The 72,089-nt window shown below is 41.3% G+C and overlaps 2 pseudogenes; one reads left to right on the top strand and one right to left on the bottom strand.

Annotated features, from left to right (window-relative positions):
• Positions 1 to 45,836: 45,836 nt before the first annotated feature.
• On the bottom strand, positions 45,837 to 54,359 carry LOC119509600 (annotated as a pseudogene).
• A 176-nt stretch (positions 54,360 to 54,535) lies between these two features.
• Positions 54,536 to 56,569, top strand: LOC119509599 (annotated as a pseudogene).
• Positions 56,570 to 72,089: the final 15,520 nt, after the last annotated feature.

Raw genomic sequence — 72,089 nt, 5'->3', positions numbered from 1 at the left:
GGGGACATTACTACTGACCTCAGAGAAATAAAAAGGATTGTAAAAGGACACTATGAACGGTCGTATGTCAGCAAGTTAGCTATCCTAGATGAAATGGACAAGTTCTTACAAACACACAAACTACCTACAGTTACTCAAGAAGATCTCAACAAACCAATAAAAAGTAAAGACATTAAATCAGTAATCAAAACCCTCCCCCCAAAAATTCCCAGGATCAGATGGCTACATTTATGAATTTTGCTAAACAATCTGGGAAGAATTAACAGTACTCTTACTCAAACTCTTCAAAAACATTGAAAAGGAGAAAACATTTCCTAATTCATTACATGAGGACAACATTACCCTCGTACCAAAGCCAGATAAAGATACCACATTAAAAAAATTCCAGAATAATATCCCTTATGAATATAGTTGCAAAAAAAAAGAAGCAAAATCCTCAACAAAATAATAGCAAATTGAATCCAAGAGCACATTCAAAGAATTATACACCGTGATCAAGTGGGATTTACCCCAGGTATGTAAGTGTGCTTCAACATAAGAAACTCAATTAATGCCGTACACACCATATTATCAGAACAGAAAAAACAAAACACATGATCATCTCAATTGATGCAGAAAGGCATTTGAAAAGTCAGAAAACTAGGAATAGAAGGAAATTTCCTCAAGTGAAAAAGACCATATACAAAAAACCTATAACTAAAATCATACTCAATTGTGAAAGACTGGAAGCATTGCCTCTAAGAACAGGAGCAAGACAAGCATACCCACTATCACCACTGTTATTCAACATTGTGCTGCAAATTCTAGCCAGACCAGTTAGGTAGGAAAAGAAATAAAAAGTCACTCGAATTGGAAAGGAAGAAGTAAACTTTCCCTATTTGCAGATGACCTGATCCCATATAAAGAAAATCCTGAAAAATGCACAGCAAAACTACTAGAGCTAATAAATGAATTCAAAAAAGATGCAGGGTACAAGATTAACATGCAAGAATAGGTAGTGTTATGCACAGTTATATGATGATCCTGTGAACCGTTGAGTGTATACCTCAGATGGATTTTATGGTGTGTGAATATATCTCAATAAAATTGCATTTAAAAAGAAACCATAATTGAGGGATCATTTCATACCTATTTAATGGCCAATATCAAAACAACAGAAAACTACAGGTGTTGGAGAGGATGTGGAGAAATAGGAACACTTATTCACTGCTGGTGGGAAGGTAGAATACTACAGCTGTTATGGAAGACAGCTTGGGAGTTCCTCAGGAAGCTAAGTATAGAATTTCCATGTAATCTTACAACCCCACTAGTAGGTATATACTCACAAGAACTGAAAGCAGGGATGTGAACAGATGTTTGCACACTGATGTTGATAGCAGCCCAATTCACAATTGCCAAAAGATGGAAACAATCCAAGGGTCCATCAAGTGATGAATGAATAAATAAAATGTGGTATATACATACAATGGGATATTATTCAACTATGAGAAAAAGTCCTCATGCATGCAACAATGTGGATGAACTTTGAGAACATTGTGTTAAGTGAAATAAGCCAGACACAAAGGGAAAAATATTGTATGGTCTCCCTCATATGAACTAATTACAATGAGCCAACTCTTGGAGCTAAATCTAGAGTATAGGTTACCAGGAGATAGAAGGAGGATAGAGAATGGGGGGGCTAATGCTTAATTTGTACAGAATCTTTGATAACGTTGACTGTAAATGTTTGTAAATGAATAGAGATGATGGTACCATATTACTGTAAGGATTACTAATAACACTGAAATATGGGTGTGATTATGGTTGAAAGGGGACATTTATAGTTGTGTATGCCACTAGAAGGAAAGCTAGAGGTTAAAACATGGGGCTGTATAACATAGTGAATCCCATTGTGGACAATGACTGCAGACAATTGTACAAATTTAAGTTGTTCTTACATGAACTAGAACAAATGTACATCACTAGTATCAGGTGTTAGTAATAGAGTGGCATATGGGAAAAATACAACTAATGCAAACTATAGACTATATTAAAAAGAATTGTAATATTCTTGCATCAATTGTAAAAAAAGGTACTATGCCAATGCTAAGTCTCAATAATAGCGGGGTATAAGGAGTGTGGGATTTTTTTTGAGCAGTGAGAATGTTTTCAAATTGATTGTGGTGATGAATGCACAACTCTGTGATTATACCAAGAGCTTTTTGATTGTACAACTCTGTGATTATACCAAGCACCTTTGATTATATACTTTGGATGGATTGTATGGTATGTGAATAAAACTATTGATTAAAAAAATCAATAGTGTTTCTATACACTAATATTCCAAAGAGGAAATCAAGAAAAAAAAATCCATTTACAATAGTAACTAAAAGAATCAAATATCCAGGAGTAAATTTAACCAAAGGTGTAAATGACTTGTACACAGAAAACTGCAAAACATTGCTAAAAGAAATCAAAGAAAACCTAAACAAATGGAAGGATATTCCATGTTCATAGATTGGAAAACCTATCTTTAAGATATCATTTCTACCTAAAATAATTTACAGATTCAACACAATCCCAATCAAAATCCCAACAGCCTACTTTGAAGAAACAGAAGAAACAATAATCAAATTTATATGTAAGGATAAGGAGCCCTGAATAGTCGAAGCCATTTTGAAGAAGAATGAAGTTGGAGGACCCACTTTCAATATTAAGACTTCCTACAAGCCACAGTAACCAAAACACATGGGCAGACATATAGACCAATGGAATTGAAATGAGAGTTCAAAAATGAACCCTTAGATCTATGGCCAATTGATTTTTGACAAGGGTGCAAAGTCTACTCAACGGAGAAAGAAGAGTCTCTTCAACAAATGGTACTGGGAACACTGGATTTCCATATGCAAAAGAATGAACGTGGATCCCTACCACACACCACATACAAAAATCAACTGAAAGTGGATGAAAGATCTAAAAATAAGAACCAGAAGTATATAACTCCTAACAGAAAACATAGGAAAGCATCTTCAGGAACTTGTGTTAGGCAATGGTTTCTTAGACTTTACACCCAAAGCACGAGTAACAAAGAAAAAATAGATAAATGGGACTTCATCAAAATTTAAAAGTTTTGTGCATTGGAGGACTTCATTATGAAAGTAAAAGGAAAATCTACAGATTGGGAGAAATTAGGAAACCACATGTCCGATAAAGGTTTACTATCCAGAATATATCAAGAAATCCTACAGCTCAACAACCAAAAATCAAACAACCCAATTTAAAAATGGGCCAAATATTTGAATAGATATTTCTCAAAAGAAGATACACAAATGGCCAATAAGTAAATGAAAAGATGCTCAACAAATTTAGCCATTAGGTAAATGAAAATAAAAATCACAGTGAGATACCATTTCATACCCACTAGCATAGCTACTATTAAAAACAAACAGAACATATCAAGTGTTGGAGAGGATGTGGAGAAATAGGTTTACATGTTTATCATTCGTGGAATGTAAAATAGTACACTGGTGTGGAAAACAGTTTGGCAATTTCTCAAAAAGCTAATCCCACTTCTAGGTATATGCCCAAAAGAATTGAAAGCAGAGACTCAAACAGATATTGGCACACCAATATTCATTGTATCATTATTCACAATTGGCTAAAGGGTAAGAAACCCAAATACCCATCAACAGATAAGTTGAAAGCAAAATATGGAATATACATACAATGGAATGTTATTCAGGCTTAAAAATGAATTAAGTTCTGATATAGGTGACAGCACAGATGAACCTTGAAGACATCAAGTTGAGGGGACTAAGCCAGACACAAAAGAAAAAACATTGTATGATCTTATTGATATGAAATAATTAGAATAGCAAATTCAGAGTCAGAAACTAGAATACAGGTTACCAAGAACCTGGGTGGGGGTAGGAATTGGGATTTAATGTTTAATTAGTACAGAGTTTCTGGGCTGATAGAAAAGTTTTTGTAATGGATGGTGGTGATGGTAGCACAGCATTGTGAATATAATTTACACCACTATATATATTTGAATGTTGCTAAAGGGGAAATTTACATTGTATATGTTACTAGAATAATTTTTATAAAAACCATAGGACTGAACAATGCAAAAAATGAACCCTTAAAAAATACCATATTTAACCTTGGATTAACAAAAAGGTTAAACTCAGAAATCATATTCATGTTTGAAGTTGTGATATTATGAGTCTTCTAACAGTAAGCTTATATTTATATTTATGTAACTTACCATCTCATTTTTAGATATTTTCCCAAATAATGCAAAACTTTTTCTGCAAGTTCTTGACATCTGAAAGGTTGCCTTTCACTTTTTAGTTTGAGTTTTGTGGATCTAACAGAAGAAGCTGTTCATACATTAGAATAGAAACAGAATATTGTTATTCCTTTTGAAACCCAACGTGAAATATTTCACATGATCACTCCTAAGTCAGTTATGGTGTATGGAGGTGGAGCAGAGCTCCAGATGCCAGTCTTAACATCACTCATTATCCAGTCACAGTCTAACTCAGCATGAGTTATGAAATGTCAAGGCTTTAAAAAGTCTTCCAGATCATCTTCTCTGACCTCCCAATTTTCCTTTTGAGTAAAAGGCATAGCAGGGTCACTAAGTAATACACCCAGGGCCACGTGACGTAACAATGACATTGATTCACAGCCCCTCCTTCCCCATCCCATTATCTAATAACCCGAGTTAGTGACACAAACAACACACCAGAAATGATTATTCAGTTAGTCTAATAAACAGGGTCATTTTCTATAAAATAATATGCATAATAAGCACCCAAGACTGCTACCTAGTTTTAGTCATTACTGTAATTCTGCTACTTTTCAAGTTCGAGCAACTAATTTAACCATTCTGAGCCTGATTTTTCTATTCTTTAGTAATAGGATTGAATTGCCATTATATTCAATCCAATAAATACTAAGCAGGATAACGTGATTTGATTTTTCTGTTTAGCTAGAGAATACCTAGCAGAGTGCCTATTATTAAGCTAGTGTCTCTCAGCTTCAAATCCATCCTTTCAGGTCTGCTTGTGCTGCTGGGGCTGGGACTTTACTAATTCCATATCTGCTGTGCCCATTTTTGCCTGTTAAGCTCTGCTCAAAGGGAAGTCTGGATGAGGAAAAAAGGACAAGCTCCTTCCAGTCTGTTTCCTTTTTCTATGTTTACTTCTCTTCTCACCAGTGTCATCCAGCAATGTTTCATCACCCCAGTGGTGAGGTGGAAGTTGATTTCAGATTGAAGTTTTTCCAACATCAGCCTCATCACGGCCCTGCAGAAGCACCAGCACCAGCCAACAGTGTCCCCTCCTCAGAAAAATGGGTGCCAGCCCCTCAGGGCTCTTGCTGTGAGTTCAGACACATCAGCATCAGCTGAGCAGCATCCTAACCCCAGAGATCTGTGTTTCAACTCCTCAAGGATCCTTCCAAGCTTCCAAATTTTAAAAATCTCAACTACTTTCCATTCCACCAGTTCACAGAGAGTAGCTGCACCCTATAGTTGCTCCCACTGTTACAGCTCATGTCCCCCTTCTATGTTTTCAGTTCAATACCTAGTGTAGAAATAAACAAAGAACACTCAAGTAAGAACACAAGCTATTTATTTGGAGCTTTCTATAGCAAGGGGAGACTCAAAAGAAGGCAGGAGTGGGAGATCCTTAGAAAGGAAGAAACAGAAGACTCTAAGTATGCCCTGATTGGAGGTATTGGAATGTGGAGGCTGGAGACAGGCTAACTACAAGTGGGAACTCCTCCGTTATGGTTAGGGGAACATAGTTGGCTTTCTCCAGATGGTACTAAGTAGGAAGCAGAGGCAAAAATTATAGAAGCTGTAGATTATCAATAAAGTCCTGTCTATTTTGGGTTAATTATTACTGGGATTTGTGCTTTGACTTCTTGGGTTATTTGCTATAGATAATGGCCAGCTTCCTACACCAATTGTTGAAGATAATGGGGCCAGACTCTGATCTGATTACTGCTGATGATGGGTCAGAGTTTCTTGGTCATTGTCCATTTGTATATTCAGTCTCTCACTAGTTAAAAAGTCTTTACATTAAATTCTCTGCTAAAATAATTTGTGTGGCTCTGTCTTCTGGCTTGTCTCTGAAAAAATACAGAAATGTGTGCCTTGGGTGGTCCCAGTAAGTAGATCTCAAAAACGGATCATTTGGGTTGCATCCTTAGACTTGAATGTGGTGTTGAACTTTTGGCCAGTGGAAAATCTGATGCTAATAATCCATGGTGTGCAGCAGGATCACAATTAACCATAAATAATCACTTGTGCTTGACAGGAATTAAATGCCTTCAGAATCAAGTGGCTGCTACATTTGAGCACCAAGGCAGTAATGGAGTCTACAAAGACCATGGTAGCGTATAGCTTCTTAGTACCCTGGAGTGTTTACAGAGAGAAAATTACAGGCTCAGTGTAATTGTCTTGAATGTGTCTTTGTCAGGAAAATGAGTCAATCCATGACACCATTCATTAAGACATAAATTAGTGAGGGCAGCACCAGCCTCCTTGTAAAGCTCTGTGGTTTCTATACTCTTTAGGCCAGTTATCATGGAAGCACTCCTGATTTCAAAGTATGTAATGGCATTCCAGAAGGGCTGAGGTCAAGTGGCAAGTAACTTCCAAAGACAAAGTGGACACATCAACTAAAATGGGCAAGTGATTATCAAAATGTTGTGCCCACAGGGATATTTGACAGTGACAATTTATCATGGTGTCTGTGGGAGATTGACTCATGTCCCCCAAAAAGACATGTTCAAGTCTTAAACCCCAAGTCCTGTGGTGTGAACTCACTCATAAATGGGATCTCCAAAGATCCCATTAAGATAAGGCTGAACTGAATCAGCACGGGTCTTAATCCAATATGACTTGAGTCTTTATTAGCAAAGAAATTTTGGACACAAAAATAGAATCCAGAGGGAGAGACTGAAGAGGACAGATTGTCACGTGACAGAGGCAGAGGTTGAACCACCACCAGGATGTTACAGACTTTGGAGAAAGCTTAGCCTGCCAATACTTTGGTTTTGCACTTCTAGCCCCCCTAAACTGTGAGCTAATAAATTCCTGTTGTTTAAGCCAACAAATATGCATGTGGTATTTGTTATGGCAGCCCTGGAAAACCCAAGACAGTGTTCCTATAAATGAAAGAGGGCCAGTTAAGTAGATTATTTTTGTACTCTTGCTGAATGCATGATTGAAATAGGCATATTCAACAATTGGGAGAATTCTCACATTTATATTCTGACCCTTGGAGCAGGCCTATTATTATGGTAAAGACAAAGTGGAAGCCCCCAAACTTTCCTTCCCTATAAAGATAGAAAGTTGATGTCAATACAATCCCAGGGGAAATTGCAGGTATTGGTGCCACCATCAAAGACTTGAAAGATGTAGAGTTGGTGGCTGTGCCAGTTTGAATGTATTGTGTCCCCCAAACACCATTATCTTTGATGTAGTCTTGTGGGGCAGACGGTTTGGTGCTGATTAGATTTGCTTGGAATGTGCCCCACCCAGCTGTGGGTGATGCCTCTGATGAGATATTCCCATGGAGGCATGGCCCCACCCATTCAGGGTGGGCCTTGATGAGTGGAGCCATATAAATGAGCTGACATAAGCAGAAGGAACTCAGTGCAGCTGTGAGTGACGTTTTGAAGAGGAGAAAGCTTGCTAGAGAGAAACGTCTTGGGAGAAAGCCATTTTGAAACCAGAACTTTGGAGCAGACGCCAGCCACGTGCCTTCCCAGCTAACAGAGGTTTTCCGGACGCCATTGGCCATCCTCCAGTGAAGGTACCCGATTACTGATGTGTTACCTTGGACACTTTATGGCCTTAAGACTGTAACTGTGTAGCCAAATAAACCCCCTTTTTATAAAAGCCAATCCATCTCTGGTGTTTTGCATTCTGCAGCATTAGCAAACTAGAACAGTGGCCCTATAGCATCCCTATTTAACTGCCTATGCAAAAGATGAAGGAATCTTGGAGGATGACTTTGGTGATGACTCCAGCTGTTATTCCATATGTACTATCTTTACTAAACAAAATTAAACACAGCAGCTGATGTGCAGCTATTGATCTGCTAAATGTTCTTTTCTCTATGCTAATTAGCAAGGACTACCAAGAGCAGTTTGCTTTTACCTGGCAGAGCCAACAGTGTATCTTCACAGTCTTCCCTCAGGGGCTCATCAATGCTGTCATAATATGATATTATGATATTGATAGTCTTAATATTCCACAAATTATCACACTATACCATTATATTGAACCCCAAAATTACTTTGGATGCCTTGGTAAGATACATTCAAACCAGACTGTTGGAGACAAATATCATGAAAAATTTGGTCCCCACCATCTTGGTGATGTTTCTGGGCCCCAGTGGGCTAGCATGTGTCAAAATATCCCAGAGAAGGAGGATGACAAATTGCTACACTTTGTAATGCCTATCACTAAAAAGGAGGAAAAAATGTTTGGTGGGCCTTTTTGGATTTCGTGGGTCCTTTGGAAAAGCATTCAGGTGTGCCCAAATAGCTGTAAGTTTTAAAGGGGGATCCAACTCTTCCGAAAATAACTATTTTTCCTTGAAGAAACAGCTGCTGGTTTGCTACTGGACTGCGAAAAGAGCTGAATACCTAACGAAGCTTCATCAAGTGACCATGAGAACTGAGCCACCTGCCATGAATAGAGAATACCAGATCCACTCGATAAGGAGGTTAGACATGTTCAACAGCATTTTATCATCAGGTGGGGCAGGTATTAGGAGATCCTACGTGAGCAGATCATAAAGGCACAAGTTTCATGACCACATGGATGAGACGACTTTTCACCTACTCCTACTAAATTGCCTCATTCCCCTCAATCCATACCTATAGTTCCATGGGGAGTTCCTGATGACATGTTGACAGAGAAGGAAAAAATCCTTGAACCTCAATTGCAAATGTTTTCACCAAATATGCTGGCACCAACTGGAAGCAAATATTTTTGCAGAATTATAGGCCCACTCAGGAGTGCTCTGCAGAAGGATGGTAAAGTGAAAGCCTTGCAGTGGGAAATGGGCTATGTCCATGGAATTAGCTAATCTCACCATGCATCCAATCATCCAGAATCAGTTGAATTAATATAACAAGGGGCTAGCCTACTGAAAATTCAGGTAGAGTGCAGTTGAGAAACACCACCCTGTAAGGGTTCTAGCTTACAAGATATGGTAAAGGCTTTGAATAAATGACCAATATATAATGCTGTTTCTCCTATAAAATAAATATTGGTTCAGGAATCAAAAAGTGAAAGTGGGGAAAGGCTCATCTCACCTTTATAACTAATGTCCCACAAACAAAATTTTTGCTTCATGTCCCTGACACTTTGAACTTTCCTAGTTTTGAGATCTTTGTCCACAGAGCAGTAATTCTTCTACCAGGAGACATGATAATATCACCACTGAGTTGGAAGTTGAGACTACCATTTGGCCTTTGTCTTAGTTTTCCAGACTGCTATGACAAACACCACACAATGGGTTGGCTTAAACAACAAGCGTTTATGGTCTCATGGTTTGGGAGGCTAGAAGTCCAAACTCAAGGCACCTGCAAGGCCATGCTTTCTCCCAAAAGACTGTAGAGTTCTGGCACTGGCTGGCTGCAATCATTGGGGTTCCTTGGCTAGCACCTCTGCCTCCTGTCACATGATGAGAGATCTCTCCTTGTGTCTGCTCTTCCAGTTTCTGCTGACTTCTGGCTTCCCCTGACTTCTGGCTTTGCTCTGTGGACTTCCCTGACCAATTGTGTTCAAATTTCCTCTGCTTATGAAGGACTCCAGTAATATGATTAAGGCCCTGCCTGATTCAGTTGAGCCACACCTTAGCTAAAAATAACATCTTCAAGAGGTCCTATTTACACATGGGTTCACATCCACTGGAATATGGATTAAGATTAAGAACATGCCTTTCATTGGGTACATAAGTCAACCTTACCACAGCCTTTAAGACTCCTTAATGCACAGAATCAATAGGCAAAGAAGGGGATTTCTGAGTTATTTGATTCTGACTGCCAAGCAGAAATTGGATTCTCCTACATGAATAGTCAGAAAAGACTATGTCTGGATAATGGGGTTCTCTGAGTGTTTTTTAGTACTTTCATGTCCAGTAATAACATTTATGAGGCAAAGTTTAGCAATGACAACACCACCAGCAAAGTCAGAACCACTGTTAATTTGGACACTTTGGCAATGAAGGTTTGAGTCACTCTTCCCGGTAAAAATACTCCAATTGGGTAAATTCTTGGAAGAGACAAAGAAAACAATCACTGGGTAGTGGAAGAAGAATGTTTAGGACTGTAGCAGCTATGGATGCTTTCACTTTGCATCTATGCAAATGTTAATTGATTTCTCTTTCTCTCCTTCTCTCATTTTTTTACATAAGATCTGTTGTCAATGGTTGATCTAGTTAGTTTTCCAGGCTGCTATAACAAATTCCACACAATGAGTTGGCTTAGCAACAGGAATTTATTGGCTCACAGTTTTAGAAGCTAGAAGGCTTGCTTCCTCCCAGGTTGGTAGTGTTCTGGATGGCCAGTCATCCTTGGGTTCCTTGGCTTTCCCATAACATAATGATGCCCTCTTCTTTCTCTTCCTGGTTCCATTGACTTCCTGCTTCTGGCTCCTCCCCATGCCTTTTTCTGTTAAGGCCTCCAGTAATATTAACACCCAACCTGATTCAGCTGGCCACATCTTAACTAAAAGAACATTGTGCTGGTTTGAGACTGTTGTGTACTCCAGGAAAAACTGTGTTCCTTTAATCCACTCTGTTGGGTACAGACTTATCGTGGATGGGATCTTTTGATTGGGTTTTTTTCCATGGAGATGTGACCCACCCAATTGTGGGTGGGACATTTTTATTAGATTATTACCATGGAGATGTAACCCTGCCCATTCAAGGTGGGTCTTAATTAATTTACTAGTATCCTCTCTGAAAGGATAAAAGGCGGAGACATTTTGAAGAGAGCTGAGAGATGCTTAGAGAGAAAATGCCCAGAGACATTTTGGAGACAGCCATTGAAACCAGGTGTTTGGAGTTGCTAAGCTAAGAGATGAAGCCCAGAAGTTGCCCCAGAGAAGCTGAGAGGACCCACAGATGCTTAAAGAGAAGGTCATTGGAATCAGAAGCTGAAAGCAATGCAACCCAGGAGGAAAGGACCAGCAGACACCATCCACGAGACTTCCCAGCTGACAGAGGTGTTCTGGACGCCACTGGCCTTGCTCCAGTGAAGGCATCCGCTTGTTGATGCCTTAGTGTCCAAACTAAAGCTTTAGAACTACAACTGTTGGCCTTAGAACTGTAAATTTGTGAACTAATAAACCCCTATTGTAAAAGCCAATCAATTTCTGTATTTTGCATTCTGGCAGCCTTAGCAAACTGAAACAAACATTTCAAGGCATTCCATTTAAAATGGGTTCACACCCACAGGAATGTGGATCAAGACCAAGAACATGCCCAAATTTGTGTATAAAATTCTATTCACAACAATGGTTAGTGTTACAATTTAGTGTTGCGGTAATAGAATGCTCAAATATGCCTGTGACTGAATTTGAAGAGTAATTAAGAGCACTCAGAACTACATAGTATGACTATTGGGACTTTGTGTGTGTGTCGTCGTTTCAGGGAGAAAGTGATAAAATCTTTGTTTGAACTAAGGATCATTGCAGCTTGTTAGGCAGATATGTCAAGTGTTTTTTGATGTTGCATGGAAGTTCAAAAATGGGTGAAAGCATGGGTATGGATTGACAGTGCCAAGTATTAAAGTGTTTTCTCCCAGTTCTGACTCACCCTTCTTTATGCTGTTGGAACTCTGCAGACCACATTTATATTTTGCCAGTCAGCTCCATGCAAGGTTCTGCCAACTGGGGACATGAGAGGTTGACCAGAAGGTTAAAGGAAGAAGAAGGGACACACTAGTGCTGGTTTGCTGCTTATTCCTGTAATTGGTTAGTTCCTGTCTCCTGATTGTCCCCTGACTGACCCCATGTGCAAAAGTGACTTTAGACTCAAGGGATTGGGGCACACATCCTAGCTGTTTAACTTTGAGTGAATTAGTCAATCTAAGCCTTCATTTCCTTATCTGTAAAATTGAGATATCTATATTACCTAAAGCTGTGAGGGTTAAAATGATAAAAATCAAGTAAAATGGGTTTAATAAGCAAAGTCACAGCTCAGATGTGAAGAGAGCACACATTATTTTTCTATTATAAACATTAACTTGTGTCTGGAACACCCATTTCTGCTAATGGTGTAAATAGCTTAATCTTGTACACTAATATAATTGCTTCTAATTTAACTCCCTCACTTTCAGGTTCATGCTGAGTTGGCCTCCTCTTTCAGGGTTTCTTTCCCTCTCTCTCTCTCCTTTCTTGCCATAGGATGAGTCCTGGAAGCCCAGGACGCTGAGACAGTAGAATGCCTGTCCTCACAGGCCCCTCTAAGTCATTTCACGGTCCTGTCACTGGGTGGGTGACTCTGTCCTTGCTGCGTGCTGCTCCTGTGGGGTTCTGGCTCATTCAGTCTGTCCTGATGGCTCAGACCTGCTGGGATCTCAACAGAATTGGCCACCTTCTCCCCCCAACCACTCCCCTGCACACACCCACCTAGGAGTCTCCTCCCCAGCCACGCCATGGAGCCCTCCATCCCTGCTCTGTCCCACACACCCCTCAGGATCCTTTGACACACTTCATCTTCCTGTGAGACCCTCTGCAGATGACCCTCCTGGAGCTCCTGCAGCCAGAGATGAGCCTATGTCTCCCAACATATCAGGGCATTCATCCTCCCTCCCCCCAAGGAAATGCTTCAAAAACTTTCCTGGGAGGAAACACAACATGCTGTTGCTAGGTAGAAAGAGAGCAAGGTGTGGTAGATTGAACTATGAAGAATAGGAAGGTGTGGTAGATTGAACTATGTACCCTAACAAAGTCATGATCCTAACCCAAATCCTTGTTCCTGTACATGTGAACCCATTTAGAAGTAGGAGCCTTTGAAGAACAGTACCAGGTAAGGCATGGACTCATTTGTGAAGAGGATCTTCTAAGATCTTATTAGATGTGACTCAAATGAATCAGGGTGGGCCCTAACCTGTATTACTGGGGGCCTTATAAAAAGAAGCCGGAGAAACACAGGAGACCAAGGGCATCACCACATGGAGGAAGAGAGGTGCAAGCCAGCACCAGAACCCTACAGACTTCAGGGACAAAGCATGCCCTGTGGACACCTGGATTTGGACATCCAGCCTCTGGAACCATGAGACAATAAATTCCTGTTGTTTAAGTCAACCAGTGAGTGGTATTTGTCATAGAAGCCTGGCAAACTAAAACAGAAGGATTTAACTTTCACGACAAACCACTCTGTACTGTTTGAATTCTCTACTATCAGTGTATGACTTTTCTTTTTAAATAGCAGAGAGATTTTCTGGCCAGTGGGATTATGAATCATTTGTGCTTTCTTATAATTTTTTTCTTCTAAAAATGAGTAAATACTGGAATTATGGGGAAAGTGGCACATTAAAAACTTTCAATAGTGTTGCATTCTGCAACAACACATCCCAGCTGGGGCCCAGGGAGGTCACCTGCATCAGTGTGGTGAAGGAAAGGTGCACAGTTTGGGAGAAGCAGGCAGAGTCTCTACTCCAGTATAATGTGGCTTTTAGTCACAATAAGAATATTGCAGGTTTGTGCTAGATGATGCTGGCTTCCAATGCCTTATACATTATTCTATGAAACATTAGTCATTATTCCACATTTGCTTGAAAGATAATGTCTTCCAGTGGGCGAAAGCAGAATGTGGCTAGGGAGTTAAGCAAAAAGAATTGATTCAAAGCTGTGCTTACTGATTATTATCCTTATTGGAGCAGGGACAGAAAAAGAACTGGTTATGTATTAGCAAAAATCAAACTGTGATTTAAAGGCATTAATTTAGTTAGCCAAATGTATGCAAGTGATTAAAATGCAATATTGCTGTGATTATAATGCAATCAGCAAATTATTAAACAGCAATCAAATGTAAACAAGTCTGATGTATCTGCCAGAAGTCTCCTCATCTCATTATTTTAGCTCAATCTGTAAACTAGCTTTTAGTAAATAGACTCTTTCATATTTCTCAGCTGTCACTTTGCATTTTTTCCCCTTTTAATTTGTTAACTGAAAGAAAATATCAGGGACATTGTTAAGGAATGTAGTGTATTTTTCAGAATGTAATTAAATAGTGTACAACTCAGAGTTTATCTGTATTTTACAAAAGTTGAACTGTTCTAAAGTAAAAAATTAAATTTAAGCCTCTCATTCACACGTTTTAACACAATGATTAAGCAACATGTTAATGACTGATGATTTTAACACTATTTTCATGATAGTACATTTATTTACAAATTAATTTTTAAAAGATAGCTGTATATGAATGTGCTTTTCCTTCAACTTTAGCATTGAATGTGATATATTTTTAACATATATTAATGTAGATAGTTTTTAGATGCTAAACTCATAAAATTTCCAAAACATGACTATCAATATAGTGTGTTTTATTGAAATCATACATGTTAATCAAATCAGTAGCTCTGTTTGCTCAGCTAACAGTTTTAAAAATAAATACCCATTGGTTTTCTGATTGTAAATTATACAAGAAAGAATTAAACATTCTCTAAATTATTTCATCCATCCTATCCCAGCACATGTCCCTAAAAGGGAACCTAAAATATTTTCCCCAAAGATACCTAACTTCTATTTTAATTTAACATTGCGGCACCTATTGTTTAATATGAATCATCTTCTCCAGGCTTGTTGGCTTCCTATAATCTAAGCTTCAATAACGCCTTGTTCTTTATTGGAAAATCTTGCTAGAAGTTCCGGATCTAGCCACAGGGTTATAATATAAATGGTTTGGGCTGCCTTCAAAAGGCTGAGAGACAAAGAGCTATTTCATTTACGCAAAATAAAAAGTGTCTCAGAATTGTTTTCTTAGCTGAGGGTGGAGCCGCAGTGGCAATTATAGTCTTTGAAGTTTTGCTTCGAGACAGCCCACTTGCTGAGAGCAAGGATTGCCTGTCTCCATGACTGGAACGGCTTGGAAGCATCTTAAAACTCATCTAGTTGTTAAAGGAGTGGCTTTTCCCTTCTCCTTTAAAATAATATTCTTCAAAATTAAAAGAGGGCAAAACATAACCTTTTTTTATTCCAATCTTTACACATTCAAATGTTATATATAAAATCAATGTATAATTATTTTTACTGTTATCTCTAAAAAAAAAAAAAATTAGTATTGTTGATATTCTACCTTTGCATCATGCTCTTAAATGGCTTGGCATGGCACCATTACCAATGTTATCTGTATTTGAAATTTTGATATTTTGTTCACCATGGACTTTTTGCATTACTTTTGATTTTTTAAAACCTTGCATTCAAATACTATTTCCTGAGTTTTTTGGTGCCCCTTAAATTTGGGGCCCAAGGCAAATGCCTCACTATCCTTCCCTGCTTTAAAACCTGAAGCACACTTTTTCACTTTAATTATTATTCTGGTTATTTTTGTGCGTGTGGTAATGAGGGTGTTGGGGATTGATTTTGGTGATGAATGTACAACTATGTAACAGTACTGTGAACAATTGAATGTATGATTTGTTTTATATGACTGTGTGGTATGTGAATATATCTCAATAAAATGAATATTAAAAAAATAAAATAAATGTATAAATATTATTAGGTATTCTATTTTTTCTTGTAATTTTTATACAATAATTTTCATTAATCTGCTTTGTCCATATGTTTGCCTTTTAATTTACAATAAAATAGTCTGTGGTTTGCTTATTTCTTTTACAATTAATACTTTTGTTTCTAGTTGTTCATAATGTATAATATACAAATAATGTAGCCATCTTTATACAAATAATATTTTTCCCACTTTTGGAATAAATAAATACACTGAACTGTTGGTGTGAGCCATAAAACCAAATGTGGCAGTGGGGGGGAAGCCCTTTATAATGTTCAAGAGCAAACACTTTGAGTTTTTAGAACATACTATAAAACAATAACAATAATACGTGCCAGGCAATGTTTTATGTGACTTACCTGTATTAACTTGAGTTAATCCCGAGTTGAGCCCCGCCCCCACCTGCAGTTGTCCTTGACCAGAGCTTTAATTCTAAAACCCACTGAAGAAGAGGCACTTCCCAAATATGGGTTCATTGCTCAGTGCAGCTAATAGAAGTCACATCGAACAAGGCTGAAGAGGAAAAGATGGTTTATTCTACGCGGGCGGAAAGCAGGGGAAATTTTCCTAAATCTGCTTCCCTGAAATGTTTCTCCAATTTGGTTTTATACCCATGTTTCAGAGACAAAGAGATAATTATTCAGCTAACAGGCAACAAGAGTGATACCTGGGAGGTTTGGGGCAGTCTCCCACTGATTCCTTAATTGGCTAAACCCATTACAGAAAAAAGGAATCAGCTATTTTAGTTAACATGTAACAGGTTTGGGGAACTTTAGTAATTTGTTATGTCCCATTTTCCTGTTCTCTTCAGGAGCTAGGAGACAAGGTGCAAACTTTACATTTACATCTATTTGCAGACTTACATTTACAAATTGCTTCTTTGTGAGAACGAAGCCTCCACTATACCCCGCCTCCAGCTTTGAAGGTTACATTTTACAGTAACTGCCTGTTACAGTTTTCCAGTATATTTAAAAGTTACTGTTACATCACCCTCTGGAGAAAGTGAATTCACTATCTCGGGAAGTTTTTAACGGGGAGAAGATACCTGAGAGAGAGGTGAAGTATATCTCAAGAACCTCTGCACGGGTGAACTCACTACTCTTCCCCTAGGTGGGCCATGACTCCCAGGGGAGTAATCTCCCTGGCAATGCAGGATATGACTCCCATGGATGAGCCTGGACCTGGCATCATGGGACTGAGAACATTCTTCTTGACCAAAAGGGGGATGCAAAATGAGATGAAATAAATTTCAGTGACTGACAGATTTCAGATGGAATCGAGAGGTCACTCTGGAGGGCATTCTTATGTGCCATATAGAAATTCCTTTTAGTTTTTAGTTTATTGGAATAGCTAGAAGGAAATACCTGAAACTGTCAAACTGCAACCCAGTAGCCTTCATTCTTGAAGACGACTGCGTAACTACATAGTAGCTTACTGTCCCGGCCCGCGGGACGTTCAACGGAGGCTCCGAGTCCTGTGAGGGAGGAATGGTATGGGACAAGAGACACGAGGAATGACAGCAAGACAGGTTTCTGATCAAGCTGCAAAACTTTATTGAAGAGGCAGGGTATATATGCCCTGGAGGGAGAGGGGGTGGCTAATAAGGACAGGTAGCGGTCTGGGATTGGTGATTGCTGTTGCTAGGGTGGATGGCAGATGTAGGGTTAGCATTTTTGGCACGAACTAGCACTTTTGGCGTGAACTACTTCCGTAAAGAAGGCTGAGGGTAACTTAAGCTATTGTTGTATCAGCCCTGGCAGCCATGTTGCACATCTCCGGCATAGCTGAAGGTGGACTTCATGCATGCTACCTTAATCGCCCTCTACATCTCCTCCCTTTGTTTTTCAAAAGGATGGAGGAAGAATGCTGATCGAGCACTCTTTTGGCATTAACCTGCTGGGGGAAGTAGAGGCCTCATTCCCCAAGTTGTTTGTGGCTTCTGTTTTTCTGGGGAGGGGAATTTGTGCAGAGCGAACCCCTATGCAAATGAGGCATACTTCTCAAGGAGCTCGAAAATGGCCTTTAATTGTTTCGACCCTCCTTTGCAGTGCTTTGCCTCGCACCCAGCGGTACCAATCGTAGCATAAGCTAGAAGCATACTTTCGAGTTATATGCTGCTCCCGTAGGAGGGGGCTTTCTTACCCGAAAGGGTGGGTAGCAGGTAGGTTTTCTGGATCCACACCTTGGTCAGTGAGGTGAAGCCGGTGATAATTCACTTGAATAGGCTTGCCTAGGGCAGAATCAACTTGGTCCTTAACTAGCTGTATTATTCTTTTTATGGCCCAAGGTGCAAAAGATATTATAAGGAGTATGGTTATAAAGGGGCCTAATATAGGGAGGAGGTAAGGGAGAATTCTGTTGAGCCCCCAGGAGGTACCTCCTTGGGTTTCTCGCTCACGTTTGCGGTTTTCAATTCCCTGCCTAAGTTTGGTCATGGAATCTTTAACTATGCCAGAATGGTCAGCGTAAAAGCAACATTCTTCACCTAGTGCAGCACAAATCCCTCCCTGCTTAAGGAAAAGCAGATCCAAACCTCTCCTGTTTTGGAGAACAACCTCTGATAGGGACGTAAGGGATTTTTCAAGATGGGTGATGGAGGTTTTAATGCGGGCTAAATCTTCGTCTATAGCAGCTCTTAGGTGGGAGAGGCCTTGGCGTTGGAGGATGATAGAGGCAGCTCCGGTGCTTAGGCCAGCAACACCTGTAAGTTGGGCCTTTTTTGGTTGCCGGCTGCACGTAGGTTGGGCGTGTTCTGGGCAGGCTACAGCAAAGTTGGCGACGTGCTGGAAGAGAAAAAAGGAGAGAAATTTTTTCTCAGGGAGGGGTTTGTTCCCTGGAAAGGTTATTGTCAAAGGGAAGGGGGGATTTGGGGGCTTGTTTTGACAGTGGAGGATTAACATGTCTAATTAGTCTTTCTGGAAGCCAGCGAGGACCCTCTTTTTCTTGGTCATATATGCAAGCAGAACCTTGTCCCCAGATGATAACGGGGTCAGGTCCATTCCATTTTGATGTTGAGGGGTCGCGCCACATAATGGTGGCTTGCTGCGTTTGTGTTTTGGGATGCCAGTGTCTGTCAGCTGCAGAGTGTCCTTCATCATCCAGAGTTAGGAAATTAAGAACAAAAAGAGCATGATGTAAAAGATCTTGAGGGCGTTGTTTTGTGAGATTGAGAGTGCTGTCAGCTAGACGGCACAGGGCATTTTTTAGGGTGCGATGTGCTCGTTCTGCTATTCCTTGGCCTTGGGGATTATAAGGTATTCCTGTAATGTGCTTGAGTTGCAATTGCTGACAAAATGCTTGAAAGTTTTTTCCAGTATACCCAGGTCCATTATCTGTTTTAATGATTTTAGGCTGCCCTAAAACGGTGAAGCAATGTAGCAGGTGAGAGATAACATGTTTTGAAGCTTCCCCTGATTGTAAACTAGCTAGTATGAATCCACTGTATGTATCAACACAAACATGAATATATTTGAGTTGCCCAAAACCGGCAAAGTGGGTGACATCCATTTGCCAGATTTCATTTGGGATGAGTCCTTTTGGATTGACTCCCAAGTGAGGGACTGGCAATTGGGTTACACAATTTTTGCAGGTTTTAACAATTTCCCTTGCTTGTTCTCTTGTAATATTGAATTTTAAGCGGAGGGTGTTTGCATTTAGGTGGTGTTGGGCATGGGCTTGGGAAGCTAAGGTTAGAGAATTAGAAAGATTGGGACATATTAATTGGGTGGCAGCATCTGCTAGCGCATTGCCTTCTGCTAGAGGGCCTGGCAGGTTCTGATGGGCACGGAGGTGTCCTATGAAGAAAGGGAGCTGTCGTTAGAGAATTAATTTTTGTAGCTTTGAGAATAAGGGGACTGCATTGGTGGACGGTTTGATAAATGGAGTTGTTTCTAATAGTGGTATGGACTGAGCTATATATGCACTATCCGTGTATAAATTAAAAGGTTGGTTTTGAAGGTGGGAAAAAACCTGTAGGACTGCATAGAGCTCGACAAGTTGAGCTGAGGTATAGGGAGAGTGCACGGAAAATGCTTGACCCTGGATGACGTATGCTGCGGTCCCATTTGCTGAACCATCAGTAAAGACTAAGGTAGCAGAGTCTATGGGTTTTGCTTTAGTGATTTTTGGGAAGGTGAATTGATGGATTTTGGCAAACTGAATTAATGGATTGCTTGGGTAATGATTATCAATATCGCCTAGGAGTGAAGAGAATGCGATAGCCCATTCGTCGTTGGTTTGAAAAAGCCAATGGATTTGATCTTGGGTGTACGGGACGATAAGGGAATCAGGGTCTTTTCCAAACAATTGGCGACTAGTTTGTCGGCCTTTAGTTATGAGGGCAGCTATAAGAGAAATATACGGTGAGAGCACCTTTGTTGGAGTAGCTGGGAGATGAACCCAGAGTAGTGGGTGGCCTCGCCCGTTTGGTTGTTTTAAATTGGATTGCCAGAATACGCCTGTAGGTGTGTAGGTTGTAGCAAGAATTATAAAAATTAAGGGTTGGTGGTAATTTATTTGATAGCAAGTTTGATTTTGGATAGCTTGGTTTACGATGGTAAGTGCCTGCATTGCCTCTGGAGTTACGCTTCGGGGAGAGGAGGGGTTTGCGTCTCCTTTTAAGATATTATTGAGTGGCAGAAGAGCTTCAGTGGGTAGCTTTAGGTAGGGGCGAAGCCATTGAATGTCCCCTAAAAGTTTTTGGAAGTCATTTAACGTTAGTAGATGGGAAGTTTGCAGTTGAATGCGGGGTGTTAAAACTTGCTGGTGCCAAAGCTCGAACCCTAGATAAGAAAAGGGGTCTGAAGTTTGTACTTTGTTAGGGGCTATTTGAAGACCTTTTGCTGTTAAATTTTTAAGAAGGTCTTGAAAACAAGAATGTAGGTTGGACATGTCCTGACTTGCTAACAGGATATCATCCATGTCATGGAGAATGTAGATCTGTGGCCATAGTTGTCTGACAGGGTTAATGGCGTCAGCAACAAATTTTTGGCATAAAGTTGGACTATTGGCCATGCCCTGTGGCAAGACTTTCCATTGAAATCGGGGCATAGGGCCTTGAAAATTGATTTGAGGAACACTAAAGGCAAAATGTTGCCTGTCTTCCGGGTGAAGAGGTATGGAGAAAAAACAATCTTTTAAATCTATGACTATTTTATGAAAATTAATAGGGATAGCAACTGGTGAAGGGAGGCCAGGTTGCAGTGCTCCCATGGGCAACATTGCTTTGTTTACAGCTCGTAAATCTTGCAAAAGTCTCCATTTGCCTGATTTCTTTTTTATAACAAAAATAGGAGTGTTCCAAGGGGACTGAGTAGGTTCAATATGTCCGGCATTAAGTTGTTCCTGTACTAACTCTATAGCCGCTAAGGTTTTTTCCTGAGTTAGGGGCCATTGATCAACCCATACTGGTTCTATGGATTTCCAAGAGATTTTTTCAGCGTGGGGTACAGGGATGTCAATGGCCGTCAGGCTAAATTTTGGGAGAGCCCGAGTCCTGTTCTAGCTATATTAGGTGTTATAGAGATGGGCTGTCTTATTCCTTCATTAGCTTTGCCTAGGCCTTTGCCAGGGAGAAAATTCATTTTTAGCATTTGAGCAGTAACTGTATCACTAGGGCTGCACATAAAAACTTTCATTTGAGTTAAGATATCTCTGCCCCATAGATTAACGGGGAGATGGGGGATAACATATGGTATAACTGTACCAGTGTTTCCTTCCTCATCCTCCCATTTAAGGGTTTGTGAACTCTGTAGGGGATTTGTGGCTTCGCCTATTCCTTGTAAGTGGGTGGCAGCGGCCATGAGAGGCCAGGATTTAGGCCAGTGATTTGAGGATATAATTGTGGTGTCAGCCCCTGTGTCTAAAATTCCTTCAAATGGTTTACCATTTAATTTTAATCGTAAGATGGGCCGATTATGGGATATTGGCTGTGCCCAAAAAATATCGGAGGATCCAGGGGCCTCTGTAGGGCGCTGGAGTTTTTTGAAGTTTGAGTTGATGTGCTGAATGGGGAGTATTATAAGTTGGGCTATTCGAGTGCCAGAAGGAATAGAGATAATATTGTTTGAGGTGGCTGCAATTATTTTTATTTCGCTTTTAAAGTCATTATCTAGTACACCCGGGGTGATTTGGACTCCGTGCAGGGTGACACTAGCTCTCCCTAGAATAAGACCAAAGGTATTTGGGGGTAAAGGTCCATAGACCCCTGTAGGTATGAGGAGAGGACTGTTTTCTGGGGTTAATATTGATTTGGAGGTGGTACAGAGGTCCATCCCTGCGCTTCCTGCTGTTGCTCTCCATAAGTCTGAGATATAGCAGCGTGGTTTATGATTGGGAGCGCAGGTACTGCGACTGGGGATGGCTGAACAAACCGTATTGCCCCTGGGTTTGTTCTGGTTGGGGCCTGGGGCCGGCCCCATTGGGAGTTTCCCTGGGGCTTGGGATTAAGGGGTTGGCCATTTATGTCTGCTCGAGAATGGCATTCAGACGCCCAATGGAACCCTTTTTTACAGCGGGGACAAATAGAGGGCGACAATGGGGGTTTGTTGTTAGTAATGGGTAAAGAGGAACTGGTTCGTGGCACGGGGCAATTTTTTGAAAAATGGCCAGGTTGTTTACAGTTATAGCACATTGGAGGCTTTGCTTGTGCTGTAAAATTTTTATGCTGTGCTGCAAAATTTTGAAGGGCAGCACCAATGGCTATTCCAAGAGTTTGAGTGGGCCCGATGCCAGAACAGAGCTTTATGTAATTATTAAGATTGGTATTGCGAAAGGGGCGGATTGCTGCTTGGCAGGCAGCGTTGGCGTTTTCATAGGCCAGGTGTTTAATAAAATCACTTTCACATTCGCTAGCCCCGAATAGGCGCTCAGCCATGTTTTGCAGGTGGCTAAGGAATTCGCTATACGGTTCATCGGGCCCCTGTCTTAATTTAGCGAGAGAGGCAGTGGCGGCGCCCTTTTGCGGAAGTTTTTTCCATGCTCTGAGTGCGGCCGTTTGTATTTGCGCTAAGAGACCTGGGGGGAATTGAGCCTGTTTATTATTCTGATGGTAGGGGCTTTGACCTAAAAATTTGTTTAATGTCCAGGTTTTAGAGGTGGCTTTACGGGCATTACGGGTGGCATACTTTTTACAATGCTCCTCATAATCGGATTTCCACAACAGGAAATCGCCGCCAGACAGGGCAGCTCTGGCTAATTGGGACCAATCGTTAGGAGTGAGTTCTTTTCACTGAGGCTTTCTAATAGGGTGAGCGTGAAGGGGGCGGTAGCGCCATAATCACTCACTGCCTTTTTTAATTTTTCTAAATATTTTAAACTGAGTTTTTTATATTTAACTGTTGAGGTAGTGCTAGCTTCTTCCTGCTCTTCTTCGTTAGAACTAGGGGGATTTGATTGTTCATTTTCCTTGCTTTCGCTACTAGAATCGCCATTTTGGGAGCCGGCGGCGCCATCTTGGGGGTCTTGGGTCTGACTACCCGTAACCAGAAAAGCTGAGACTTTGCAATGGGGACATGATGAGTGGGCGTTTTCTGGGAGCGCAAGGGCTGCAATGCTTTGAGTTGCCGACCAGAGGTCGGTGAGTAAATTGGCAGCTCGCAGCCGCTCCTGATTAAAGGCTTCTTTAAAGTTATCGGCATGTAGCCGGAGGTTTTCTGTGGCCTCTTCCAAAGCACGAAACTGAGGTAAGGACGTGACTGGATAAAAATGAGAATATGGTTTGGGAAAATCGGGTGCGTAAGGGGGTGGCCGAAACGGAGGAAGGGAGTTGATCTCCAAAGAGGGAGAGATTTTAGCCTCCGGTTCCTCCAAAGAGGGAGAGATTTTAGCCTCTGGTTCCTCCAAAGAGGGAGAAATTTTAGCCTCTGGTTCGATACTGTGCTGATCGGGCGATAGACTAGCTTGACTGGTTGGGGTATTTGGCCTATCCCTGTTGGGGTTTTTGTTTAGGGGGTTTTCAGGTATGTTAATAATTACTGAGCTGCATGCTGAAGCGGGGCGAGAGTGCTCTCTTAAAGCTTCCTCTCCTTTTTTGCAGAGGTTTTGAATGTCTGGAGCTAAAGAATGGACTCTTAGGATTTCATTAATTAGATTCCAATAAGAAAAGGCAGTAACCGGGACCTTTTCAGGACCAAAGGTCCGGGAATAATCTTTTAAACAGTCGCCGACTCTTAGCCAGCATTGGTGGTCTATAGTACCTTCTTGAGGGAACCAAGGGCAGGTTTTTAACAAAAAATCAAAAAAGCGCGTGAGATCTTTTTTCTTAAGTCTAGTTCCTCGTGCCTTGAGCGATTGTTTGACCTGACTAATATATAATTCATGTTGGGAGATTGCTTGTCCCATGTTGGGGGTGGGGGCTTACCTTTTGTTGCTTTCTTTTCTTCTTTCCGTTTCTTCCTTTCGCCGGCACTGATCGGCTGGTGAACGGATCTGTCTCGCGAGCGCGCTTCCTCGCAGCGATCCCGGGTGCGGTGAGTGTGAGAGGCCTCTCTCCTTGAGGGCGGCGTTCCGTCCCTCACAGAACTCAGGGCCCCACGTTGGGCGCCAGTTTGTCCCGGCCCACGGGACGTTCAACGGAGGCTCCGAGTCCTGTGAGGGAGGAATGGTGTGGGACAAGAGACACGAGGAATGACAGCAAGACAAAGATTCTGATCAAGCTGCAAAACTTTATTGAAGAGGCAGAGCATATATACTCTAGGAGAAGGGGAAGTGGCTAGCAAGGGCTCGTGGTGGTCTAGGATTGGTGGCTGCTGTTGCTAGGGCGGATGGCAGATGTAGGGTTAGCATTTTTGGTGCAAACTAGCACTTTTGGCACGAACTACTTCCGTAAAGAAGGCTGAGGGTAACTTAAGCTATTGTTGTATCAGCCCTGGCGGCCATGTTGCACATCTCCGGCATAGCTGAAGGTGGACTTCATGCATGCTACCTTAATCGCCCTCTACAGCTTACACTATGTGACTGTGTGATTGTGAAAACCTAGTGGCTTACACTCCCTTTATCCAGTGTATGGAACAAATGTGTAGAAAAATGGGGACAAAATTTAAGTGAATAATAGGGGAGATAAGGGATGGTATATTTTGGGTGTTCATTTTAACTTTTATTTTTACTCTTATTTTTATTTTTTGGGAGTAAGGAAAATGTTCAACAATTGATTGTGGTGATGAATGCACAACTATATAATGGTACTGTGAACAATTGATTGTACACTTTGGATAACTGTAGGGTATGTGAATATATCTCAATATAATTGATTAAAAAAAAAAACCAAAAAAAAAACCTCTGCACCTTCATAACAAGCATCAAAGAGAAAAGAAATAAAAGGTGACCTTTACCCAGAATGGGAATACCCCACGGCCAAAGTCAAGATGGTCTTACTTTACCCTTTGGGGTCCTCGGCCCTCCTGCCTGTTCCATGCCCATGGGCCCTAAAGTGAAGCCGCCACTCAGCACACCCCTCCTCGCCCCCCTGTACAAAGCTGCATGCCATCTGCTCTCTCGCATGTTGGGAAAATGGACCTAGAAATTGAAGAGTAACCCAAACTAGCAACCCATACTATTTGACTTGGCTCTTTAATGATGAATATAAATTTTACAGGAAAAAAAAAAAAAAAAAAAGAAAGGAGGAAACCACCAGATATTTGTACAAAAGAGAAGGATCGAGACAAAGAGAACAACTGATTCCTGAAAGGTTAAAGTGATTCATGAAACAGAAAATATTTTGGAAAAAATATAATTAAAACATTATCAAGTAGATTTGAGAATAATGCCTAAAAACAACACTTTCCATGGAAAAAGGAGCAGAAACAATAATGTACATGTGATTGTCACTTGGAGTCATGGAACTGTTTTATATCTTAATTGTAGTGATGATTAAATGACTGTATTGAATGCATTTGTCAAAATTCATAGACCTGCATACTAAAAAAGGGCAAATTTTAGTGCGTGTAAATTATACTGAATAAACCCGATGTTAAACATGGTTTTAAATGTGATTGAAAATTTAAAAAGAACAGCCAAATGAAATAAAAGGCAAAACTAAAATAAACCAGCAATATGAAAAAGAGAGTGAAAGGGCAAAGGTAAAAATTTTCCAAGAACATAAAATAAAAAGACAGAAATAGACAATGTGAGAAAATATTTTAAAGACAGGGAAGAAAAATCCATGAAGTGCAATATGGTTTTAGTAAGACAATCAAATAAATAAATAAATAAATAAATAAATAAATAAATAAATAAATAAATAAATAAAAACAAGGAAAATGGAGAGAAGGGGGAAAAATCAATAGAGAACATTTCTTTTGAAAAAGGCACAAGGCTTTAAATTCAAATGGCTAATCAAATACCAAGTGGGATAAGCTGTCAAAAGACCATCACCTGTACAAACTCTGATGAAGTAAAGTAGCTCAAAGGAAAAAATGAAGACTCCTAATGGCTTTCAGATAGAAAATGTGGAAACAAGAATGCTTACTGGCAATGTAGGTTGCTATTAAACAATGATCACAACCTTCAACATTCTGAGGGGAAAGGCCAGTTTTCTCCACTGTAAAGTTACCGTTTTTTTCTTTCCCATGCAGAGTATGCTCGAGGCATACTCTGTTTGCACTTCATGCAGACACTGCACTTGGTCTAAGGCTCTGCTGTCACCGTCTTGAAATTCTTAACAATCTTATCTTTGAGCTCATGTTTTGTAAGTGAAGTCAGAAGGGACATTGGAGCAAGCAGGCAAGCAGAGGGGATCTCAACAATATGCACACTCATTGTTTGCTCCTGGCACTCGTGATGCCCCAAGGTCAGAGAATTTGGGGGACCCACATGTCAGGGGTTTGGGTGAGACTCATTGAGCACCAGGTAAGCGTGTTACATCTTCAACCCAGACAGCAGGGTCGCTGACGGCCCCAAGAGGCCATGCTGTCCATTTGAACCGGAACTTGGTTTGAAACAGAAAGAAGGCAGTGGTGTTCTCCGAAACACAAATGACCAAGGAACCCCATCACGTCCTTCTTTCCTCCTGTTCCTTCCCTGTTAGCCAAACTTATGCTGACGATGACATAGAAGGAGAGGGAAAAACAGGGCAATCCACAGATCCTTTTCCTGTCAGTCCTTTCTCGCCCATCAGTGACCCGAAGGCAAGGTCCTGGTGGAACGGGCACCTATCAAGGAGTGAAATAAAAACAGCTGAGTTATGCAGTCTGTGGTATGTGAATATATCTCAATAAAATTGCATTAAAAAGGAAAGCAAACAAACAGCTGAGTTAGTTTTGTGCAGTGTTTCTGCTGTTCTCATAAGAAGGAAATGTATACGCATGTATGAGCTCCAAAAAAGGAATTGTGTGATTTCAGTGATTCTGCATGAGTTACATACTCTTATATTTGCATTTAAAACTGACATTGCACAATATAAAGAGAAAAGGTGAAAATCCTTGCTGATAATTTGCATTTTGTTTAAAAATATTAATATTAATTTAGTATTTAAATAGTAAATAGAAAATTTTTAAAACCATGACAAGTCCAAAAGTTGATAATAGAAGAAAGGAAAAAGCTTTATGTGCTGTATCTTTAATGACAGTTTTTTTCATGCTTTGGGAACTAGGGGCTTGCATTTTCATTTCGCACTGGGACCCACAAAACATAGGCCCCAATAACAGCCCACTGGTCATGGGAGAACTGACTGGGGTCATGACTGGAAAGAGAAGTTTAAGTCGTATTATGATGGATTTACATCCCAAAATGGAATTTCAATCCTAAATAAATATAATTTTCATAGCACATACTTTTTCCCCAAAGGAAAAACAGCATATATTTAGAAAATTCCCATTAAAAGTTATCCATCAATTTAACAGACTCCATTATTCTTAGAGCTTGAGAGGATGTTGGAAATCATTCCAAGCTTTTATTTTCTTGGACACAGAGAGGTTAATCACAGGGAATTAGTGGGAAAAATTCATGTCTGTTGACTCTTAATCCAATCAGTGCAAATCAACATGGTAGAATATCTATTTAATTTGTTTCTCCTTTTCCATCCCCTGCTACCTAAAACAGGTATTTCATTGTTCATTTAATCTCCTTCCATCAGGTGGAAAGGGCAAAAGCAAATCTAAGAATGAGCAGAACACTTCGTATATGAGGCTTTACTTTTCAATCAGTATTTGCTTGGTCCTCATAATACTACAGAGTAGGCAGAGCAAGTTGTACAATTTATCTCTAAAAGCTTCAGCCTTTCAGTTTCAGAAAAATTCTGTAAGCAGTAAGCAGTTACTCGCTGCCTGATTGCACGATCAGGGGCCAGTTCTGCAAGCCTTCGCGCGGGCACTTTTCAGAGTGTGCTCTAAGAAGTCCTGGCACTGTGTGAACTTTAGTTAAAAAGTAAGGTGAATTGAGATGAATTAATTAGAATACGCAAACCCAACGAGTCAGAATCTAGACTATAGGTTACCAGGAGCCTGGGTGGTGATAGGGAGTTATGGCTTAAAATGTACAGAATTTCTATTTGGAGTGATGGACATGTTTTGGTAATGGGTGGTGGTGATGGTAGCATAACACTGTGAATGTAATTGGCAGCACTGAATTATATATTTGAAAGTGGTTAAAAGGGGAAATTTTAGCTTGTATATGTATTAAAAATTTTTACAAAACCATGGAACAGCACAATACAGTGAACCCTAAGTTAAGGCATGCATTATGGTTAATAGCACAATTATAAAAATGTGCTTTCATCATTTGTATCAAATGTACCACACCCAAGCAAGGTATTAATAATAGGGTGGTATATGGGAATCCTGTATTTTATGCATGATTGTTCTGTAAAACTGCCATTTCTCTAATTAAAGAAAAAAAAAAAAGTAAGGTGACGCTGTTTTTAGACTCTTTAACTTAAAAGAGCATTTAGGTAGTCATATTCCCTAGAGAAAGTAGGCTTTCCCCAATTCCCCAGTAGCATGCCTTGGGGAAAGGACAAATGAAGAAGAGACTTTTTTTCAGGTTCCATTACATTTTATTCATCATAAACATTAAGATAATACAACTAATACCGGAGAAAGTCTTTTTATAATTTTTCAATGGAAGCTTAACACTTAAAATTATGCTTGCTCTCCCCACCCACCCCAGTTCAACATGCAGATTTCACCTATCAGGCTGATTCTAGAACATTACAATCTGATGGTTTTCTGAAAGTATCTTTACCCTGTAACTTTTAAAACAATTTCACAAAACTGTATGCTACCATGGTATGTTACCACCATTCACATAGTCCTCCAAAGTGAGTACATTCTCACAATATTAACATAAAAATTTGGTGTTTTTTTAAACAGCATAAGCCAAACCACAAAAAGCCAGATTTCAGTTTTAAATGTGTTTACAAAGACTGTGGCTGAACACAAAGCATGCAGATATTTGTGATTGCCTGGATGAAGCTGGATATTGAAGCAATGCTCATCCCACGTGTCTCATATATTCTTTTTTTTTTTTTTTTTTTTTTTTGGCACTCTTTCCTACATAGGCTTGACTGAAGGCTGCCAAATTCTGATGTGTTCAAACTTATAGTATTTTTTTAAATGTCATAAATGTGGTTTCTGGCAAACTGAAAATAATTAACACGTATTCCTTTCAGTTTCTGTATTTTGGTTCTTCGAAATATGACCTTGAAAATTGCTCCATAACACAGAAAATAAATTATTTTAAATATATAATTTGGACGTAGCACCTCTTATATAATACTCTCTGATTCCAAATTAAGATAGTTTTCTCCAAATTCAGTGGCGGGGAAAATCAGCTTCATAAAAGTGATTTAGGACTAAAGGGAAATGTTCTGCTTCCACGTTTCAAGAAAGAAGTGTAATGAGTTTCCAGGATCATTAAACTCTAAATAAAAAGTTCATCTGCTGAAAATTATTGTTATTTTTAATAGTAAAAACCTCTTTAAAGCCAATAACATGCTATATAGGTTTGGGGGGGGGGGAGGCTGTTCATTTAGGGAGTGAGAATGTGACTGAAATATTTAGTGACCCTCACTCACCGCCTAAGGTTGGCTGGATTCATCCAAGCTGGAGTGTTTGCTGAAATAGAGGAGCAACACGATATCCAATTTGCAGCATTTTAGAAACCTCTAGTACTGCCTGACGCCTATGGGATATCCTTCATTTTTTCACCCCTTTATTCACCTCACAGGGATCTGTCGAGAGTCGGATCAATAAGACAAGGCCCCCGCCCACGCGTCTGGTGGGAACAACTTCAGGCCCCGAGCAAGTGGTGACCATCGACGGAACGCGGTCCACGCCGTCTCAGGAAATTGCAAGGTTAAGCGAGCGCCTTCTTAGCAGGTTCACCTGGTGCCCGGCCCTGTAACGAGGGAGAGAAGTAGCTGGTGTGGGAGCCGCGTCCAGGAAGCCCCAGTGGGGCAGTGGGGAAGGGAGATGGGAAGGCGCCTCAGCGCACCCGGGTGTGCGCCCAGCGGGGAATGGAGCCCTGCGGGAGCCGGGGACGCGGGCACCCAGCTCAGCCTCGCCAGGCAGAAGCCACCAGCGGAGGCCGCGAACCGCCAGTGGTTCTCGAACACCACGATGTGAACACAGGGACCCTGTAACACTTTTTACATTTCTTTCCCTGAGATTCTACAGGGAAGGGAAAAAAAAAAAGACCCCCATCTGCTCCAAAATTCTTCAGCTTCCCTCTTTGGTTTTGAAGAAGATGCAAGGCTGGAAAGAAATTTAAATCTTAAATTCTCCATGGTTGCCTTGAATTTTATTTTGCCCAACATTTGCCATGGCAGAGGTGTTGGGATAGTGTCACGGGAGTTTGAAGAGGGATGGCAACCTCTAGCTGATCCCAACTGGAGTTAGGGACGCTTCTCAAGAGGGCGAGACTTCAATACAGGTGATGAGGAGTTTGCAGGGGGAGATGCCAGTGAGGCCCTCCCGGGGGAGGCAACCCATGTGCAAGGCCGTGGGGTGCCTGGGAAAGCCAAGAATGTTCTCTGTAGCTGGGGTGTAGCATACAAGCGATGCCAGAAAACAAGCCTAGATTTAGACAAGGCAGGGTTGTGTTTTGGAGGATTGGGAAGGATGGTGTCCTCAAAATTTGCTTTTCTCCAAACTTGCTGATCACACTGAATATTTAACCCCAAATCAAATAATAGAAAGCTGGAGAGAAAGGAAGTTGGAGGAGGAGGTGAGTAACACAGCTGAATTTTCATTTTCATTTATCAAAAGTAATAATGTGCAACATGGATGAATTAAAAATGGCAACAAAATATGTCATGTAGATGTTAAATAAGGTAAAAGTGGGTGCAACTGGGGAGTGGGGAGAGGGGAAGACAGGAATTGATGCAGGATAATTTGCCTTTAAAACTATGAATACGAACGTGTGTTATTTTGAACAAAGAAAAGATAATTTTATTACAACCTCACAGCTTGGTCCCTCAATGAATATCATTAAGAATTAAACTTTGTAGTCACTCTATAAGATGTTGCTTGTTCTGTTGGCATCTATGTTCTCCTTCTTAGAGAGCCGTGGATTATTCTGAATGATTGGTGAAGCTCTGAAAAGTTTTCTTGCTTCCTTTAAGTTTATTAGACTTACGGTCAATAAAGTTCTGCAAGGGTTTAGTGTGTTTAGGTTTGCTCCAGTATCTGTTTGAATGATTTTCCATAATTATGGTCGCTTTGAAGGCCTGCATTAGAGGAACAAATGACTAGTTCATCATTCCCTTTGAAGCTTTACTCTAAAATTTACTGAGCTTTTAATCTAATTCACATTTGCAAGATTGAATGCTGAAAACTTTGAGGGAGAGAAGCCACTAGACATACATTCTTGTTTTTGTTTTTGTTTTTGTTTTTCCCTTGGAAGGACTAACAGTTAGTTTCTTTTCTGCTAAGCAATCATTAGCCAACAACTATTAGGTAAAATTAATTTGCCAATTAATTTCCCATAGTACAACATCTGGATACTGTTTTGCCCATGGGTGAATTTTATTAAGTATTTACCCATGTATCTACTCATTAACAGAAAGCTCGATGGCCCAGTGGCCACCCACAAAGTCAGGCAGGCTTAACAGAAAGATAGGCTATGTCATGTTGTTCTCCTGGGCAGTTTTGTCAAAAGCGCATGTATGTATGTGCGTGTGTGTGTGTGCGTGCACCTGCAATGCCTTCCTTTAATGACTGGGGAAGAATTGGGGCTTTCATGACCTTGCATAATGTCAAATGCAAATAAAATGGAAACATTTTCTTGAAAGTTGATGTCAGTGACAGTGCATTCATCACCTATTTGACATCAGTAATCTGAAATGCGATGGTGACTGACTGTACATTCTACTGTTGCAGATGATAATGAGTGCTATGTCTTAGCATGGTGCTATTTCCTTAGCTCTAACCAATTATGTTTGTTCTGAATGTTGGTGGATTTCCACCGAGTTATGTCCTCACTCACCTAGTCCTCTTGGTAACCTTTGGCACATATGATTATAGTGGATAACCACAGTTAATTAAGGTAACAAACCATGGCTAGAGGTAATGCAAAGCTAAGTGACCTATGGAGGAATCGGTGGAGCTCCGTGTTTTATCATTGGCTTCATTTGCTCTATTAACTCAACAAGTGAGTTAACCTCACTCTCTGCAGCGAGGTTACAAAATAAGGATCATGCTGTAAACCCTGTTAGAATAAAAACCCCAAGCAATATATTCTCCAGCTACCCTTGATTGCCACAGTAATGGGAAGAGAAAAGAATGAGCAAAAAGGATAAGATGAGATGATATCTACTTTGCAATAAAATTAAATAATTAACAATTTAGTCAAGAAATAGATTTGCCAACAATGTCGTGTTATCAATATCTGCACTGTAAATGCCAAGTCTATTAACTCTTTGGAGGATGGCCTCTCGTGCTGTACTTTGAAAACCACTGCTAAAATTATTGTGTGCTGGTAGTTTTATGATTAGGGTAAGTTATCCTTTGCTTAATTTTCTTAGTGTTAGTCATCTCACAAAAAGAAAAGATGAGTAGTTTTTGTTGACTCAACTGTGATTTAGGAATGTGACGTCTTCTTATATTTTAGGTTTATAGAATGAACACTCAAGTGGACTTATTTCCTTTAGGTATGATCCCTGTTAGCAGTGAGCCACAAGGTGGCAGCAGGACTCTTGCTCCAAGGAACAAAATTTCACAGTTAATCTTGAGATCAAAATGCCAACCAAGAATTTTCCAGAAATTCTGTACATAAATCCAACATATAAGTTTATTAAATCAGCTGAGCATAACAGACATGGAGAATAAATTACACTCTAATAACTATGCCCTTAGGGAAATCTGTGTCTTTCTGTCCCAGATCCTAAAGATGCTCAGTGCAAAGTAGCTGCTCAGCAAACGGTGTCATGCTGTCAACATTTTTGCACCTTAGGTGGACTAAGTACAGCAGAAAGTTTTCTGAAGCTGGTATGATTCAGTACTTTTCTCTGAAACGTTATCACCCTCAGCAATAAATACCTATATTTTATTCATAAACTTTTTGTCTTGGGGTTATATCCCTCCAAGGGGTTGTATTACTCTGTGGACTTTCAGAATAACTGGCTTTCCAAAGTCACTGAGAAAATTTACTCGGTTAGGGTTGGTATATTTAATCTTTCCAGGTTATCAAGGTGGATTACAATAAAAATATTAACTTGTATTTCCACAATCTTCAACACCTCCAGGAGAGAAGCAGATAGGATGGGAACAGAATGGTAAGACTATTATCACTGCTGAAATGTAGGAGTGGAAGCAGGCAGTTTCTGATTATCTCCTTGTGTGTCACACAGTGTGCTAAGTGCCTGCTGCATTTCTATGTCACCCTGCTGGGTAAACCTCAGCTTCCCTACCTCTAAGAGGGGTAGATTCCTAGAATCATTGTATCAATAGGATGGTGCCTGTCAGTTGCTTAGCTCAATACTTAGTAACACTCAACACGCTTTAACCAATATTCTAGATTCACAGCCTGAATTATAGTCTTCATAAAAGTTACAAATCTAGCAAGTGATAGCTCTAGACTTTGAACCCAGATTGATCAATTTCAAAGTCCATGGCTTTGATTTCCCTACTGTAATGTCTCTGTTTTGTGTTGAGAACACTCTTTCTGACTTGTTTCCTTCTCAAAATAATACTCTTCAGCTTCTGTTATGGTTTCAACTGTTGTACTTGTTCTTTTGTTGTGTATTTTCCCTAAATGAGTGCTCTTAACACATCTCCTTGAAATAACTGATGGAAGTTCTGCACCGTCTTCACCACTACAACAAATGCCTGGACAATTTTGCACATAATTTCAAGAAGGGTACATGCCCCACAAAGGCTTTGACTGGAGCCTGGCTTAAGTAAGTCTTATTTTAAATAATCTTTTGCTAAATACCTTATTTTTTAAAAATCAATTTTCAGTGTTCGTCTGAGGTATGCCCCATTGAAAAGTGTATCAAATCCACAACTATTTACAAACTACATATGCAAATTTATGTTTTTAAAAATTTTCTAGAAAAATCCTCCAAGGATTTTTTCATTATTATTACCTTTAGTAAATAGATCATTTTTGAGAGTATTGGCATTTCCACAATACTGACCCCTCCATGTATCTTTTTTATATGTAATTTTCAAATTAGGGAAGTTATTGGTTTACAGAGAAATCGAGCAGGAAATACAGTTCCCATATATACTCCCCTATTAACACATTGCAGTAGTGTAGTAAATCTGTTATAATTGATGAAAGCACATTTTTATAATTGTACTATTAACTATTAACTATAGTGCATTTAACTTAGGATTCACAGTTTGGGTTGTTCAGTTGGGTTCTTAAAAAATTTTTATTCTAGTACCAATATATACAACCCCAAGTTTCCTCATATATTCAGTTCTGTTAATTACATTCACCGTGTTGTGCTGCCTTCATCCATAACCAAAACTGTTCCTTCACCCCAAACAGAATCATCAATTAAACATTAAGCCCATTTCCTATCCAGCCCTTGGTAACATGTATTCTATTTTATGACTCTATGAATTTGCTTATTCTAATTATTTACTATCAGCGAGATCATACAATATTTTTCTTTTTGTGTCTGGCTTATTTCACACAACATGATGCCTTCAAAGTTCATCCATATTGTTGAATGTATAAGAACTTCATTCCTTTTTAAGGCCAAATAATAGTCCATTGTATGTGTATACCACATTTTGTTTATCTATTCATCTGTTGATAGATACTTGGGTAGCTTCCATCTTTTGGCAACTGTGAATAATGCCACTATGAATATAAGTGTATCAACATCTGTTTGAATCCCTGCTTTCAATTCTTTTGGGTATATACCTAGAAATAAGAGTGACAGGTCATATGATAATTCTGTACTTAAATTTCTCAGGAACTGCCAAAATGTTTTCCAGGTAGCTGTACCATTTTATATTCCCACCAACAATGAACCAGAGTTCCTATTTCCCCAATCCTCTCCAACACTTGTTGTTTCCCATTTTTTAAACAGTAGTCACACATTCTAGTCAGTGTGAAATGGTATCTTATGGTTTTAATTTGCATTTCCCTAATGGCTAATGATGTTGAGCATCTTTTCAGGTGCTTATTGGCCGTTTGTATATCCTCTTTGGAGAAATGTCCATAGACATACCTAATTTTATAGTGCTTCACTTTACTGTGCTTCACAGATATTGCGTTTGTTACAAATTGAAGGTTTGTGGCAAACCTGCATCAAGAAGTCCATTGGTTCCATTTTTCCAACAGCATGTGCTCACTTCATGTCTGTCACATTTTGGAAATTCCCACAGTATTTCAAACTTTTTCATTACTATTATATCTGTTATAGTGATCTGTGATCAGTACTCTCTGTTGTTACTATTGTAATTGTTTTGGGGTCCAAAAACTGAGCTCATGTAAGACAGAAAACTTAATTATTAAGTATTGTGTGTGTTCTGACTTCACTGACTGGCTGTTTCTCCATCTCTCTCCTTCTCTCAGCCTCCCTGTTCGCTGAGACAAAACAGTATTGAAATTAAGTCAACTAATAACCTTACAGTGGCTTCTAAGGGTTCAAATGAAAGGAAGAGTCATACGTCTCTCACTTTAAATCAGAAGCTTGAAATGATTAAGCTGAGTGAGGAAGGCACGCCAAAAGCCAAGACAGGCTAAAAGCTAGGTGTCTTGCATCAAAGAGTTAACCAAGTTGTGAATTCAAGGAAAAGTTCTTGAAGGAAATTGAAAGTTCTCCTTCAGTGAACACATGAATGATTTAACAAAGCAAAGCAGTCTCATTGCTGATATGGAGAATACCTTAGTGTTCTGGATAGAAGAGCAAATCAGCCACAACTTCCCTTAAACCAAAGCCTAATCCAGAGCAAGGCCCTAACTCTTCAATTCTCTGAAGGCTGGGAGAGGTGAAGAAGTTGCAGAAGAAAAGTTTGAAGCTAGCAGATGTTGGTTCGGAAGGTTTAAAGAAAGAAGCCATCTCCATAACATAAAAGTACAAGGTGAAGCAGCAAGTTCTGATGCAGAAGCTGCCATGAATTATCCAGTAGATTTAGCTAAGATCATTGATGGAGGTGGCTACACTAAGACACAGATTTTCAATTTAGGTGAAGCAGGTTTATATTGGAGGAAGAGGCCAGCTGGGACTTTCATGGCTAGAGAGAAGTCAATACCTGACTTCAGAGCTTCAAAAGAGTGGCTGAGTCTCTTGTTAGGGGCTAATGCAACTGGTGACTTGAAGTGAAGTCATTGCTCATTTACCATTCTGAAAATCTTAAAGCCCTTCGGAATTACATTAAATCTCCTCTGCCCGTGCTCTATAAATGGAACAACAAAACCTGGATGGCAGCACTTCCACTTACAACATGGTTTACTGAATATTTTAAGCCCACTGGTGAAGATGCTGTGCATGTTGTTGAAATGACAACAAAGGATTTATAATATCTATAAACTTAGTTGATAAAGCAGTGGCAGGATTTGAGAGGATTGACACCAATTTGGAAAGAAGTTCTATTGTGCATAAAATGCTGTTAAATAGCATCGCATGTTACAGAGAAACCTTTCATGAAAGGAAACGTCAATTGATGCTGCAAACTTCATTGTTGTTTTATTTTAAGAAATGGCCATGGCCATCCCAGTCGTCAGCCGCCACCACACTGAGCAGCCAACAGCCTTCAACCTCGAAGCAAAACCCTCCACCAGCAAAAGGATTACCGCTCGCTGAGGGCTCAGATGATGGTTAGCCTTTTATAGCAGTGGAGTATTTTTAAATTGCTGTATGTACGTTGTTTATTTAGACCTAATGCTATTGCACATTTGTAGCAGCCCGTGGCCTGAACAGAACAGGCCTTTGGACCTTGGCACACAGCTAATGTTTAACCTATCATCTTTGTGAGCCAGTAAAGAGAAAAAGGGTAAATTGTAACTTTAAAAGGAAGTAAGCAGGAGGTGAGAAACTCTTGGTCTCACAAAAGAGCAGGATGTAGATGTACCCCAGACCTCTGGCTGTCAAATGTTGTTCTAGTCTACCTGCTTCCTGGCTCCCAAGTGTTGCTGTGGTTATCTGTCCATCATCCCCACCCCTGCCCCCCATGTCAAGACTCTTTTCCTGTGCTTGTACCCTCAGGAATGTCTTTGTCTCAGGCCCTTATAACTGGCTTGCTGTCCTCTTTTTAATTGTGTGATCGACCTCCCTGTGAATGCGATGCCCGCCTGGCCTGAGAGAGCCATCATGATATCTTTGTGACTTCTCACCCTGTTGGTAAGCCCTGAATAAAAGTTCATGTATCTGAAAATGCCTGGTGTCTTTTTTGACCTCTGGACTGGCAAAGCCCCCATGGGCCATGAAAATTGGGGGAGCCAGCCGGGAGAATCAGCTAGCCGCCAGCCCAGAGACTAAAGAAATACCAGGCACTGCTGACATGAACTTGGGGAAGGAAAAGGAGAAGGCCCGGGGCAGGATACTGGGGTCACCTGTGGTTTCTGTTTGGGGAGGGGTGTCCACCCTCCCGGATAAATGGACGTCTATGTGGGGAGGGGGGCTACCCTCCTAGATGAGTGGAACTGCTGAGGGAGTATGGAAATGTTTATAACCCTCTGGCTGGACTAGTAGCTGTCCTGAAGCAGGCCTCAGGAGCATCGGCCCTGGGAGGGATATGGGGGTGGCCTGGAACTTCGATGTGGGGAGGATTGGCTACCCTCCTGGATGGATGGGAGCTTCCAAGGGAGTAGGAGGGGGCTTACACCTCTCCAGCAGGATTAGTAGCCATCCTGCAGCAGGCTGCAGGAGCATTGGGGATTCAGAGAAAATAAAGGGCCACCAGATTGTGGCCGCAGTGAGCTGGCTATTGTTAGAGGCTGTATGTGCTGCTACTGAGGAAGCTTTAGCAACAAAGGTGGACATAAGCCACCTGGGAGGTGAATTAAAGCTAGAAAAAGTTATGAGGCTAGCACAAGCAGAATTGAAAGATGCTCTGGATAAAAGTTTAGAAATACTGGCAGGTCAGTACACTAGAGTAAGAGGGCATAAGCTGCCCAAAGGGCAAGTTAGGTGTATCCTAGCTTCACCTAACTGGGACCCTAAAGTGTGGGACCTTGTTGATTCCTCATCAAAAGATGATGAGCCCCTCTCTGACTGGGAAATTAATGCTAAGGAAAGTAAGCATGCTTGACCTCTGGTCCAACAAAGGGTTAAAACAGAGGAAGTTCAATACTCTGATTCCCCAAGGAGGGAAATGGGTGGGGCAGTAGCAGCAGCTTCTAATCAAAAGGTGCTCTCTCATCCCAGGAGTTTTCTCCAGCTGAATTAAGGGGAATTAGTAACCAGTATCGACAAAAACCTAGAGAGCCGTTAGTGAACTGGTTATTACGGCTATGGGATAGTGGCATGGATAGCACCTTGCTTACAGGATATGAGATAAGCAAACTGGCCACAATCTCTACTCACCATTCCCTGTGGCAGCCTCTACTCGCTGGGAGCTATGGAGACCTATTCACTTTTTAATTGGCTGGTAAAGCAATGCAAAGTAGTGTGGCTGCTTGAAGGGGACTTACCCCATAAACCGTGGAGTAAATCACCTAATGAGCAATGGTTTGTTAAGCTAGGAACTAAAACCTTGGAAGAAAGAGCTGCTCAAACACATGATTTGTGCAGAGAGCCCCCTGACCTGCTGGTCAAGAAGTCTGATGGCTCTTGGAGAATGACTATTAATTATAGAGAGATAAATAAGGTACCCCTCCCACTTTGTTTGCAGCTGTGCCAAACATCACCACATTGCTCCAAGATATTAGCAAGAAGTTAGGTCTGTTTCATTTTGTGTTAGATCTTGCTAGTAATGCTTTCTTTAGCATTCCTCTAGATTCTTTCAATCAACCCTGCCACAGTGGGGTTGTAGGGAGGTGGAATGCTGCCTTGTTGCAGAATATGAGTACTCAATTAAGCCAATTTAACTTTGTGTTAAACCTTGCTAGTATGTTATTTAGCATATTTTTAGATTCTTCCAGTGAACCTGTGTTAGCCTTCACATGGGGAAAACAACAATGGACATTTACTGTGCTTCCACAAGTATACTTTCAAATGTGGAAACTTCCAGAAAAGCCTAACTACTCTATCAAGTTCTTGGGTATTGTCTGGTTGGGTAAAACTAAGGCTGTTCCTTCAGTTGTTGTTGTTAAAATACAAAGTTATCCCTCATTACTTACTTCTGAACAATTAATAGCTTTTCTTGGTTTACTAAGTTATTAGAAAGTGTTTACACTCTAGTATGAATTTTAAAAGCTTTGTACACCCTAATTAGAAAAGGAAAAGTGTGGGAATGGGATTTTCCATGGCAGGCTGTGTTTAAAAAGGCTAAGTGAACTATTGTGCAAGCACAGACTTTAAGGGGGGTGGACCCCAATATATCCTGTGGTTTAAATGTGGCTAGTGCAAATATTGGCTTTGGGTGGGGTTTGTGGCAAAGGCAACAAGCTAAATGTGTACCTATTAGATTCTGGTCCTAACTATGGAAAGGAACAGAACTCAGATATAGCCCTTTAAAAGAGCAATTATGCACAGTTTGTAATCCTCTGCTGTGAGTGTTGAAGGTCTAACTCAGGTGCCCAATGACCTTACAGAAGACCATACCCATACAGGTATGTGGATACAGGACACTATAAATGAGCCCCATTTGGAGAGTGCTCAGGTGAGCACACTGCCAAAATGGCAAGTCTACCTCCTATGAAGTGGCATTTAACAATGACTCTTTAAGTACAGAATGAAATTTTAGGATGTATCTCCTATGTGAAAAAACAGCATGCCCCACTTCCTATCGATCCTCCTGAGGTGGCTCCTCCCATGCTCACCACTGACAGACAAGGAAATACACCCAGCTCTGCCTGGATTGGCACATGGACAACCTGATACCTGGACAGCCATGACTGTCAGCTCAGTATAGACACCATCTGGGGGGAAGACATCTGGACTGCCTGCCACAAATGTAAGGTAACTGTTTTTCATGTCTCTGCCCACAACACCAATTCATTACCAGGTAACATAGAAGTGGATGCCCTAGTGAAATTCTACAGCCTAATACAACAATGACTGCACTGGAAAACCAGGCACCAAGGACACCAGATTCCTCTCACCTGGTTGCAAGTAGACTATATTGACCCCCTTCCTCTGTACAAAGGGGCAAAATATGCCTCCACCACCATAGATATGGCTACAGGACTGCTGATGGACTTCCCAGGGGGCAAGGCCAACCGATGAGCTACCATATGTAGCTTAGAAAAATTAAGTGCCTTTTCCGGGGTCCCCACACACATGGACAGCAATAGGGGGACCCCCTTCACTGGGCAATTAACCCAGGCCTGGGCTACAGAATATAATGTCTTTTGGACTTTTCACTTGCCCAATAATCCCACAGCAGCTGGGTAAATTGAAAGAATGAATGGCCTTTTAAAGGAACACTTAAAGGATGATAGAAACTCCTTACAACAATGGATTCAATGACTGCACCAGTATTAACTCCAGACCCAAAGCAGCGGCTCCCGCTCCTGTGGAAATGGTAACCCTGGGGCCCAGGCAGCCTTACAAATTCAAATAAGGGGGGCAGCTGCCCTCAAGCCACAGCAAGGCAGTGATAATCTGCTCTTACCTGTGCCACAAACACTAGAAATTGGGGAAAGTAAAGGCAATTGGTTCTGGTTCTGGCCCATGCAGCCACGCTGGTTGAGAATCCTAAACCCATGTGGTACTAGAATCACATAGGATGCCAATAGTTATTTGTATTTCCCATCTGGGATTCCCCATCCCCCAGGGAACTGTATGCATAACTTTGCAAACACTCATTATACCCCAAACTAACTGTAGATCTGACCCCAAAGGACTCCCTGCAGGGGGAGAAAATATGGTATTTAAAACCCCATCACCTGGAACCCTTCTATCTACTATGAAGACTCAGCTTACATATTGTTAAACTACTTAGCTGTCCAATTTAATGCTTTCATGTATTGCTAATTCTTTAAAAAACTGTGTATTACTATTTCAATAATGCATTAACTAAAATGTTTTGAGTATTTAGTGTTATTCTAACAAGTTTAATTTTAATGGTAATAATAAGGTGTGAAATGTTCACGTAAAACCAATTTCCAGAACTGTTTTGGTGGCTTGAATGTAAAGGGTATGCGGGATGCTTTTACTGAAGGAAAAAGAAAGTAGTTTGTCCTAAATGACTGGTTGTTTCAGAATAAAGAAAAAGAAAGGATATGGAACAAAACCTGAATGAATATAGAAAGTTGCAGAAAGTTGGTGGAAAGGGAAATTTATTACTGTGGTCAAGGTTAAAAAAATGATAAAAACTAGTGACATCACTGCTTAATGATGAAACCTCACAATGGTCAAGGTTGAAAATTGGTAAAAACTAGATATAGAATAAAGCAGACTGCCTGGTAGTTCCATCCTTTAGCTGTTTTAGTCCCAGGTGGTACTTGTGCTCTAATTAATATTCAATGTTGTATATATATATGCCTGGTAATTCACAAAATGTAACCCACATTCTTGATCACATGCAAAAACACATACAAAGAAGTGATTATTTATCTAATGATCCTCTTGTCTAAATGGTGGAACTCATTAACTTGGCCATAGTGCCACTTGCTAACAGGTTTACTATCTCTCTGTATCAGTATATTAATACTATGTTGTTTATTGTATTGTTGTTGTGAATTACGGATGTAAAGTCTGTCCTATGGTCAATGCAAACTATTGTGCAGAACTGGATTGTGGCAGCCCGTGGCCTGAACAGACAGGCCTGCAGATCTTGGCACACAGCAGTCTGCATGACCTGGGCAGCTAATGTTTAACCTATCATCTTTGTAAGCCAGTAAAGAGAAAAGGGTAAATTAACCTTAAAATGTGACTTTAAAACATGAAGTAGGTAATAAGCAGAAGGCGAGAAACCCTTGCTCTTGCAAAAGAGTAAGACCAATTACATGGTATTTGCTTGATAGGCCAAAGGAAACTAAAACATCTATCTGATTTAAAAGTCAACTGCATAAAGGAGAGGCTAGGCCTCCCTATGGTTGTGCCTAAGAGCCTCCTCCCGAATGCCTCTTTGTTGCTCAGATGTGGCCCTCTCTCTCTGGCTAAGCCAACTTGAAAGGTGAAATCACTGCCCTCCCCCCTACGTGGGATCAGACACCCAGGGGAGTGAATCTCCCTGGCAACGTGGAATATGACTCCCGGGGAGGAATGCAGACCTGGCATCGTGGGACGGAGAACATCTTCTTGACCAAAAGGGGGATGTGAAAGGAAATGAAATAAGCTTCAGTGGCAGAGAGATTCCAAAAGGAGCCGAGAGGTCACTCTGGTGGGCACTCTTACGCACACTTTAGACAACCCTTTTTAGGTTCTAAAGAATTGGGGTAGCTGGTGGTGGATACCTGTAACTATCAAACTACAACCCAGAACCCATGAATCTCGAAGACAGTTGTATAAAAATGTAGCTTATGAGGGGTGACAATGGGATTGGGAAAGCCATAAGGACCACACTCCAGTTTGTCTAGTTTATGGATGGATGAGTAGAAAAATAGGGGAAGGAAACAAACAGACAAAGGTACCCAGTGTTCTTTTGTACTTCAATTGCTCTTTTTCACTCTAATTATTATTCTTGTTATTTTTGTGTGTGTGCTAATGAAGGTGTCAGGGATTGATTTTGGTGATGAATGTACAACTATGTAATGGTACTGTGAACAATCGAAAGTACGATTTGCTTTGTATGACTGCGTGGTATGTGAATATATCTCAATAAAATGAAGATAAAAAAATAAATAAAAATAAAAAAAAAGTCAACTGCATAAAGAAATACTTATAAAAATGTATGCATTGCATAAAGATGAAATCTGAATGACAAAAATAGCACAAAAATGGGGGTAGAAAGTGCTATATTGGAGCAATGTTTTCACATACTACTGAAATTAAGATTGCTTTAAGTTAGAATGTTAATTTAATATCTAGGGCAAACACCAAGAAAATAGTTTAAAAAATATATAGTAAAATAAACATGTGAATTAAAATGGTAAAAAAGAAAATATGTATTTAACACAAGAGAAGACACTATTGGAGGAATAGAAGGGAAAAAAGAACATAGGAGATATGGAAAACACAAATGTGTAGAAAAATATCAAGTAATTCTTAACTTATCAGTAATTATAGTAAATGATTAAACATGCTAATCAAAAGAGATTGGTAGAGTGGGTTAAAAACAAACCCACATGTTACAACTATACGCTCTCTACAAGAGACATACTTCAGGTTCAAAGACACAAATTGGTTGAATGTAAAATGATGGAAAAAGATATAATATGAAAACAGCAATCAAAAGAAAGATGGAAGTGAAAATACTATTACTAGACAAAGTAGACTTTAGTCAAAAATTGTTAGTAGAGATAAGGGACATTTTGTAATGACAAAAAGTGTCAATCAGTCAAGAATACATAATTATACCCAAGGAAATGAATTAAAAGTCATCCAGATTTGAAAGGAAGAAGTAAAACTATCTCTGTTTTCAGGACTCACAATTCTTGATTTCAAAACTTAGTACACAGTTACAGTAATTCAAGACAGTGTCATACTGGCATAAAGATAGACAAAAATAAATGAAATAGAACTGAGAGTCCAGAAAATATGCTTACGTTTGTGGTCAATTTTCTTTTTTTCTTTTTTTTTTTTTTTTTAGAAAATAGTAACTGGGATGCATTTATTCCCCTCTGGGCCTGGCAGGCTGAGAGGAGAATACAGACCAAAGCTCTGGGGTATGTGGGACCTGGAAAGCCTGGAGAGAGAGAGACAGAGTGAGTGGGTATGACAGGGTGCATATCTATGGAGTGATTCTCCTAGAACTTGGAGAAGGGCTTTCAGGGACTGGAAGAAACAGAAGTGTTGGACTTGCCACAGGGTCACTAGAGGTTATGGGGAGCATGTGAAATGGGTGTGTTGAGCAGGAGCCTGGCTGGTGACTGAGAAACTGGAGCACAGAGGCCTGTGAGTGAGCAGGACCCTGGAAGGGCCCTGTCTGTGACTGCAACAGGATCCACCCTGGCAGAGGCCGAGTGGCCCAAGCTGACTCCTGCAGGGAGGTGGTGAAGGGGCAGGTCTGGGCTTCCCTTTCAGGGAAACGTGGTCGGCTGCACTCGTTCACTGCGGGTGGGAATGTAAAGTGGGGCAGCTGCTGTGAAGGACAGTCTAGTGGTTCCTCAGTTAAGTACAGAACTACCATATGACCCAGCAATCCAGCGACTGGGGATATACCCAGAAGAATTGAAAGCAGGGATCTGGGCAGATATTTACACACTGAGGTTCAAGCAGCGTTATTCACAACTGCCAAAAGGTGGAAGAAACCCAAATGTCCATCAACCAATGAATGGATAAATAAAATGTGGCACATACTTACATACACACCATGGAATACTATTCAGCTGTGAAAAAGGAATGAAGTCCTGATGCATGAGACAACACCAATGAAACTTGGTGACATCAAGTTGATTGAAATAAGCCAGACACAAAAGGACAAATATTGTATGGTCTCATTGATATGAAATAATTAGAATAAGCAATTCATAGAGTCAGAATCTAGAATATAGGTTACCAGAGTGGGGGGGGGGGGTTAAGGAATGGGAAGTTAAGGCTTGAAATGTACAGGGTTCCTATTTGGAATGATGGAAATGTTTTGGTAAAGGATGGGGGTAATGATAGCACAACATTGTGAATGCAATTAACAGCACTGAAAGATATATCTAAATATGATTTAAAGGATTAATATTAGATTGTATGTATGGTCACTGTGCTGGTTTGTATGTATTGTGTCCCCCAGAACACCATGTACTTTGGTGCAATCTTGAGGGGGCATACGTATTAATGTTAATTAGGTTGGAACCTATTGATTGAGTGTTTCCATGGAGGTATGACTCAATCAAATGTGGGCAAGACCTTTGATTGGATAATTTCCATGAAGGTGTTACCCTACCCACTCAGGGTGGCTCTTAATTAAATCACTGAAGCCATATAAAAGCGCTAACAAACAGAAGGACCTCAGAGCAGCTGTGAGTGACATTTTGGAGAGCCGTTTAGAGAGACATTTTGAAGACGGCTGTTGAAAGCTGACGCGGACATTTTGGAGAATGCCATTTTGAAAGGCAACCTGGGAGCAAGCAGACACCAGCCATGTGCTTTCCCAGCTAATAGAGGTTTTCTGGATGCCAATGGCCTTTCTCCAGTGAAGGTACCCTTTTGTTGATCTTACCTTGAACACTTTATGACCTTAAGACTGTAATTTTGTAACCAAATAAACCTCCTTTATAAAAGCTAATCCATTTCTGGTGTTTTGCAAAATGGCAGCATTAGCAAACCAAAAGAGTAACAGAATAAAAAATTAGAAAAAAAATCAATGGAACTACACAACACAGTGAAATCTAAGTTAAACCATGGGCTTTAATTAATAGTACAATTACTAAAATGTATAACAAATGTTCCACACCAGTGCAAGGTATTGGTGGTGGTGGGTACATGGGAATCCTGTATTTCATGCATGATTGTTCTGTAAACACACAACTTCTCTAATAAAGAAAAAAAAACTAGCCTGCTGCAGCCACTTCTGGCATCTGGCTTTGCCCAGTGCCATCTCTGCCCAGAAATTTGAAGGCACAGATTATAGCATCCAGCCTGACCAGGCAACTGATGAAGTTGTCAAACTCCATGTTCCCTCCCTCATCTGAGTAGAGGAGCTCATTCAGGTGGAACCCTTAATGTACAACATCCACCATTTGTACATAGTCTGCAACTTTTTGATGTTGGTCCACAGATGCTTGAATTCCTCCAAGCCCAATTTGCCTGTGGTATCACTATTTACCATGGCCAACATTCTGCAACGTGTGTCAGTGCCAAACCATCCACCTTCAGGTTAGGGTGTCAGGTCAAGACCGTGTTGAGAATGTTAATGAGATTGGTGGAGCTGACCTCCATGTGATCTCTAGCCAGCCGGGCAAAAAGTCTGGGAAACTGCCACACCTGCTTACTGTCACTGAACTGTGTTGGCATAATAGGTGCTGGGGGCACAGGCTCTGGGTCCTGTGCAACCAGTTTGCTGATGGAGCTAATGGCTCAGCCTAGACTGTGCATAGTGTTCTGCTTCCAGGGCTGCCTCCACCTCCTCACCAAGCAGAAAACTCATTATCTTCACACCATATACAAATTTAACTCAACATGAAACAACGTAAATGTAAGAGCTGAAAGTATACAAGCCTTAGAAAGAAATAGGGAATTATCTTTGGGACCTGGCATTATGCAATGGATTCTTGGACTTTACAGTGCATAAGCAAAAAAAGAAAAAATAGATAAATTGGACTTCATCAAAACTAAAATTTTTGTACACCTAAGGACATTATCAACAAAGTAAAAAGAAACGAACAGAATGGGAGAAAAGATTTGGAAACCATATATTTGATGAGTTTAATATCCAGAAAATATGAAGAACTACAACTCAGCAACAGAAAGAAAACCCAATTTAAAAATGGGCAAAGGACTTGAATAGACATTTCTTCAAAGATATACAATTGACGCATAGAACGATGCTTTACATTGTTAGCCATTAGAGAAATGCAAATATAAAGCACAGTGATATACCATTTCATACCCACTGGAATGGCTATTAAAAAGATGAAAAATAGCAAATGCTGGTGAGGATTCAGAGAAATAGAAACCTTAGTGCATCGTTGGTGAGAATGTAAAAATGGTACAACACTGTGGAAAACAGCTTGGCAATTCCTCAAAAAGTTAAACATAAATGCACCAAATGGCTGGGCAATCCCACTTCTAGGTATATATCCAAAATGAACTCAGATATCTGTACACCAATGTTCATAGCAGCATTATTCACTATATCCAAAAGGTGGAAACAACCCAAATGTCCACCAGCAAATGAATGGATAAACAGATCATGGTATTCATAAAATGGACTATTATTCAGCCATAAAAAGGAATGAAGTTCTGATACATGCCTCTACATGGATGAACTTTACAGGAGTGAAATATGTCAGATGCAAAGGGACAGCTATTGTGTGATTCCACTTACATAAAATAGCCAGGTTATGCAAACTTGCAGAGACTGAAAGTAGAGTACAGGTTTCCAGGGATGGGGTTGGGGAGAACAGGAGGAGCAGGGAGTTAATTCCCAGTGAGTGTGTGGTTTCTGTTGAGGTAACGGGAAAGTTCTGGTAGTGGATGGTAGTGAGGGCAGCACGACATTGTGAGCATGATTAATGCCACTGACTGATAGGCCTGGGAGTAGGGGAGATGGGAAAGTTATGTTGTGTATATGTTTCCACAATTTCAAAAGAAAGTGCAACTAAAGAGAAAATGACAATTTAATACAATATATGATACTGGACAGGATCAAATAATGGAGGAGAAAAGGCTCAAAAGAACATTGTTGGGACATATGAAAAAAATGGAATATAGACTGCAAGCTTTATATCAATGTTTAAGTTCTTAAACTTGATAACTGTAATTAAGGTGGTTACATAAGTGAATATCCTTGTTCTTTGTAAACATAAATGTACATGGAAGTATTATGTATTCAAGTAGCATGATGTATACAACCTACTCTCAGAAAGATGGATAGATAGATAGATAGATAGATAGATAGGAGATAGATAGATATAGAGGATTGATGGATAGATATGGTGATACGACAAATGTGGCAAAATGTTAAAATTGATGGATTTGGGTCTCTAGAGTAGGGGGTTCTCTGTATGGGTGTTTTTTTTGTTTGTTTTTTGTTTTGACTATCCTATAAGTTTGAAATTATTCCAAAATTAACATTTAAAGAAAAAAATGATCAAAGGATCTGAATAGACATTTCTCCAAGGAAGATATGCAAATGGCCATTAAGCACGTGAAAAGATGTTTAACACCATTAGTCATTAGCAAAATGCAAACCAAAGCCAGAATGAGCTTCATACCCATTTCACACCTACTAGGATGGCTAAAATAAAAAAGAGATACACTAATAAGTGTTGGGAGGATATGAAGAAATTGGAAGCCTCATACTCTGCTGGTGGGAATGTAAAATTGTGTGGCCACTCTAGAAAATAGTTGGGCAGTTCCTCACAATATTAAATGTAGAGTTGCCTCATGATCTAGCAATTGCATTCCTAGATATATACTCCCCCAAATTGAAAATGTGTGTTCACACAAGAACTTGTACCTGAATATTTATAGTAGCAGCATTCCTAACAGCCAAAAGGGGGAAACAACCCAAATATCTATCAACTGATAAATGGATAAGTGAAATGTGATATATCTGTACAATGGCATATTATTCAGCCATAAAAATAAATAAAGTTGGTTCATTCTCAGGTTTCAGCACCAAAACAACCACCACCACTGCCACAAAAAAATGAATAAAGAACTGACACATGCTACAATATGATTGAACATTGAAAGCATGCTGAGCAAAAGAACAGTCACAGAACTCCACTATTGTACAAGTCTAACTGCAAAAAATGAACAGAATAGGTAGATTCATAGAGACAGAAAGAAGATTGGTGGTGGTGGAGGGTTGGGGAGGGGTGGGGGTATTGGGGAACGACTGCTAATGTGTATGGAGTTTTTTTTGGGAGTTAAAAAATATTCTAAAATTAGAATATCTATGAATATACTAAAAACTACTAAATTGTACACTTGATTCAGGTGAATTTTGTAGTATATGAATCATATTGCAATAAAGTTGTTACAAAAACAAAGAAAGTAAAGAGCATCTAGCATGATGTACTCCTATTATCTGTTAGGCAAATAAGGAAGCTGATACAGCCCAAGTGCAATGTCATGTTCATTGCTCTAAATTATTGTTCTTAAATGCTTTTATGAAGATAAAGCTGACTCCATTCACCTTTGCTAAATAGCTAATGGCCTCAACAGTTGCCACATGTATCAGCTGTGGAGCAGGAGGAAATAGAACTCTTGTACTTTCTGCAGAGAAAAACACACCAATCCAGTGATTGAAAGACCAACTGTTTGCTTGATAGTAATTTACAATCTCCCTAAGTCACCTCTGACTGAGCAGTTGGTCTACTTTGCGGTCATTTGCTGGGAAGAAACTGACTGAGGATCCACTGTGATTCAGAGGCACTGCCAGAACCCACCATTTCTGGTGGCCTTTTTCTTAAGAGAAGTTGTAGCAACAGCCTATTTTCAACCATGCAGCAAACAACCAGATGCCAAGTTCTGCTCTATAAAAAGCATCACCGAAATGAAGGAACTTTCTTGGGACTTCTGCTAATGAAAGTCTACCCTCTTGTTTATTTTTATATGTCTTGGCAAAGGAGGAAATATAGAACTCCTGGGTGCTGATACACATAACTATATACATATTACATGCATGGGAGACTTCCTTCTAAAATTTGGGCTTGCTGCCCTCCCTAGATGTTTCCACTACTTTTAATGCCAGGGTTGTTTAGCTGTCATGTCATAGTGCCTTGGCAGGGAGGCAAATTTATATTTGGAAAAAGCTCATGTGATAATACTGTGATAGAGGAATATTTTCTGTGTTTTGACAAGAGCCAGTTACATACTAAATCCCATCTCCCAGTGGAGGTAGGGAGCATAATTTTGTTGTCTATCCATTGTCTATGAAAACTGGGACTCCATTTGACTATGTACAAAGTATTTAGCTCTGTGTCTTTTTTCCTTTTACGTAACAATGCTGGCTACCCTTCAAGGTTTCTGTCAACTTTGTTTATGAGCACTAAAAAGCCACTAAAATTTCAAATAACAGAAGGACCATTTTGATACAGCAAAACAATACTGGGTATTTACTAAAAAAATTTTTAACAGGACTGGGAAAAGTTGGAGGACAGTGTTTTTTCTTTACACTGTTGCAGTGTTTATAATCAAAGCAATAGGCAGTCAAATTTTGTATACAAATTACTATTTGTTAGGAAGTAGAATCCCCTTGAGGCAATTATTGCAAAGAGCAGAGCTCTGGGCTCTGTAGGGCTGCAGCCTTCTTCTCTGCCTTCTGTAAGCATCTGCTTCTACTGGTTTTTCCCTTTGCCAGGAATGACTCAGATCAGGCATGCTCTGCCCCAATATTACCCCATCAACCTTGTTCTGGTTTGCTGATGCTGCCATTACTCAAAATACCAGAAATGGACTGGCTTTTATAAAAGGGGTTCATTGGGTTACAAGTTTACAGTCTGAAGGCCATGAAAATATCCATATTAAGACATCAACACAAGTATACTTTCATTGAAGGAAGGCCAATGGCATCTGGAAAAACTCTGTTAGCTGGGAAGGCACGTGGCCAGCGTCTGCTGATCCTAAATTGTGTTCCAGCTCCTCTCTCAGCTCCTGTGCATTCTTCAAAATGTTGCTCTTGGGGCATTTTGTCCTCTCTTAGCTTCTGCAGAGCAAACCCTGGGCTAGCATCCCCATAGCATCAGCAAAAGTCTGCTTTCAGCAGCTGTCTCCAAAATGTCACTCTCAGCTGCTTGAGCCCTTTCTGTTTGTGAGTTCTTTTATAGGATTCCAGTGATTAAATCAACACCCACCCTGAATGGGTGGGGTCCATATCTCCATGGAAATAATTTAATCAAATGTTTAACCCAGAGTTGGTTAAATCATATCTCCATGGAAACAATCAAAGGATTCCAACCTAATCAACACTAAAATGTCTGCTCCCCACAAGATTGCATTAAAGAACATGGTGTTTTGGGGGACATAATACATCCAAACTGGCACAACCCTATTTCCACTTAAAAAAAAATCCCGTCACCCCATCTAAACCCTTTTCCCTCTCTAACCCTTTGCTAAGCTTAATTTTTCTTCATAGTATTATCCCCACCTAAAATTGTACTAAAATTTTGTGTATTTGCCTGCCCTTTCCATCTCCCCCATGAAACTCCCAGGCACACAAAACAAGCCTACACAGTGAGCACTCAGCACAGATTTGTTGAATAAATAAATAAAAATCAATTTTAGGCTATGAACCCAGAGTTGTCACCTTTCCTAGCTCCCTAATAAATAGCCCTTAGTTATATGTAAAAGTGAGAAATCAATGGATCACAAGTCATTCAGCTGGGTTGGAGCTCTGGCTTGGTCTTCTATCCTTCAGGCAAACTTTTATCCTCCCTTGGGGCTTGCTTTTGGGGAAAATCCCTGACTCTAGTCTCCAGGGTTGTGTTTTCAAGTGTAGCTAGCTATTCTGAAGCCCTGAGATGTGACCCAAGAAAGTCTCTGATTCTAAGAAAAAAAGTAATGCAAGTTGATTTATTCAAACTCCAAACCAGAAAAATATTGAGGTGTCACTGGTAGCAGTTAACATTTGATAAAGCGAATGATAGGTTATATGTAAATGTTTGCGTTATTTTAAACTGCTTTCAAAATTGCACGTTATTTTAATACCTAGTGGCGAATGACAATTGCCTGATAAAAATCCCATCTGCTTTCTTCTGTCTTCTGGAGCAGCTGGTGTGCTGCTAGAGGAAATTACCAACCAAGCTGAATGGTTTCACTTTAAATTCATCACAAAACTGAAATGGGCCCTTAACACTGCTCCGGAAACCTACTATGTTTCTTTAGTAGTGGAAGAAACTCTCCCCCACACAACTGTTCCAAACTGTTTCCCTTTTCTAATCCCCTACCTATACTTACTTCACTGAGAATATAGAAGATGCAAATCAGGGACCTCTCACCTTTCAGCCACCAAATCTATACACCCACCCGTGTCTGCCCCATCCCTTCAGCCCCCATTTGAGGAGAAACAATGCTTCTTTTCATGCCAAGGAAACATCTCTTTACCTGTGTTCTGTGCCACGTCTTCCTGTCTGCTGCAGAAGTTGCTTTCTGGTATTTACTGTCTCCTGAACCATCAATCTCTCCCTCACTCCTCTATTATTCCCATCAGTGTAAAACCATCCCTTGATCCTCTATCCCTGCCTATCGGCCACCAATGCTTTGTATTTCCTCAATTCACCTTTACCTGAGCAAATCCAGTCTACCCTAATCCTGAGCACAGCCCTGAGTCTGGTCAAGGTCACTGGCTGCCCTGTCCTGACGTGCAATGGCCGCTTCTCTGTCTTCCTCTTACTCAGCCTCCCAGCAGCGTTCTACCCAGCTGCTCATTTCTACTTCCAGCCCCTCTCCCTCCCCTGTGCTCCCAGGACTCTGCACTCTTCTTTCCCCATCCAGGTCCCCCCACTGGATACTTCCCAATGCCCTTTGCTGGTTTCCTTCAGGACTCAGTCCTTGGTCCTCTTCTCTCTCTCTAAACATTCATCCTAGTTGATTTCCTCTCTCAACTTCTGTCTTAAATATCAACCATATCTTACGCCCCTTCGATTTGTAATCCTAGCCCAGAACTTTCCTCTCAACTCCAGGCTCATGTGTTTGATGGCTTACCTGACGTTTCCACTTAAACATCTCCATAGAGAACTCAAAAGTAATGTCTCCAAAACAGCAGTTTATTTTTTCCACTAAGCGTGTCCGCTATTCCCCCAATCTTTTGCACCCTTGACCTAATTTCTCATGTCAGAAACCTAGAGACAGCTCGTGATTCCTATCCAGTCACATTCATATCCAATCCATCAGTACACTGTGTAGATTCTTCCCTTAAAATACATCTAGAATCATTTATATCTCTCCCGAATTCCATTTACACATTCAGGTGCCTCTCACGACACCTACTCCAACGACTTACTAACTGATCTCTCTCCAGAAACCAGAGTAAAATTCTTGGTACCTGAATTGGATCATGCCACTTCTCCCCTTCAAATCCTCATGCAGCGTCCCCCTGCACATTAACTAACATCCCAGCTCGTGGTGTCCAGTCCTGAGAGACCCGGCTGGTGCCCGCCTGCACAGCCTCTTCCTGCTGGACTCTGTGTCTGCTTCAGGCTCCACACAGTCTTCGGGGTCCCACTTTAGGGGTCTTGCATAAGTTATTCTGAATATTTCCAACACCCCTCCCCCACAACCCACACTATCTTACCCCCATTCCATCATCTGCTTCCCTTTTCATCTTTCAAGTCTTGGTTTACAGGCTGCCTCTTCAGAGAAGGCTTTTATGACCTTCCTTTATAGCAAGCTCATCCCACATTGTTCTCTTTCTCAGTTCCCTATTTTTTTTTCCTTCTCAGCATGTACACAATTTTTTTTTGTAGGTCCTTGTTTTGTTTTTGTTTTTTTGTTTGTTTATTTTTCTCTGTCTTCTCCACCTCATTACAAGCACACAAAGCCAGGGACCTTATCTATCCAGTTTATCCCTTCATCCCCAGCAGCTACTACAGAGCCTTGCAAAGAGCAGGTGATTGGTTAACACTAAGCATCACCTTGGAAATTGAACAAAAAACACCTATTAGAAAAAGCACAAAGTGCAATATAGATGCTTAGTTATCAATACCTACAAAATGCTAGGATTTGAGCCCTGAATGCTGGAAGCTTCAAATCTGTAAAATGGTGACACCAGTCACAGCTTAAGCACAAGTAGAACATCATGTACCTGGGTTGGATTGTGTCACTTCCCTCCTTAAAATCCTCACACAGTGCCCCATTGCATGTAAGTTAAAATCCCAGCTCTTGGTCCATCTCTTAGGCTACCAGTGGGAGCAGTCACAAGGTACTAGGGCATGACAAAGTAAAATAAGGGCAAATGGCATCCAAGAACTATTTCTTCAAGAATCTTCTGTGCCCTGGGCTGCATGAGATTGCTGTTCCCTGTAGTAGTAGTATGATTTGTATGGGAAGACACTTCAGTGTCTTGGCTGCAAAATTATTATACAAAAGTCTGACATCATGAAATATGGTTAGTTTATTATGAAGAGGTGTACAAAACCTTAAAAAAATCAGGTTTTTTTTTTGTTGATGTTGCTGCTGTTTATATGATATCCTGTCTAACAAGATAAAAGTCAAAGTCTAACTTCAAAACAAAAGCATATTTCAGATTTTAAAAAACACCTGTCTTTGCCAAGAGCTTCGGGAAGCAAAGATTAAGTTGTTAACACTTACTTGTGAGGTGCAAACCCAGAATGGGGAGGTGAGGGAAAAGGCAAAGTGTGGCAGATTGAATGATGTATCCCAGCAAACATGTCCTTCATCTTCATCTGCACCCAATGGTTGTGAACCCATTGCAATTAAGACATTTTGAGGAAGTTATTTCTAGTTAAGGGGTGGCCCTGCTCAAGATTGGTCTTAATCCCCATTACTGGAAGCCTTATGAAGAGAAGAAGCCAGAAGCCAGAAGTCTACGGAACCTGGAAGAGCTGACACAAGAGAGAGGATGCTGAGTGACGAGAGGCAGAGGTGCAACCCGAAGAGCCCCAAGGTTTGTGGTAGCCCAGCACCAGAATGACACAGACTTCAGGGAGAAAGCATGACCTTGCCAACACCTTGATTCTCAACTTCCAGCCAATAGATCCCTGTGGTTAAGGTATTTGTCACAGCAGCCTGGCAAACTAAGACCCAAAGTGAAGCACAGAAATACTTAACATTGCAAAACTTCACACTCATCTGCAAAAAGTTCCCCTTTCCAGCTTGTCCATAGGCAGGACTTCTCTGGAGTAGTTCAGAGAGGAAAGAAAGGAGGGGCAAATTTGCTTCCCTGTCTGCCTCCTGTTTCCCATTTCTTATTGTTCAAGGCTCACTCCATCAGGGGCTAACTCCCACACTTCTGAGTTGTGTCAGCTGGCCCCTGGGTGGCCACATAGGAGATAAATCCCACATCACTGAGTGATTCATCCAAGTCTGAAACTGGGGTGGGGGAGGGGAGTAAGACAACACAGCACAGGTGAGCTACCAACTGAGAGAGAGAGAGAAGTTTTCTAGCCCCCAACCCAGCAGCAGCAGTCCTCGGTTCCTTCTTCAATCTCTGGTTTGGCCTGCCTGCCCACTTCTTCAGCCTCCACCACATCCATCCAGGTCACCCGGAAATCCTGCAAGGTGTCCTCCTCTGGTCCCCAGACCTTCAGCAGCCGCTCTTACACCAGCAGGCCTGGCACCCATGTCAGCTCCTACTCTTGGGTGGGCAGCAGTGGCAGCAGCGGACGTGGGTCTGAGCGGGGGCTATGGAGGGGCAGGGAGTGCAGGGGGCATCACAGCTATCATGTTGAACTAGAGCCTGCTGAGCCCCCTTAAGCTGGAAGTGGACCCCAACATCCAGGCCATGTGGATGCAGGAGAAGGAGCAGATCAAGACCCTCAACAACAAGTTTGCTTCCTTCATCAACAAGGTGTGGTTCCTGGAGCAGCAGAATAAGATGCTGGAGACTAAGCGGAGCCGCCTGCAACAGGAGAAGACTGCTGGTAGCAAAATGGACAACTTGCTCGAGAGCTACATCAACAACCTTTGGTGGCAGCATGAGGCACTGAGCCAGGAGAAGCTGAAGCTGGAGGCGGAGCTTGGCAACATGCAGGGCTCGTGGAAGACTTCAAGAATAAGTACGAGGATGAGATCAACAAGCGAACAGAGATGGAGAATGAATTTTTGTCCTCATCAAGAAGGATGTGGGATGAAGCTTACATGAACAAAGTAGAGCTGGAGTCCCGCCTGGAAGGGCTGACCGATGAGATTAACTTCCTCAGGCAGCTATATGAAGAGGAGATCGTGAGCTGCAGGCCCAGATCTCGGACACGTCCATGGTCCTCTCCATGGACAACAGCTGCTCCCTGGACCTGGATGGCATCATCACCGAGGTCAAGGCCCAGTATGAGGACATCACCGACCACAGCCATGCCAAGGCCGAGTATGAGGAGCTGCAAACGCTGGCTGGGAAGCATGGGTATGACCTCTGCCACATGAAGACGGAGATCTCCGAGAGGAACCGGACCATCAACCGTCTCCGGGCTGAGATCGAGGGCCTGAAGGCCACAGGGCTTCCCTGGAAGCTGCCATTGCGGATGCCAGGCAGTGTGGGGAGCTGGCCATTAAGGACGCCAATCCCAAGTTTGCCCAGCTGGAGGCTGCCCTGCACCAGGCCAAGCAGGACATGGCACGGCAGCTGTGCAAGTACCAGGAGCTGATGAATGTCAAGCTGGCCCTGGACATCAAGATCTCCACCTACCGCAAGCTGCTGGAGGGCAAGGAGAGCCAGCTGGAATCTGGGATGTAGAACATGAGTGTTCATATGAAGACTTTCAGTGGCTACTACTCAGGTCCACTGAGCCCCATTTTCGGGGGCGTCTTAGGCACCAGCAACAACTACTCCTTCAGCTCTGGTGGGAGCCGTCCCAGCTCCACTAAGGCTGTGGTTGTGAAGAAGATTGAGACCTGTGATGGGAAGCTGGTGTTGGAGTCATCCGATGTCCTGCCCAGGTGAACTGCCACTACAGCCCCTCTCAGGCCACCCCCCTGCACTGCTGCCCAAGGAGCTGTGAGGGGTGGGGGGGCATAGGGAACAGGAGACCTGGGGTACTCCTACTTGCCCATGTCCCCAACTAGAAGCCAGTTTTGTCTTTTGCAAAATAAACCCTCAGCTGGTTTTGCCAAAAAAAAAAAAAAAGAAAAGAAAAGAAAAGAAAAGAAGTTTTCTAGCAGGATTATCAAGTGTTACTATACTAAATTCATTTATGGTGGAACAAGCCCCACCTAACCATCTTGAATTTTCTCTATAATTTCCTCAACAAGAGCTCACCCAATCTAAGATTTAGCACCTCCAGGACCAGAATGAGTTACCTTGTTTTGCTGGGAATTTCTAACTCAGTTTGCACTATCTGATCCCCACCAATGATCAAGCTCTTATCATTACCCTTTATGGTAAGTCTACAAAGTGCCAGGCAATGCCTTAAGCATATTAGAGATATTACCTCATGCATTCCTTCCAATGACTGTGAGTTTAGTGTGATCATCCTTGAAGCAGAGATGAGGACAAAGAAGCTTAAACAAATCAATGAGCAGGTTTCAGTTTGCCCAGCTAATTAGAGGTGGGCTGCCCGACTCAGAGCTTGTGCCTAATTACTGTACCAGACCACTACCCACCGTGGCCACATTTCTTGGGGGTGACCCACAGCTTACTCATCTCATCAAGAACAACCCTTCAAATAGCAGGGGCTCTCCTGACCTGAGCCTAAAGCTCCTCGTCCCACCCTTGTCCCACCCTTCATTTCTTCAATTGTTCCCGATAGAGATTCTTTAGGCTTCAAAGCTTCCTGGAGACCAACTCTTTCTACAGCCATTTCCTACCTTTGAGCACAAATATGGAGAAAAGAGAAAGGCCTCCTGTATTTTCCATTTTAGTTTGGTCTTTCTCCCAGCAACACCCCCGCCTGCATACAAATGCATACACACACAGACTCACACGCACACCCACACCCACACCCTCCTTGGATCTTTTCACAAGGCATCTGGTACCGGGCCTTGATAGGGAAGAATTTACAGCTGCTTTCCACAGCTTTCAAAAGTGTTTTGTTTTCTAGCAGGATTATCAAGTGTTACTATACTAAATTCATTTATGATGTTTCTATTTTGTTTCCAGAAGATTCTAATTTCTCAAGGACTTTTTAGTTCAGGGGTGTTGGGCTTCCCCATCTGGATGGTTGCTGATGTGCTCACAGACATAAGGGACTGGTGGGTTGATGGGCTGAGCCCTCTACTACGGGACTTGCCCTTGGCAAGACTGTGGCTGACTCTAGGCCTCCCTATAATTGTGCCTAAGAGCCTCCTCGCGAATGCCTCTTTGTTGCTCAGATGTGGCCCTCTCTCTCTAGCTAGGCCAACTTGGCAGGTGAAATCATTGCCCTCCCCCCTACATGGGATCTGATACCCAGGGCAGTGAATCTCCCTGGAAACACAGAATATTACTCCTGGGGAGGAATCTACACCCAGCATCGTGGGATGGAGAACATCTTCTTGACCAAAAGTGGGATGTGAAAGGAAATGAAATAAGTTTCAGTGGCTGAGAGATTCCAAAAGGAGCCAAGAGGTCACTGGTGGGCACTCTTACACACAATATAGACAACCCTTTTTAGGTTCTAATGAATTGGAATAGCTAGCAGTAAATACCTGAAACTATCAAACTACAACCCAGAACCCTTGAATCTTGAAGATGATGGTATAAAAGTGTAGCTTATGAGGGGTGACAATGTGATCGGGAAAGCCATGTGGATCACACTCCCCTTTGTCCAGTGTATGGATGAATGAGTAGAAAAATGGGGGAAAAAAAAAAAAAAAAAAGACACCCAGTGTTCTTTTTATTTTAATTGCTCCTTTTAACTTTAATTTTTATTATTATTTTTGTGTGTATGGTAATGAAAATGTTCAAAAATTAATTTTGGTGATGAATGCACAACTATATAATGGTACTGGGAACAACTGAATATACGCTTTGTATGACTGCATGATATGTGATATATCTCAATAAAAATGAATTAAAAAAAAAGAAAAAAACTAATTGCCACAGCCTGGAAACAGAAAAATAATGTTAGAATAATATTTTCTGCTCTATAGTTTGTATTTGAAGAGTTCCAAGTTCTATATGGTCATAATGTCCATTAACTAAATCTGTGATAGGTACAGAGAGAGTATCTTAAGTTATTCAAGGTTAAGGTTACATTTTAGAATAGAGAACTACAGGAAATATTTGGGGTGTAGATTTATACAAACTTTGCTCGAATACCAGCTCTGTGATTTCTACTGGCTGAGTGATCTTGAGAAAATTACTTTAATTATCTAAGTCTTGTTTTTTGGATTGAGGATAATGGTTTCTATGTCATAGGATTTGGGAATGTGTTAGAATTCCCCAGAGAAACAACCCACAGGAGATTCACACACATACAGACACATATATTAACATATTTGGAGATTTATGACAGGAATTGGCTCATGGCAGGAATTGGCAAGTCTGAATTCCATAGGGCAGACTGTAGCTGTGGACACTGATGAAGGTTTTGATGAATTTCCCATGAGAAGCTGATGGTTGGAAATAGAGAAAGTCTTCTCTCTTTTCTGGGTTCTGTTGACTTCCAGCTTTTTGCTTCTTCCCATTGCTTCTCTCTCTTTGTCCCATTTCCTTTGCTTATAAGAACCCCAGCCGTATTGGACTAAGGCCCAACTCCATTCAGCGTACACACCTGAACTAATAACATCTTCAGAGATTCTATTTAAAATTGAATTCACAACCACAGGACCAGGGTTTAGACCTGAACATGCCTTTTGTGAGGGATGTGATTCAATCCCCAACAGCAAGGTATTAAGATAAAAATGGTTCCTGACTCAATTTTAATACTCGACAAACGGACTTGGTAATTCTGATCATGGCTATGCTTACCATATCCTCATAATGTGCAAGCAAGCCAGCCTGGTTGTCCTCAATTAATATCATTAATATGCACACATTTGCTTTATCAGAAGCAACCCTCAAACACTCTCCCTGATGCCTCATCATTTTTTCCAGGCAAATTAATGTTAAATATTTCATTATAGCTGTATAGTCAAAATTTCCCTGGGGAATACCTGTGCCCCACAATAATAGGTGTTTCATAAGAAAAGTTCTGAAATGAATAAATTGGGAAACAATTCACATGGTATAGTAACATCTCAGAGAATCCTTATGGTAAAGAATCTGTTTAAAGTTGTTCTCACCCAAAGTTTTCTGAAATTATTTGGCCATGGAATATTTTTTTTTCACAGAATGTCTAGTACTATCCTCCTAAACTCTAGGGTTACACAGAACACGGTTTGAGAAACACTTTATTAGAACCTATAAAATGATGGTATTAAAGTAAAAATGCAATGGCTGGGGGACAATCACAGAGAAGGGATTGCAAAGGGAAGAGTTCTGTGTGAATAATGACTTGAGCTTTGCCTCCTGGAGCTCAGGGCTCCTGGGCACAGTGTCCTTGGGCAGCAATAGTGCAGTTGAATTTCTCAAGGTGTCTTTTTCCCTGGGATCATCATTGGTGTGCAACAAAGCAGCACATTGTGTATAAGGCAAAATGCATATACTTCTATGGGCTCAAGAGCTGAGAAAGCAGTCCTTTTGTGTTGGTAGTGCCTCAATTAACAGTTAATCATGTTGGTTTAATTTGTGCTTCTCTACTTCAGATACAGTTTTGCCTTTGAAAAAGTAAGCAGTCACACAGCATGCTTTTATGAAGATACTGACTGAGCAGCTATGGTGTAATGAGAAATGCAAGAACTTGGTGTCAGACGTGGCTCAAGTTCCAACTTTGTTACTCTCCAGCTGTGGAAGTGTCTGGGGGATCAGTTTCCCACCTGTAAATGAGAACAAGATAATTTATGAGGTAGCATTTTATATAGTATTAAATTCCATGTCTGTATAAGGTGTTGATATCAAAGTTAACTTCACTGGGAAAAGGACAATGGAGGTTTACAAACGAACATGAGTAGAAATTAGCAATCAAGTTGAAAGCGGATTCTGTTCTGCTTTCCTTGTGTCTCCAATGGGGATTTCTGCTCTAACCCCCAAAGGGAGCTGGGCTTGAGGAATGGCCTTTCTCACCAGTGAGAGCTGAGCACCTGACACCCATCCTGTCACCTGGACATGACCTGTCATGTCACCTGGACCTCGGGCCAGCTCTTTGCTCCCAGCTCATGATTCCTGCTTCTCTCCTCCCCATAGTGGTCTCACTGGGCAGGGTGGGAGTGCACAGGATTGGGGTGGCTGGAAGGGAGGGGAGCCTGCAATGTGGGGTGGATCATTTCAATTCAGAGAGGGCATTATTAGGAAACTTATTTTTCTGCCACAAATGTAAGCTACATTCTACAGTCCAGCTCTATCAAAAATAAAGAGAGTGTCTTGGATTCCCTTTCTGCCTCCTCCAAAAATGGGGGGAAAGCGTGTGATTGGGACTTTCACCCAATAACTCAGAGCATTATTTATCGTATAAACCACAAGACAAGGCTATACTATAGAGTAGATCATACCACAGTGGTAGCAGGGATGTGAGAATATGGATCACTTCTATGTTGCTGGCGGGAATGTAAAATGGTGCAACTGTTTTGAAAAGAGTTTGGCAATTTCTCAGATCATTTAGCATGAACCTACCATACAACCCAGCAACTCTGCTCCTAGGAATCTACAAAAGGGGAATAAAAACATGTATCTACACAAAGATATATATGCAAATATTCATAACAGCCTTTTTCATTATAACCCTAAACTGGAAACAATCCAAATGTCTATCAGCTGATGAACAGATTTTGAAAATTGGTTTAACCATACAAGGAATACTATTCAGCAATAAAAGAAATGAGCTACTGATACATACTAATTCATGGATTATGTTAAATGAAAGAAGCTGGATGCAAAAGACTCCATGCTACATGATTCCATTTATATGAAATGCCCAGAAAAGGCAAATATATAGAGCTGGAAAGAAATCAGGGTTTGCCTAAGGCTTATGTGGGGTGGGAGAAGGAATTAACTGCAAATGGGCACAAGGGAACTTTTTGGGGAGATGGAAATCTAAAACTGGTTGTGGTGATAATTGCACATCTCTACATATTTACTAAAATTCTTTGAATTGTGTTTACAATAGGTAAATTTTATGGGTGCAGTTTATGACCTCATAAAGCTGTTACAAATGGGGAAAAAAAAAAGGCGAAAGCTTGCCAAGTTGGTGTGCTTAATAAAAGCATTCAAATGTAGGATTTTATTTTAAAATCTCCTTTCAGTAATATTGGAGTGGTTTGGGTGATTTTGGTCTCTGCCATTTGATATATCATAGTAGTTACATTAGAGCATTTTGCAGGTGGACATCTTGTTACCAGTGGAATGCCATAAGCTGGATTTCTGAGCTAATCTACCACAGCTCCGGTTTCCGGGCCGATTACCAACCCCCCCCAAACATCAGAGGAGAATGGCGCAGGTGCAGTCTTGCCCCAGGAATTCTTTCAACACCTGCGGTTCTGCAAGGGTATTAAATACGAGAAAATAATGTTTTTTACAGGTTCCCTTAGTCTTGAAAAGAACTGGATATGCACACCCTTAAGACTACTTAAAACAGTATTCATTACAGAAGGCCGTATTTGCTTTTCTGAGAGCCTGTATGTAAGTTTTTTGGCTGCTCCCTAATGTCCTAACACCCTCACTAATACTTGGTACATGAAATCCAGCTGGAACTATCTCGTTAAAATAACAATTCCGTATCTTACAATGCCTTAAACTGGTACCTGACATTTTCCATGGCTGGTTTTTGTTTGCTTTTGTTTTTGAAACTAAGAAAATGTTTATAAAGTCATGCAGATAGTATGATTCAGTGAACTAATCATTTATAGAACAATACTGTTGAAGCTTAAGGGCCATTTCAACATACTTATTTTCTCCACGGGGCTTTAGGCACATTAAAAATGCCAGAATTATTTTTATGTCCTGTAGGTTGCAATAATGATCTATTATGTAAATCCCATGGTCCCAAAAGACAGACAAAAAGACAGATCATTTGAATTAGATAGTCAACACAAAATCTGGAAGGCAGCAATTTACAACCGGTCCTTCCTTCTCTCATGTTCTGTGCCTGCTCATTCAGATGGAAACTGACACAGTAGTTGCTAAAATGAGTATGAAAATAATCATCAGAACCAAAAGGGAGAACACTGACAATTAATCAGCTGTGGATACTTAGAACATTGTCAGACAGAAAGCCAGGAAAACAGAGTCTATAATCTCTAAAACTGTGTAGAAACAGGATACTGAACTGGCCAAATGAAAAAAGATCCAGGAGGAACTTTACACTGTCAACCAATAACTGATTCCATAAAGTGTCTTTGACGACTTGAGGCAGCACAGTTGTAGGTATAGTGTGGTTCTTAAGAGACTTTGGTGCTCTTTTGATTTTTCATATTCTAAAAGATTGAAAACTCTTCCCTGAGTTGCTCATAATATGATTTTTCAGACACCTGCAGTGAAGGTATCAGATATATACAGGATTATTTTTATAGGATGTATTTGATTGTGTGTGTGTGTGTGTGTGTGTGTGTGTGTGTATAGCAAATAATGTCTTAGACTCCCTCACCTGGAAATCCTCAAAGCTGCCTTGAAAAACTAAAACATTAAGGTGGCAAAAAAAAAATAAGGGTGGCAAATCCTTTTAGGGCCACTTATTCATCACTAAATTCCCATTAATTATGTTATTTGTCCAGTGGATTTCCTTTCTTTGGGAGCATTTTCAAGAAGCCATGGCTGGAAATGTTTCTATAGAGCTGAAACACAAAGACCTTTCAAATTTCGGTGCTCTTAACAAAAACCACCAGGACAATTTCAATAAATACTTCTTAGAAATAAAAAAAATAAAATAAACAAATAAGCTTGGTGTAATATGTAGAGAGGAATTGGGGAAGTTCTGGGCTCATTCCTGGACTGGTGGGTATAGCTGCTGAAGACAAGATAATGACAGTATTTGTTTCAGTTTGCTAAAGCTGCTGGAATGCAATATACCAGAAATGGGCTGGCTTTTAGCTATGGGGATTTATCTGGTTATAATTTACAATTCTAAGGCTGTGGAAATGTCCAAATTAAGGCATCAACAAGAGGATTCCTTCTCTGAAGAAAGGCTGCTGGCATCTGGGGTTCCCCTGCCACATGGGAAGGCACATGGTGACATCTGCAGGTCCTTCTCTTCTGGGTTCTGGTTTCAGTGGATCTCTCACTCAGCTCCTGTGGGTCCTTCTTGCTTCTCTGGGTTTTCTCTCTCTTATCCTCATAAAGAACTCCAGTAAAGTGATTAAGACCCACCCTCAATGGGCTGGGTCACATCTCAATTGACCCAATCTATTGTTCCACCCACAATAGGTCTGCCCCCACATTGAAGGATTAAAAGAACATGGCCCTTTGTGTGGTAAATAACAGCTCCAAACCAACACAGTATTTCCAGTAGGAGCCTGGCTGAGCACTCAGAGCTGAATCCTGCTTGAAGGGAGGCTGTAGAGCAAGGCATGTTCTGTGAAAGCAACAATGCATTATTTAAAAGGCCACTCTGTGGGGCAATGCCTGGAGAGAATATAGGGTCCCCTGGGTTGGCTCAAGAGATCCAGAAAACCAAAACGAACCTGGCTCTCAAAGCAGCAGAAAGGACGAAACTATGGTGAAGAGGGGAGCCACTTCTGTGGAAGGTGTTTTCATCTATGCCCGACACTAATAATTATTCCCCAAGGACCGGCCCATATTCCATGCACTTTGTACCTTTCCTGTGTGTTTTACTCAGGCTGCTGTATGAGAAGGAATGCTTTTTTCCTGCTTTCTTTGGGGGGAACAGTCATCTCTTTATTGAGGGTTAAGCTGCCCCTTGGGCAGGAACATAAATGCAATAAATTACCCAAGGGACGGCATTATTCTTGCATCTTGAGGAATCCTTTTCAGACTCATCACAAAATAAAGGCCCCCATGGATTAGCTTTTTGTGAAGGCAATACCTATTGAATTTATTTAAAGAAATACATAAAAGCATAGTGCCCTAGATTGCTAATGCTACTGGAATGCAAAACACCAGAAATGGATTGACTGTTATAAAAGGGTTTTATTTGGTTACATGGTTACAGTCTTAAGGCCATAAAGTGTCCCGGATAAGTCATCAACAATCGGGTACCTTCACTGGAGGATGACCAATGGTGTCCAGAAAACCTCTGTTAGCTGGGAAGGCAAATGGCTGGCGTCTGCTCCAAAGTTCTGGGTTCAAAATGGCTTTCTCCCAGGACATTCCTCTCTAGGCTGCAGTTCCTCAGAAATGTCACTCTTAGTTGCTCTTGGGATGTTTGTCCTCTCTTAGCTTCTCCAGAGTAAGAGTCTGCTTTCAATGGCCATCTTCAAACTGTCTCTCATCTGCAGCTACTCTCTCAACTCCTATGCATTCTTCAAAGTCCCTCTTGGCTGTAGCAATCTTGCTCCTTCTGTCTGAGCTTATATAGTGCCCTGCTAAACTAATCAAGGCCCATGCTGAATGGGCGGAACAACACCTCCACAGAAACTGTCCAATCAGAGTCATCACCCACAGTTGGGTTGGTCACATCTCCATGGAAACACTCAAAGAATTACAATCTAATCAATACTGATACATCTACCCACACAAGATTACATCAAAGATAATGGTGTTTGGGGGGACATAAAACATTCAAACCATCACACATAGATTCCTAGAGTCAGAAAAAGTTACCTGTTCAAGTTCCTGACTCATTAGAGGTCTACAATATTCTAGGAATATGCTAGTTTAGCCTCTGCTTGCTTCATAGAGCATCCCACTGTATTATAATCCTATTTGCTTATACAACTATCTATTTCTTAAATAAAAATCCATTTATTTTAGTTTGCAAGCAGTGGCCTCTACTTTGCCTTCAGCTTTTGCACTCTGTTCCTAAAGTAACAGTTTCCATATCCTTCACATCCTGGGACATCCTTCTCTGAACACCATGACAGCAACCACTCACCCGTTCCACAGGTACCTATTGAGCAGCCCGTATTAGTCATGGTTCTCTAGAGGAAATGGGAATTGGCTCATGCAATCGTGGGGATTGGCATGTCTGAATCCTGTAAGGCAGGACACAAGTTGGAAACTCTGATGAAGGTAAAGTTGAGTTCCCCAGGAAAAGCCAGCTGGCTGAAGTAGAGATAGAAATTCTTCTTTCTGACTTTTGAAATCCTCAGTTCTGGCTTTAACCTCCAACTGATAGAATGAGGAAATGCTCCTCATTGTTTTGGGCATTCTCTTTGTTGATTGTAGATGCAACAGTCATGAATGCAATCAACTGACTATAGATGCTAATCCATCTACAAAATATCCTCACAGGAACAAACAGGCAAGTGCTTGCTTGACCAAAGAACTATACACCATAGCTTAGCCAAGGTGACACATTAAATAACCATCACATACACTACTGGGCCAGGTGCTAGTGATAAAGCACTTAATAAGCCACATGTAGTCCCTGCCTCATGGACAGACAATTCACAGAAGAGAAGAAAAAAAACAGAAGAAACTTCTAGACAGCATTCTCTGCCATTGCATGCACTCTCCATCCTATACATAACCCCGTTGGCTTCACCATCATGCAGCAGGCTGCTGCAGTATTTGCTTTGGGACCACTTACATTTCCCTTGTGCTTTGTGTGGCCAGCCAGTGTCCCCTTGCTGTTAATTGTATTCTGGGACTGCAATACTCATTGAGTCCCTGGTGTGTGAATATGGTAGATAGATTCCTATAGGGGATCCTACTCTCTGATCATATTATTTCCAGAAATTCCCAACATATTCCTGCTCAGAAATTTAAATATTAGTTGTGCTAGCTATGAACAGAGGCTTGCCCAAGCTTTGAAGAGGTCCAGGACGTGAGTCAGGAGAGGATCCCGTCCAGGGTGGCTAGGACAGAACTTGCTGTAGCTAAACCCCATGGTCTTCTGGTGGGGACGCCAGCAAGCACCCTCAGAAGGAGTCCAGCTCCCCACGCCTGGCCTGTGGCTGCCAGTGCAGGAAGTTCCAACCATGGCCTCCATGTCCCCCTTCCTTTACCTTTACCTGAGGTGGTTTAGTTTTGCTCCTCAAGGATGCATTAAGTGAGAAAAATAATAACCCCAGTTTCATTTGTAGACCAAAAGAGTCCATTGGGTCTGATGACGCATAGACAATGGAAGATCAAAGCAGGAAGCTGGGCCTCCCCACCTCAGAGATCTGCTGCATCTTTTCCTGCCCGTGTTGTCACCTCCCAGGCCCCTCGCCCCAAAGGCAGCAGCAGCAGGCTGGGGTCTGCACGCTTGATACTGCCCTACCCCAGAGCCTGCCTCTGGGATGCCAGGGGCCCTGGGGAGGGACTTCTGGCTGGCCCACCTGCCACACAGACAGTTCTGAGTTAGAGCAGAGGCGAGGGCTCCTGTGGGTGACCATGCTGGCTGCAGGAAGGCAGCTCCACCTGGTGCTCCAGACTGCAGACGCGAGCTGAGGACAGGAAGACAGACTGCATGGCAGCTCTGGCATGGATAGAGGGACGTATGGTGGACAGCCCAGTGCAGTAGAGGCCTCTGCCCACTACGAGCTTCCTTATCATGCCCTGGACCACACCAGGGGGGCCATGTCTCAGAAGCACAAGGTCCTCCTCCCTTGGCAGCTGGACGGGCAGTCCCAGGATGGAGGAAGGGTAGTGGAGAGGATGGGGGATGGGGCAGTGTACTGGGGGGTGGGGGCAGTGTACTGGGGTATGGGGCCAGTATACTGGGGAGATGGGGGATGAAGGCAGTATACTGGGGGAATGGGGATAGTGTATTGGGGGATGGGGGCAGTGAACTGGGGGATGGGGGATGGGGGCAGTATATTGGGGGTAGAGGGTAAAGGGACAGTGGGGTTGTACAATGCCCCCTTAGATAGTAAGTAGGCTTCATGTAATAGACCGGTGAGAGGAAGGGAGATTTTTATTTATATTTGAAACTTGACCAAAACCTACTTTGAAGTGGGTTCAAGACATACTTCCAACTCCCATGATGCTGATGTTACATAAAGTAAAAAATGCATTTATCCGTTTATTTAACAACCATTTGCTGAGCACGTACTATTGCATTTACTGCTCTAGACCCTGAGTCTATAGCAGTGAATAAGATAGACTTGGTGCCTTCTCTTGTGCAGTTTATAATCTTGTAGGGGGAGACAGTCAATTAACAAGTAATCAAATGAAAAATAATATTAAACAATGCTAAGCGCTATGAAAAAATTTTAAGGGTATTGTGATAGAGAGATGTGGAGATTACTTTATATCGGGTGATTGGGAAGACCGTCTGATGCGGTGACATTTGAAAAGATCCTAAATGACGTGATGAAGTCCAGAAGAGGGTACCAAGAGCGGGACACCTGCGAGGCCCGAAGGCTGAGGCACACCTGGGTTTCCAAGGAATAGGAGGAGAAAACCATGTGGCTGAGAGGTAGCCAGGTACGGGTTGGGAGACGTGAGCAGTCTGGTTTGTTGTCTCCTCGTGCCACCTATTTTAGTTGAGGTTAGTTTGCTAAAGCTGCTGAAATGCAATATACCAGAAATGGGCTGGCTTTTAACAGTGGAAATTTACTTGTTTACAAGCTCACAGTTCTGAGACCACGAAAACGTCCAAGTCTAGGCATGATCAAGACAAGACCCTCTTCCTGAAGACAGGCCGCTGCTGATGCTCAGCTCCTCTGCCCCACATGGCAAGTCACCTGGTGGCATCTGCTGGTCTCTCCCTTCTCTTCCTGGTTTCATTGCTTCCAGCTTCAGGCTTCAGTGACTTCCTCTCTGTTTCTGTGTCTTTCTGTCTCAGCTTCTGTTGTTTCTCTGAATTTCATCCAGTAAGAGGATTGAGACACACCTGGGGCACACCACGACTGAAATAACCTAATCAAAAGTCCCATCCACGATAGGTCTACACACTCAGGAGTGGCTTAGCTTTGAGAACATGATCTTCTGAGGTACGTAACAGCTTCAAACCATCACACCACCCAAGACCCCAAAGAGCCACAGCTAATGGTGGGGGCAGCAATGGTGGTAAGTACCCCAGGTAGGGCACGCTAACTGAGGCGATGTGCCCACACAAGCATCCTGGACGTGCCACTTGCGCTTGATTGTTCCTGCAGCGTGGGACCCTGCCCTCCAATGAAAGCCTCCAACTCTTCTTATCCCCCACTCCTTCAACACATGCCCTTCTTTACCCTTGAAGGAGAACTTAGCTCAGGCATCACCAAAGCACCCTCTGTGGGCCCTAATGAGTTCTTCTCCAGTTCTTCTCTATTTCTGGTTTACTACTCTTGTCTCTTTCTCTTTATTCCATCTCCCTTTCTGGACAGTATTCCTTTCGTAACATGAATAGCCTTGTGTTTTGATTTGTTAAAGCTGACAAAATGCAATATATCAGAAATGGGTTGGCTTTTACAATGGAGATTTATTAACTTACAAGCTTACAGTTCTCAGTCCATGAAAAATGTCCAAATCAAGGCATCATCAGACAGTATCTGGACTCCTCTGTCACATGGAGATGCACATGGCCAGCAGCTGCTGATCCTTCTCTCCCGGGTTTTGTTGCTTCATAGTCTGGCTTCAGTGGCTTCATCTCTCAGGTTCTCTTCGGCTTTTTTCTTTTATCCTCTTATTAAGGACTCCCATAAGGGGATTAAGACCTACCTTGAATGAGGTGGGTCACATCTCAATTGAAATAACCTAATCAAAATGTCCCACCCACAACTGGTCCTCACCAACAGGAATGACTGAAAGAATGTGGCCTTTTCTGGGGTACATACAGCTTCAAACCATCACGCTTTGCCTTCTTCCTCTTTTCTACTCCCTCAGTTTTCTTCACTGGGTGTTATGAGTTTCCAATAGACAATGTTGGAAATTATCTGAGTTTTGAAGAATAGGAAAAAAGTTTGACAAGCAACATCTTAATAGAAAAACAACATTGTCATGGCTCAAAAGTGGGTCTTTGAGCCCAGACTTCAATTAGTGATATGAATGAAGCAGGTCTGGTTAAGACCAGGGCAAGCCAGGCCAAATGGTAAAGGTTGAAACTGATTGTGTTTTAAAACTTCAACTTTCATATGAGACCAAGGGAATAGATATCTATTTGGTACAGGATCTAAATTTTCTAAACGGTACAACTCTACAGTCGATTTGTTCAAACACTACAATTGCATGGAACTTTGAATAGGAAGTGAGATACGGTAGGTTAGTATAGGCTGGAGTGAAATAGTGACACATCCTAGAGTAATTTGGGCAGATAATAAAAAATATATTAACAGCCTTCCCCTCCCCAGCCCCGAGGATCTGGGGGAAGGTGTGGATGTGTTGGACATCCTCACCTGGACTGGTGTTGATGTTGTCACAAACATTGGGACTGGCGGTTTGATGTGCTGAGCCCTCGAGCATGGGACTTGCCCTTATGAAGCTCATTACCACAAAGGAGAGTCTAAAGTTGTATGTAATGGTGCCTAAGAGTCTCCCCCTGAGTACCTCTTTGTTGCTCAGATGTGGCCCTCTCTCTCTCTAACTGAGCCATCTCGACAGGTGAATTCGCTGCCCTCCCCGCTACGTGGGACCCGACTCCCAGGGGTGTAAATCTCCCTGGCAATGCAGAGTATGACTCCCGGGGATGAATGTGGACCCAGCATCGTGGGACTGAGAGTATCTTCTTGACCAAAAGGGGGATGCAAAATGAGATGAAATAGTTTCAGTGGCTGAGAGATTCTAAATGGAGTCGAGAGGTCACTCTGGTGGACACTCTTATGCACTATATAGATAACACCTCTTAGGCTTTAATGTATTGGAATAGCTAGAAGTAAATACCTGAAACTACCAAACTCCAACCCAGCAGTCTGGACTCCTGAAGACAATTATATAATAATGTAGATTACAAGGGGTGACAGTGTGATTGTGAAGACCTTGTGGATCACACCCCCTTTAGCTAGTGTATGGATGAGTGGAGGAATGGGGATAAAAACTAAAGTACAAATGGGGTGGGATGGGGGGATGATTTGGGTGTTCTTTTTTCACTTTTATTTTTTATTCTTGTTCTTGTTCTTTCTGATGTAAGGAAAATGTTCAGAGATAGATTGTGGTGATGAACGCATAACTATGTTATCATACTGTGGACAGTGGACTGTATATCATGGATGATTGTATGGTGTGTGAATGTATTTCAATAAAACTGAATTTAAAAAAAAAACAAAATTACAGACAAAAAAAAAAAAAAGTGGGTCTTTGCCTGATGCCCACAGAGTTAATCAGTAGACATTAGTATTCTGAGAAGAGAAAAAGTTTTCGTAGTAAAGGCTAGCCTCATGAAGACAGGAGGACAGTTTCCTCAAATCTTGTCTCCCTAAACTGGAGAAACTTTCAATGTTTTATAGCATTTAAACAAAGGCAGGCAGGCTTAGGGTAATTAGCAAGGTGGTTTGAGATGATGAGGTGTGCTAACCTTGGTTAGAACTGGCTCGGTTCAGCAAGATGGTTTAGGAATTTGGGGTGTTTAGTTCTGGACTGATGCATATTAACCAGTAAGGGGTCACATGCAAGGGCACCTGAATTTAGGGTTGCAAAACAAGATAAGGGGATACAAGCAGGGCCAGTCATGAGTTTTCTTGTTATTGTTCAATTACAGTGTGCAGTTTCAAAACATAGCATCAAGCTGATTGGACACCATGGATGATTGTATGGTATGTGAATATATCTCAATAAAATGGAATTTAATTTAAAAAAGGGCATTAGAAAAAAAAAACATAGCATCAGTAGAAGAAGGCATTTGGGTTACAGTTCACTGAGTGTGATTTTTGCTATTATAATTAGACAAAGTTTTCTCCTGGGTTAACTTTCTTTTTAATTGTGCAATCTTGGTGGTTAAAGTCAATTAAGGCTGATCTAGCTGGAGCTGTTAAAAACAAGAACTTACCTATGAGGTGTGTAGGTGGGGATTTTGGAGATCAGCAAGAAAAGAAATGGAAAGTTTTGCAACCAAGTCAAGGAGGTTGCTGCTTTAGAAAAAGTTCAGTGGTGGAGGTGGGGGTGGGGGCAGATGTGAGAAACAGGTCAGGCATTTCTCCAAAGAGGAAATACAAATGGCTAAAAAGCACATGAAAAGAAGTTCATCTTCACTAGCTATTAGGGAAATGCAAATCAAAAACACAGTGAGATATCATCTCCCACCTACTAGAATGGCTGCTATTAAACAAACAGGAAACTACAAGTGTTGAAGAGGATGTGGGATGTGGAGAAATAGGAACTGGTGGGAATGTAAAATGGTACAGCTGCTGTGGAAGACAGTTTGGTGGTTCCTCAGGAAGCTACATATTGAGTTGCCCTATGACCCGGCAATTCCACTACTCAGGATATACCCGGAAGATCTGAAAGCAAGGACACAAACAGACCTTTGTACACTGATGTTCATAGCAACATT

Source organism: Choloepus didactylus, chromosome 14 (genome assembly GCF_015220235.1).
Source record: "Choloepus didactylus isolate mChoDid1 chromosome 14, mChoDid1.pri, whole genome shotgun sequence".
In the NCBI taxonomy this organism is placed as follows: Eukaryota; Metazoa; Chordata; class Mammalia; order Pilosa; family Megalonychidae; genus Choloepus; species Choloepus didactylus.
This window is presented reverse-complemented; position numbering and strand designations above follow the sequence as displayed.